The sequence below is a fragment of the Salvelinus fontinalis genome, chromosome 29, assembly GCF_029448725.1.
Source record: "Salvelinus fontinalis isolate EN_2023a chromosome 29, ASM2944872v1, whole genome shotgun sequence".
NCBI classification, from domain to species: Eukaryota; Metazoa; Chordata; class Actinopteri; order Salmoniformes; family Salmonidae; genus Salvelinus; species Salvelinus fontinalis.
Genome location: NC_074693.1, coordinates 23,566,122 through 23,638,210, shown reverse-complemented (window position 1 = coordinate 23,638,210; position 72,089 = coordinate 23,566,122). Strand labels below are relative to the sequence as shown.

Sequence of the window (72,089 nt, the reverse complement as noted above, 5' to 3'; positions counted from 1 at the left end):
CTAAAGTAAAAGACGCAAAAATGAAACTTAAGACCGGGAAGCATAGAAATAGTGCACATAGAACATATCTACCGCCCCCTAGACTTGCTTTCATTGAGAATGACAGATCTAGAATTAAAATGTTTATGTGAATTTGGTCGGGTCGCCCAAAAAGTTACATATTGCAGCTTTTAAAAAGCAACTTTTCTGTGGTGGAATGGTGTGGGCGTACCCCAACAACAGAATGGAGTGGGCAAACCCCAACAACAGAATGCTGTGGGCGTACCCCAACAACAGAATGGAGTGGGCAAACCCCAACAACAGAATGCTGTGGGCGTACCCCAACAACAGAATGGTGTGGGCGTACCCCAAGAACAGAATGGTGTGGGCGGACCCCAACAACAGAATGGAGTGGGCGTACCCCAACAACAGAATGCTGTGGGCCTACCCCAACAACAGAATGGTGTGGGCGTACCCCAAGAACAGAATGGAGTGGGCGGACCACAACAACAGAATGGAGTGGGCGTACCCCAACAACAGAATGGAGTGGGCGTACCACAACAACAGAATGGTGTGGGCGTACCCCAACAACAGAATGGTGTGGGCGTACCCTAACAACAGAATGGTGTGGGCGTACCCCAACAACAGAATGGTGTGGGCGTACCCCAACAACAGAATGGAGTGGGCGTACCACAACAACAGAATGGTGTGGGCGTACCCCAACAACAGAATGGTGTGGGCGTACCCCAACAACAGAATGGAGTGGGCGTACCACAACAACAGAATGGTGTGGGCGTACCCCAAGAACAGAATGGTGTGGGCGTACCCCAAGAACAGAATGGTGTGGGCGTACCACAACAACAGAATGGTGTGGGCGTACCCTAACAACAGAATGGTGTGGGCGTACCCTAACAACAGAATGGTGTGGGCGTACCACAACAACAGAATGGTGTGGGCGTACCCCAACAACAGAATGGTGTGGGCGTACCCTAACAACAGAATGGTGTGGGCGTACCCTAACAACAGAATGGTGTGGGCGTACCCTAACAACAGAATGGTGTGGGCGTACCCAAACAACAGAATGGTGTGGGCGTACCCTAACAACAGAATGGTGTGGGCGGACCCTAACAACCGAATGGTGTGGGCGTACCCTAACAACAGAATGGTGTGGGCGTACCCTAACAGCAGAATGGTGTGGGCGTACCCTAACAGCAGAATGGTGTGGGCGTACCCTAACAGCAGAATGGTGTGGGCGTACCCTAACAACAGAATGGTGTAGGCGGAACCCAACAACAGAATGGTGTAGGCGGAACCCAACAACAGAATGGTGTGGGCGTACCCTAACAACAGAATGGTGTGGGCGTACCCCAACAACAGAATGGAGTGGGCGTACCACAACAACAGAATGGTGTGGGCGTACCCCAACAACAGAATGGTGTGGGCGTACCCCAACAACAGAATGGAGTGGGCGTACCACAACAACAGAATGGTGTGGGCGTACCCCAAGAACAGAATGGTGTGGGCGTACCCCAAGAACAGAATGGTGTGGGCGTACCACAACAACAGAATGGTGTGGGCGTACCCTAACAACAGAATGGTGTGGGCGTACCCTAACAACAGAATGGTGTGGGCGTACCACAACAACAGAATGGTGTGGGCGTACCCCAACAACAGAATGGTGTGGGCGTACCCTAACAACAGAATGGTGTGGGCGTACCCTAACAACAGAATGGTGTGGGCGTACCCAAACAACAGAATGGTGTGGGCGTACCCTAACAACAGAATGGTGTGGGCGGACCCTAACAACAGAATGGTGTGGGCGTACCCTAACAACAGAATGGTGTGGGCGTACCCTAACAGCAGAATGGTGTGGGCGTACCCTAACAGCAGAATGGTGTGGGCGTACCCTAACAACAGAATGGAGTGGGCGTACCCCAACAACAGAATGGAGTGGGCGTACCCCAACAACAGAATGGAGTGGGCGTACCCCAACAACAGAATGGTGTGGGCGGACCCCAACAACAGAATTGTGTGGGCGTACCCCAACAACAGAATGGTGTAGGCGGAACCCAACAACAGAATTGTGTGGGCGTACCCCAACAACAGAATGGTGTGGGTGGACCACAACAAAAGAATATGAATGCGAGTAGATCACTGATTGACCAGCTCATCCTCCTCAGGGGGATGACATCATCCTCTGATGAAATAGCAAGCATTTCATCAGAGGATTTATGCTTTTGCCATAAATAAGAGTATAAGACGAGTCAACAAAATTATTTGGGTATGAGTTAACAGAATATTAACTTTTAAAAGTAAGATTTTCACTGGACAGTTACTTTAAGGTAGTGGTTACGATCTAAGGCAGCAGTGAATTATCCTGACTGTGTCTAGGCTATCTCTGAGGTTGGATGATAAAGAATGTTGATTGTTGAACCGTGTCAATTCAATCTCTCTCTATGTTCCCTCTGGTATAGGCAGGTAACTGTTTAAGAATAACTGCTTTATCTTTGCTGTATCTGGTGTTTTCTCTCTCTGGCTGATAGACAGTTGGTTTGCTATTAAAGTGTAAGGCAGTTGACTGTTAGAGTGTGACATTTCTATCCATTCTCACTCTATACTGTTCTCCTTCTGGTAGACTGTTGATTGTTGAAGCAAAACTTCTCTATCCATCCCAGCTCTGCTGTGTTTTCCTTTTCTGTTGGCTATTTTCTGTTGGCTTTACGCTGTGTTCTCTCTCCATCCTGATGACCACATGAGTCTGATCTATGTGTTCTAACTCTACGCTGTGTTCTCTCTCCTACCTGATGACCAGATGAGTCGGATCCAGGATCGGATTATTTGGGATACCAGATACCATATGATAGCAAAATGTGTAGAATTGCACAAAATTAGCATTAAAAAAGCAAAATGTTTACTTACTCTCATGGCAAAATGTGTAGAATAATAGCAGGAAATTGTCTGTAAAAGTGCAAGAGAAGTGCTATTAAACTGCACATTTCATTCTCTGCACCATGGCAAAACGTTTAGAAAACAAGGAAATTCGTTTTAAAACTGCAACATTTTCATTCTCATGACAAAATGTGTAGAATAGTGTTATAAAAAATGTTTCTCTCTGCACCATGGCCAAACGTGTCAAAATGCAGGAAGTTGGCTGTGCCCCAAATGGGGTAAATCTGTCCCTGGTCTGATCTATGTGTTCTAACTCCACGCTGTGTTCTCTCTCTAGCCTGATGACCAGACGAGTCTGATCTATGTGTTATAACTCCACACTGTGTTCTCTCTCTAGCCTGATGACCAGACGAGTCTCATCTATGTGTTCTAACTCTACGCTGTGTTCTCTCTCTAGCCTGATGACCAGACGAGTCTGATCTATGTGTTCTAACTCCACACTGTGTTCTCTCTCTAGCCTGATGACCAGATGAGTTTGATCTATGTGTTCTAACTCTACGCTGTGTTCTCTCTCTAGCCTGATGACCAGACGAGTCTGATCTATGTGTTATAACTCTACGCTGTGTTCTCTCTCTAGCCTGATGACCAGATGAGTCTGGTGGTGGTGATTCTCTGACTTCAAAGACAGGAAGTTCCTCCCTCGGGAACACTAGTGGGAGGAGCTTGTACAGGAAGTCAGGGAGGCGGAGAACTGCCTCCCCAGGTAAGAGGGAAAGGGGGGGGGGGGGGTGTACTGTATGTGTAAACAGAGTCTATGTGTTGTTGTTGTGTTAGGCGGCTGAGGGGTATGAGGGACTGTTTGAATACGATTCCATGTTCTAGTTTTAAGACCAAGCTGGCAGCTTCCCTGGCTCGCTGTAGGATCAAACATGACCTCCTGACCATCAACTGTATCCTCCCTGAGGCTGTGAGGAAGAAACAGGAGAGAGCCCCTCTACGCTTGGGTCAACACAATCAAGAGCATGTCAGCACACTGCACACACAGATGGCACACACACACGCGTCCACACACACATGCACACAGCTCTGAGGTTGAGGGTGTTGACCAATGGTTTATGATCCAGGTGCCCTGCCAACATCCCATTAATATACAGTTGGTGAGTGTGAGAGTGTGTGTGTGTGTGCTGTCCTGCTGTGCTCCAGACAGCCTGATTCAGTGGGGTGTAAATCCCGTTGTAGTGGACAGATCCAATCTGCAACAACCCTCAGCAAGGCCTGGGACTGTGGAGGTCACCTGTGGTGTGTGTGTGTGTGCGTGCGTGCATGTGTGTGTGTGCGTGTGTGTGCGTGTGTGCGTGTGTGTTTGCCTTTGAGAGTTTTTTTGACACGCACAGGACATAACGTATTACTTACTAGCATAAGTGACAACAGTGGTAGAAGCCTTTTAAAAGGCCGTTTGGGGATTTTACATGCTATAATGACTCTCACACCCTGTCATCTCTCTTTCCCTCTTTCTCCTTCTCCCTCTCCTCTCTTCCACCAAGCCTTGATGAGGTGTGGGGCATCCTGAAGCGAAGGGGGATTCTCTCAGGTGAATTTTGTCTGGCAGTTGGAGGGGCAGTCCTTCTGTGAGGACATGTTGGTGTTTCCCCCCCAGCTCAAAGCTGACCTGCCTAGCGACTACAAGCTCATCATACAGGTAGCAAGTACTGCAAGACTGTGTACCAAATTCCACCCATTCCTTGTATAGCGCACTATTGTTAACCAGGACAGGCTGCCATTTCAGACACATCCCAGGGCTTAATTCTAAACCGACCATTGGCATTTATAGATTACTTTGACAACTTTTGGAAATAGAAGATGCTCTACAGGAATGAGAGAGTCCATCCAAATCATCTTGGTGCCTGGACCCTGTCCACGTATTTCAAAGCCGCGTTGAAAAATGACTTATCAGTGAGCCAAGCCCTGTTCAGATAATCCCTACCATTGTGTCGCTGAGCTGTCGTAGTGCTGCTGCAAATGTACATGTTCCCAGGGGTGTTGCCAGTCATAATGTAAGAAACCTAATTTATGTTCCTCTAAATGCCTCTGTCAATCCGACAGCTGCTGTCAGTAGTAACCATGTACCTATGAACCTGAGTTATACTGTCAGCACTGAGATGGTTTGCCCTAGTAGGAAGCCCGCTGTGCAGTTCATCCTTCACTATCAACTCAAATATAAATATAAATATCACTGTCATGTCTACCTCTGATAAGCCTCCCAGTAAAGCAATAAAATATTTGCAAAAAAGTTTTTGGTATATATATATTTTACTTGTTACCTATTTTTCTCTCCAATTTTCGTGATATCCAAATGGTAGTTACAGTCTTGTTCCATTGCTGCAAATCCCGTACGGACTCGGAAGAGGCTAGGGTCGAGAGCCATGTGTCCTCCGAAACGCGACCCTGCCAAGCCGCACTGCTTCTTGACACACTGCTCGCTTAACCCGGAAGCCAACCACACCAATATGTCAGAGGAAACACCGTACAACTGGCGACCGTGTCAGCGTGCATGCGCCTGGCCCGCCACAGGAGTCGCTATGGCGCGATGAGACAAGGACATCCCCGCCGGCCAAACCCTCCACTAATCCAGAAGACACTGGGACAATTGTACTGCACTAACGTACTGCACTAATGTACTGCACTAATTTCAAATAGTCCCAGCGATAAGCCAGGAACCAATACACACAGTCAGTTAGGAAGCAAAGGCTAGCTTTTGCTTTCCTAACAGAAATTTGCATCCTGCAGCACTAATTGCAAAACGTTTTGGGACACTGTAAAGTCTATGGAGAATAAGAGCACCTCCTCCCAGCTGCCCACTGCACTGAGACTAGGAAACACTGTCACCACTGATAAATCCATGATAATCGAGAATTTCAATAAGCGTTTCTCTACGGCTGGCCATGCTTTCCACCTGGCTACCCCAACCGCGGCCAACAGCGGTCAACAGCTCTGCACCCCTGCAGCAACTGGCCCAAGTCCCCCCCCCGCTTCTCCTTCACCCAAATCTAGAGAGCTGATGCTCTGAAAGAGCTGCAAAATCTGGATCCCTACAAATCAGCTGGGCTAGACAATCTGGACCCTCTCTTCCTAAAATTATCCGCCGCAATTGTTGCAACCCCTATTACTAGCCTGTTCAACCTCTCTTTCATATCGTCTGAGATTCCTAAAGATTGGAAAGCGGCCGCGGTCATCTCCCTCTTCAAAGGGGGAGACACTCTTGACCCTAACTGTTACAGACGTACAGTTTAAGTTGGGGTTTACATACACCTTAGCCAAATACATTTAAACTCAGTTTTTCACAATTCCTGCCATTTCATTCTAGTAAAAATTCCCTGTCTTAGGTCAGTTGGGATCACCACTTTATTTTAAGAATGTGAAACATCAGAATAATAGTAGAGAGAATGATTTATTTCAGCTTTTATTTCTTTCATCACATTCCCAGTAGGTCAAAAGTTTACGTACACTCAATTAGTATTTGGTAGCATTGCCTTTAAATTGTTTAACTTAGGTCAAACGTTTCGGGTAGCCTTCCACAAGCGTCCCACAATAAGTTTGGTGAGTTTTGGCCCATTCCTCCTGACTGTCACGCCCTGACCATAGAGAGCATTTTATGTCTCTATTTTGGTTTGTTCAGGGTGTGATTTGGGTGTGCATTCTATGTTCCTTTTTCTATGATTTGTATTTCTGTGTGTTTGGCCGGGTGTGGTTCTCAATCAGAGGCAGCTGTCTATCGTTGTCTCTGATTGAGAACCATACTTAGGTTGCCTTTCCCCACCAATGCTTTGTGGGTAGTTATTTTCTGTTTTGTGTTTCTGCACCCTGACAGGACTGTTTCGTTCCTTCTCTTTATTATTTTTGTATTTAGTGTTCAGTTGAAATAAAAGCATGAACACTTACCACGCTGCGCTTTGGTCCACCTCTTCTTCAACAGACGATCGTTACAGAACTCCCCACCACCAAAAGACCAAGCAGCGTGGTAAGAGTTTACAATTGGCTCATTCATCCCCCTCCTCTCCCCTGTAACTATTCCCCAGGTCGTTGCTGCAAATGAGAACGTGTTCTCAGTCAACTTACCTGGTAAAATAACGGTAAAATAAAAAAATAAAAAAGAGGGAGCAGCGTTTTTTGGAGAGTTGAACATGGGAGGAAATCCTGGACGGCAAGGGACCCTGGGCACAGACGGGAGAATATCGCCGTCCTAAAAAGGAGCTAGAAGCAGCTAAGGCGGAGCAGCGACGCTACGAGAAGTTGGCGCAAAGAGGCGTACATGAGAGGCAGCCCCAGAAAATGTTTTGGGGGGGGAACACGGGGAGTGTGGCAGAGTCAGGTTGGAGACCTGAGCAAACTCCCCGTGCTTACCGTGGCGAGCATGTGACTGGTCAGGCCCCGTACTATGGGGTGATGCGCACGGTGTCCCCAGTGTGCACTCTTAGCCCGGTGCGCTACATCCCAGCTCCCCGCATCTGCCGGGCTAGGGTGAGCATCCAGCCAGGACGGATTGTGCCAGCCCTGCTCTCCAGACCTTCAGTACGTCTCTACGGCCCAGGATATCCTGTGCCGGCTCTGCGCACTGTGTCTCCAGTGCGTCTGCACAGCCCAGTGCGTCCTGTGTCTGCGCCCCGCACGTGCAGGGCCAAAGTCACCATCCAGCCAGGATGGGTTGTGCAGGCTCTTAGCTCGAGACCTCCAGTGCGCCTCCACGGCCCAGTGTATCTGGTGCCTCGGCCAAGGACTCCTGCATGTCTCCCCAGCCTGGTGAGTCCTGTGCCTGTGCTAAGAACTAACCCTGCTGCATGTCTCCCCAGCCTGGTGAGTCCTGTGCCTGCTCCCAGAGCCAGGCCTCCTGTGTGTCTCTCCACTACAGTGGTGATCCATGGCAACAAGCCTCCAGTGATGATCCATGGCAGGAAGCCTCCAGTGGTGATCCATGGCAAGAAGCCTCCAGTGATGATCCATGGCACGAAGCCTCCAGTGATGATCCATGGCACGAAGCCTCCAGTGATGATCCATGGCACGAAGCCTCCAGTGATGATCCATGGCAAGAAGCCTCCAGTGGTGATCCATGGCACGAAGCCTCCAGTGATGATCCATGGCACGAAGCCTCCAGTGATGATCCATGGCACGAAGCCTCCAGTGATGATCCATGGCACGATGCCTCCAGTGATGATCCATGGCAAGAAGCCTTCAGTGATGATCCATGGCAAGAAGCCTTCAGTGATGAGACATGGCACGAAGCCTCCAACGGGTGCCTCCAGCCCGGAGCCTCAAGAGACGGCCTCCAGCCCGGAGCCTCCAGAGCCGGCCCTCCAGCCCGGAGCCTCTAGAGTCGGCCCTCCAGCCCGGAGCGTCCAGAGGCGCCCTCCAGTCCGGCTACGAGGGTCCCCGCTCTAGAGGTGGAGCGGGGTCTACGTCCCGCACCCGAGCCGCCACCGCAGTGAAATGCCCACCCATACCCTCCCCTATAGGTTCAGGTTTAGCGGCTGGAGTCCGCACCTTTGGGGAGGGGAGGGGGGGTACTGTCACACCCTGACCGTGGAGAGCTTTTTATGTCTCTATTTTGGTTTGGTCAGGGTGTGATTTAGGTGGGCATTCTATGTTCCTTTTTCTATGATTTGTATTTCTGTGTGTTTGGCCGTCTGTGGTTCTCAATCAGAGGCAGCTGTCTATCGTTGTCTCTGATTGAGAACCATACTTAGGTTGCCTTTTCCCACCGATGCTTTGTGGGTAGTTATTTTCTGTTTTGTGTTTCTGCACCAGACAGGACTGTTTCGTTTCTTCTCTTTGTTATTTTTGTATTTAGTGTTCAGTTGAAATAAAAGCATGAACACTTACCACGCTGCGCTTTGGTCCACCTCTTCTTCAACAGATGATCGTTACACTGACAGAGCTGGTGGTGTAACTGAGTCAGGTTTGTAGGCCTCCTTGCTCGCACATGCTGTTTCAGTTCTGCCCACAAATTTTCTATAGGATTGAGGTCAGATTGTGATGGCCACTCCAATACCTTGACTTTGTTGTCCTTAAGCCATTTTGCCAAAACTTTGTAAGTATGATTGGAGTCATTGTCCATTTGGAAGACCCATTTGCGACCAAGCTTTAACTTCCTGACTGATGTGTTGAGATGTTGCTTCAATATATCCACATAATCTTCCTGCCTCATGATGCCATCTATTTTGTAAAGTGCACCAGACCCTCATGCAGCAAAGCATCCCCACAACATGATGCTGCCATCCCCGTGCTTCACGGTTGGGATGGTGTTCTTCGGCTTGCAAGCCACCATATTTTTCCTCCAAACATAATGATGGTCATTTTGGCCAAACAGTTCAATTTTTGTTTCATCATATCAGAGCACATTTCTCCAACAAGTACGATCTTTGTTCCCATGTGCAGTTGCAAACCGTAGTCTGCCTTTTTTATGTTGGTTTTGGAGCAGTTTGATTTTGATTAGATTTTATTTGGATCTCTTTTAGTCCGCATTTGGACTAATCTTCCAAGAGTCCTTAAAAATGTAAATAAAATTTATAATACGAACACATTTCCACATATAACACACTAATACAAACATACATAATATACTAACATAATGACCCAATAAATCCTCAATCTAAAAAAATATTGGTTCTTCATCTACTATAGTCCCACAACATTTCTATGTATTATATTTAAATCGTTCTAAAATAATGTTTACATTTATATATTGAAAGGTTTCTGGTTGGCTCAGCTAATTTATTCAATTTCTTTATTGCTCTAAATTAGACGGTGGACAATCTATTCCTAGTATTTACGGAATGTCTGTCTCTTACCAACTGAATACCGTTGTGAATAGAACTTGGCCGTTTTAAATGATGTATATTATGAAATAAAATTAGAATGTTCCTTTCAATTATCTTATCGATTGATGACCAACCAAGAACACTGCGCATGACTGCAACAGAAGAACCAGATCTCCACCATAAAACAATCCTTGCTGCTTTGTTCTGTGCATTCTGCAGCCTCCTAACTTCACTTGATGATGCATTTACCCAGACCACAGAACAGTAGTTCACCTGACTCTCAATTAATGCTTGTGTTATTTGCTGAAGAATTTTTCCTGGTAAATATTTAGCTATCCTTCTGATTATGCATGCTGTTTTAATATTTTCTTTTACATAGATCAGTTATTTGAGACGACCATGATAAGCAGTTGTCTAGCTGCACTCCCAATAGCTTGGTTTCTGCCACTTCTTCAATTTGTACTCCTCCCATACTTAATTGTATCCCATGCTGTTTTGTCCTTTTCCTAGTGGAACAGACCAACATAACTTTGGTTTTCTTGGTGTTTAAAACAAGTTTGTTTTGGCAAACCCACTCCCTAATATTCTCCAAATCTCCTTGTAAAGCTTGCTGTTGAACCGATTGTCTTGCTGCATAAATTGTAGTATCATCTGCAAATATAGTAGCTTGAGTTTCAGCTAAGGCATAGGGAAGGTCGTTGGTATATATTAAATAGAGAAGTGGCCCAAGGCAGCTGCCCTGCGGTATTCCACAGTTTAACACACGAGGGGAAGAAAATGAACCATTGACATAGGTGGACTGTTTCCTGTCAGTTAGATATGACTGTACCCAATTCAATGCTACCTCCTTAAAACCATAATGCATTAATTTTGTCAAAATTATTTAATGATCCACTAAATCAAATGCTGCACTGAAATCTAAAAATAGTACACCCACAAACTTGCCATTATCCATAGCATTGAGCCACTGGTCAGTCATGTCAACCAATGCAGTGGTAGTGGAATGGTTTTTGCGATAAGCATGCTGATTGTCTGTAATCAGATCATTCTTTTCCATGTACTCCCATATTTGTCTACTCACAATACCCTCCAATATCTTACTGAGTGCAGGGAGTATACTAATTGGTCGACTATTGGCAGGAGTTCTGGGTTCTTTGCAGTCTTTCGAAATAGGACACAGTTTTGCATGCTTCCATACATTTGCAAACATCCCCTTTTCCAGTGACCAATTAAATATGTATCTCAGTGGAACTGCAATCTTTGGAGCAGCACAGCGAAGCAAGAAATTGTCCATAAGACCCTAACCTGTAGATTTCCCATCAGGTAATGACTTCAATAGGTTTAACACCTCCTCCACTGACACCGTTTGCAGACTAAAAGAGCAGATCTTGTTGCTCATAATATGATCATCAATCCATTGGACAATAGCTTGTTTGGAAGAATGTATGTTTACATTGTTGCTCAGTAAATTCATTTTCTTTGTAAAGAAATCTGCAAAATGATTGGAAATATCACCTGGTTTTGTTATTATTCTCCCGTCAACCTCCACACTAGATGGGCATGATGAGATAGATGTACCAACCTCCACACTAGATGGGCATGATGAGATAGATGTACCAACCTCCACACTAGATGGGCATGATGAGATAGATGTACCAAGTAAGCCCTTAACTGTGTTCCATACCTTTTTACAATCATTTTTACAATCAATAAAAGCATTGTTGTAAAATAACTTTTTTTTCAAGAAGAAGAAGCAGTGGCTTCTTCCTGGCTGAGCGGCCTTTCAGGTTATGTCGATATAGGACTCGTTTTACTGTGGATATAGATACTTTTGTACCTGTTTCCTTCAGCATCTTCACAAGGTCCTTTGCTGTTGTTCTGGGATTGATTTGCACTTTTCACACCAAAGTACGTTCATCTCTAGTCTCCTTTCTGAGCGGTATGATGGCTGCGTGATCCCATGGTGTTTATACTTGCGTACTATTGTTTGTACAGATGAACGTGGTACCTTCAGGCGTTTGGAAATTGCTCCCAAGGATGAACCAGACTTGTGGAGGTTTACAATTTTTATCTGAGGTCTTGGCTGATTTCTTTTGATGTTCCCATGATGTCAAGCAAAGAGGCGCTGAGTTAGAAGGTAGGCCTTGAAATACATCCACAGGTACACCTCCAATTGACTCAAATTATTTCAATTTGCCTATCAGAAGCTTCTATAGCCATGACATCATTTTCTGGAATTTTCCAAGCTGTTTAAAGGCACAGTCAATTTAGTGTATGTAAACTTCTGACCCACTGGAATTGTGATACAGTGAAATAATCTGGTTGGAGTCATTAAAACTCGTTTTTCAACCACTCCACAAATTTCTTGGTAACAAACTATAGTTTTGGCAAGTCGGTTAGGACATCTACTTTGTGCATGATACAAGTAATTTTCCCAACAATTGTTTACAGACAGATTATTTCACTTATAATTTGGGGAGTTTTTCCCATTCTTCTCTGCAAGCTCTGTCAGGTTAGATGGGGAGTGTCGCTGCACAGCTATTTTCAGGTCTCTCCATAGATGTTTTATCGGATTCAAGTCCAGGCTCCAGCTGGGCCACTCAAGGACATAAAGAGACATGTCCCAAAGCCACTCCTGAGTTGTCTTGGCTGTGTGCTAATGGTCATTGTCCAGTCTGAGGTCCTGAGCGCTCTGGAGCAGGTTTTCATCAAGGATCTCTCTGTACTTTTCTCAGTTCATCTTTCCCTCGATCCTGACTAGTCTCCCAGTCCCTGCCACTGAAAAATATCCCCACTGCACGATGCTGCTTCCACCATGTGTCACCGTAAGGATGGTGCCAGGTTTCCTCCAGACTTGATACTTGGCACTCAGGCCGAAGAGTTCAATCTTGGTTTCATCAGACCAGAGAATCTTGTTTCTCATGTTCTGAGAGGGTTTAGGTGCCTTTTGGCAAACTCCAAGTGGGCTGTCATGTGCCTTTTACTAAGGAGTGGCTTCCGTCTGGCCACTCTACCATAAAGGCCTGATTGATGGAGTGCTGCAGAGATGGATGTCCTCCTGGAAGGTTCTTCTATCTCCACAGAGGAACTCTGGAGCTGACGATCGAATTTCTTGGTCACCTCCCTGACGAAGGCACTTCTCCCCCTGATTCCTCAGTTTAACCGGGCGGCCAGCTCTAGGAAGAGTCTTGGTGGTTCCAATCTTCCTTTGTTTAAGAATGATGGAGGCCACTGTGTTCTTGGACCTTCAATGCTGCAGAAATATTTTGGTACCCTTCCCCAGATCGGTGCCTTGACACAATCCTTTCTTGGATAATTCCTTCGACCTAACGGCTTGGTTTTTGCTCTGACATGCATTGTCAACTGTGGAACCTTATATAGACAGGTGTGTGCCTTTCCAGATCATGTCCAATCACTTGAATTTACCATACGTCAATCAAGTTGTAGAAACAGCTCAAGGATGATCAATGGAAACAGGATGCACCTGAGCTCAATTTTGAGTCTCTGAATACTTATGTAATTAAGGTATTTTATGTTGAATATATTAGCAAATATTTCAAAAAACGGTTTTCGCTTTATCATTATGGGCTATTGATTGTAGATTGATTTTGAAAATGTTTATTTAATCCACTTTACAATTAAGGCTGTAACGTAACAACATTTGGAAAAAGTCAAGGGGTCTGAATACTTTGCGAATGCACTGTAATCTTCTGCTGGGAAAACGTATGTGTTATGGCTTTACATCCCCTGCTATATTGTGAATCAAGATTTACCCGTCTAACAGAACACAAAGGTTCTTCTTTAATGGGAGCCTCCAACATAATCCAGGTAGAGTCAGGCATTCCCCAGGGCAGCTGTCTAGTCCCCTTACATTTTTTCAAGCTTTACCAATGACCTGCCACTGGCACTGAGTAAAGCCTGTGTGTCTATGTATGCTGATGACTCAACATTATACACGTCAGCTACCACAGCAAGTGAAATCACTGCAACACTTAACAAAGAGCTGCAGTCCGTTTTAGAATGTGTGGCAATTAATAAGATAGTCCTTAATATTTCTAAAGCTAAAATGATTATATTTGGGAAAAACCATTCACTACACCTGAAACCCTGTAATGAATAATGTGGAAATTGAGCAAGTTGAGGAGCTTAAACTGCTTGATGTAACCTTGGATTGTAAACGGTCATGGTCAAAACATATTGATTCAACAGTAGCTAACATATTGATTCAACAGTAGCTAAGATGGGGAGAGGTCTCTCCATAATAAAGTGCTCTGCTTTCTTGACATTGCTATCAACAAAACAAGTCCTATAAGCCCTAGTTTTGTCACACCTGGACTACTGCCCAGTCCTATGGTAAAGTGCCACAAAGAGGGACATAGACAAATTACAGTTGCCCCAGAACAGGGCAGCATGGCTGGCCCTTAAATGTACACGGAGAGCTATCATCAATGGCATGCATGTCAATCCCTCCTGGCTCAAAGTAGAGATTGCATTACTACTTGTCTTTGTGAGAGGTATTGAAAGCACTGAGCTGTCTGTTCAAACGACTAGCTCACAGGCCAGACACCCATGCATACCCCTCAAGATATGCCACCTGGGGTCTCTTCACAGTCCCCAAGTCCAGAACACACTCCGTGAAACACACAGTACTACACAGAGCCATGACTACATGAAACTCTACTCAACATCAAGTAACTCATGTCAACAGTAAAATCATATTTTATAAACATAGAACTACACTTTTTGATACAACGCGGACTGTGAAGAGACCCACACAAGGACACATACACACGCGCATACGCGCGCACACACACAATTATGGCTGTATTGTACAACAGCTTGCATCCATAAATCCAAGTAAACTTTTCTATGCAAATGCTTCACCTTCCATTGTGAATACAGAGTACCCATTTGTGCCACTCTATAAAACCTTCCTACTTGTTTCTGGGAGTGCTGCAGAACTCTAAGCTTCTCACTTTCATTTCTAGTCCTGCCACAGCCTCTCTGAGCGCAACGCCACACAAGCACAGTGAAATCTGATTACACAGCCAAATTCATTTCAGCATTCAATACCACTGCTAAATGAATCACGTCCCCTCTCTCCTCATCTCTCTCTCCTTCCTTTCTCAACGTCCTTGCTTTTTCCCTTCTCTCTTTTTTTCGTTTCCCTTCCTTAGACTGTGATATGGATACGAACTAGAGAAAGTCAAATTTGCTGGCTCTGTTGCGTTGTGCTACATTCAGCATTATCTCTAGTGGGGGACTCTGTTGGTTGAAGGACATCTCCATAGTAATCTGATCGTGCTGGGGGTAACTTTCTCTCTCACACGCTCTCTCTCTCTCTCTCTCTCTCTCTCTCTCGTTTTCTCATTTTTTTCTGTTTGTGGAAAAAGCTTGTAGTCAAGTTGTAACCCTACCTATCTCTTTCCTTCTCTCCATCCCCCTCCTCCATCTCCCCCTCCCCACCTCCCCTCTCTAACCCTTCTCAACCACCCTCCTCTAGGATAGGTCATGTAGTTTGGGTTCCTGCGTGGTCTAGTTGTAACAGACTCTCTGTCCTCTAGGATAGGTCATGTAGTGTGGGTTCCTGCGTGGTCTAGTTGTAACAGACTCTCTGTCCTCCTCTAGGATAGGTCATGTAGTGTGGGCCCATGCATGGTGTGCCCCCTGTTGCACTCGGAGGGCGACGTCCTGATGGCTGGCCTTGTCAAATGTAACAGTATAACTTTAAACCGTCCCCTCGCCCCGACACGGGCGCGAACCAGGGACCCTCTGCACACATCGACAACAGTCGCCCACGAAGCATCGTTAACCATCGCTCCACAAAGGCCGCGGCAACCAGTGATCCGGGTCAACAGCATCAATGTAACAGTATAACTTTACGTCGTCCCCTCGCCCCGACACGGGCGCGAACCAGGGACCCTCTGCACACATCAACAACGGTCGCCCACAAAGCAGCGTTACCCATCGCTCCACAAAGGCCACGGCCCTTGCAGAGCAAGGGGCAACACTACTTAAGTCTCAGAGCAAGTGACGTAACTGATTGAAATGCTACTAGCGCGTACCCGCTAACTAGCTAGTCATTTCACATCCGTTACACAAACACCACCACCACCTCCACCAAGAGGGAGGAGCTACAGGAGGTCCTGTAGAGACATGGAGAGGCAGCCTTTAGTTATTATGCCCCCAGCCTCTGGAATAGCCTGCCAGAGAACCTGAGGGGGGCAACACATTTTTTATTTTTTTAGCTTTTAGTTTTCCTTATTGTGCTTTTTAGTTGATCAGTTTGTGTCCTTCTTTTGTTTTTTTTATCTTATGTTTGTTGTGTAGTAAACATTTCATCTTTTGTTTTCATTGTTTTTTATTTGTTTTTTTCCTGTAAAGCACATTCCATGTCTGAAATGTGCTGTATAAATAAAGCTTGATTTGATTTGTGTGTGTGTCAACTGTTGCTAGTTTCTTTCCATATGAGTTCATACAGTTGGCACAACATTGGTTGTGTATATTTGAATTTAGTTTAACTACACCAGCTACTGCAAGGCATAGTTATGTTACTAACTGAACCACATGTAGTTCACTACTTCCCAACACTGACCCTCCAGTATACACCCATATAGCCCTATAACCCAAATCATACCCTCCAACCTGGGGAGTTTATAATGCACGACAACGGATGTGCAGCTTACACTTGAATTTGCATTGACTTTGTCCAAAAGTCAACCAAAGTTAGATTGTAGATGAGCAGAAGTGTAAAGACATCTCTGTCCCTCTGTTTCAGTCCTGCTCCAGGACCTGTCCCAGGGTTCTATAGCCCAGACCAAGCTGGACACACTGGTGACCCAGCAAAAGAGAGACATCGTCCACGCCCTGAAGTGTGAGTGTGTGAACTCACAGAGGGAGAGAGAGTGTTTTATCTCAAATAAAATCATATCAAATTGTATTTGTCACATGCGCAGAATACAACAGTTGTAGATCTTACAGTGAAATGCTTACTTACAAGCCCTTAACCAGCAATGCTGTTTTAAGACAATACCTAAAAAAAGTCAAAAATAAAAGTAACAAATAATTAAAGAGCAGCAGTAAAATAACAATAGTGAGGCTATATACAGGGGGTGCCAGTACAGAGTCAATGTGCGGAGGCACCGGTTAGTTGAGGTAATTGAGGTAATATGTACATGTAGGTAGAGTTATTAAAGTGACTATGCATAGATAATAACAGAGAGTGGCAGCAGCATAGAAGGGGGGTGGGGGGCAATGCAAATAGTCTGGTAAGCCATTTGATTAGATGTTCAGGAGTCTTATGGCTTGGTAGTAGAAACTGTTTAGAAGACTCAAGGACCTAGACTTGGGGCTCCGGTACCGCTTGCCGTGCTGTAGCAGAGAGAACAGTCTATGACTAGGGTGGCTGGAGTCTTTGACAATTTTTCTGGCCTTCCTCTGACACCGCCTGGTATAGAGGATCCTGGATGGCAGGAAGCTTTGCCCCAGTGATGTACTGGACTGTATGCACTACCCTCTGTAGTGCCTTGCGGTCGGAGACCGAGCAGTTGCCATACCAGACAGTGATGCAATCATTCAGGATGCTCTCGATGGTGGAGCCTTTTGAGGATCTGAGGACCCCTTGCCAAATCTTTTCAGTCTCCTGAGGGGGAATACGTTTTGTCGTGCCCTCTTCAAGACTGTCTTGGCGTGCTTGGACCCTGTTAGTTTGTTGGTGATGTGGACGCCAAGGAACTTGAAGCTGTAACGGCAGCCTTCCTCCTCTTCGTCTGAAGAGGAGGTGTAGCAGGGATCGGACCAAGACACAGCGTAGCTCGTGTTCAACATGTTTTTAATAAACAAGACGAAACTGTGAACACTTACAAAATAACAAAATAACAAACGTGGCAAACCGAAACAGTCCTATCTGGTGCAGAGAAAACACAGAGACAGGAAACAACCACCCACAAAATCCCAACACAAAACAAGCCACCTATATATGATTCCCAATCAGAGACAACACAAAACATCTGCCTCTGATTGAGAACCATATTAGGCCAAACATAGAAACAGACAAACTAGACACACAACATAGAATGCCCACCCAGCTCACGTCCTGACCAACACTAAAACAAGCACAACACACAAGAACTCTGGTCAGAACGTGACAGAAGCACTCAACCTGCTCCACTGCAGCCCCGTCGATGAGAATGGGCGCGTGCTCAGTCCTCCTTTTACTATAGTCCACAATAATCTCCTTTTGTCTTGATCACGTTGAGGGAGAGGTTGCTGTCCTTGCGCCACATGGTCAGGTCTCTGACCTCCTCCCTATAGTCTGTCTCGTCGTTGTCGGTGATCACGCCTACCACTGTTGTGGCATCGGCAAACTTAATGATGGTGTTGGAGTCGTGCTTGGCCATGCAGTCATGAGTGAATATCTGTGGGTGTGCGCGTGTCTGTCTCTCACTCAAATCTAATCTCATCTGCAATTACAGCAGAGTATCCCTCTGAGAGGCTCTAAGTCTTAATTAGAAATGTGAGTGTTTCCTGGTCCGGTCAGGTCAGCATGACTCTACTGTTAGATAGAGCTACACAGGAGCTGAGTCTACTGACAAACAACAACTCTGTAATCCCTCCCATGCTGTGCCCAGGGCCGATATTTAGCATGTGGGGACAAACCAAACAAAAAATTGGGGGATGCATGCCAGCAAAGCCACTATACAACACAACACAACACTAAACAATACATTATTTGTACTATAACGGTGACAAACGGTGCCAACAAACTGTTAGGGCTTACATAAAGCTGTCCCAACAGCAGAGTCCCAATAGCAGTCTCAACATGTCACGACTTCCACCGAAGTCGGTCCCTCTCCTTGTTCGGGCGGTGTTCGGCGGTCGACGTCACCGACCTTCTAGCCATCATTTTTTATTTTAGCACACAGCCCAACTTCTAGATCCATTTTTTATTTTCCATTGGTTTTGTCTTGTCTTCCTTCACACCTGGTTCCAATCCCATCAATTACATGTTGTGTATTTAACCCTCTGTTTCCCCTGATGTTTTGTCAGAGATTGTTTTATTGTATGTTTGTGCAAGTCATGTGTCGGTGTGCGACAGGTTTTGTACCCACTTATGTTATTTTTGTATATTTTGGTCTTTGGAGTTGTATGAGGACTTATTAAACGACTCCGTTTACACCAAGTTCGTTTTCCTGCGTCTGACTTCCCTGCCACCGACAGGTGCGTACCCATTACACAACACCTTACCACTGCTACACCTGGCTATCAGCGGAGCCTTGTCTGCCAGCGAAACAGTGAATTCAGACTAATTGATTGCCTTTAAAAAAAAGCATAACTGATATGGCTGACTTGCTTAAACAAATGTGATTTCTACTGACAATTCAGATGTACAAACTATGGCATAAGGGGACGACAAGCGTATAAGAGGCAATCCGTAATTTCGATTAAGACATTAATGGGCGAGCTAGGATGGACATAGTCAAAATAACTATTTGTTCAGCATTTTTTAAACGTACAACGACAGAATTCAGAACATGGGCTGTTCTTACAGTGTTTTCCCTGCACACCAAGTCAGAACCGTAGGATAAATAAACAGGACATATAAACAGACAATGAAAGCTCTCACAATATTCAATGATTACATTTCTCTAAAACAGGTTGTAGGCTACATGTGCACCACCAAGTCAGAACAGTAGGCGCAATTAAGACTAAAATAGACCAGATTATTAGGGTGAGGCACATGGGCTACTGACAGTTTACTACACAACGTAGACTTAGTATTACTTTCTTAGCTACAGCAGCGGTCCTTCGTGGGCAAAGTTTGTCATCAAACTTTGTCATCAAAGTCTGACATTCTCTGAATTTATGGTGCTTTCAAGACAACTGGGAACTCTGGTAAAAACAAGGTCGAGTCATGATGACATCAGTGATCTTCAGGTCATAGCTTTCGAAAGAGGCCCAAGTTCCCAAGTTACAATTCCGAATTGGATGAACTTCTAAAAGTATTTTCCCAGTCGGAACTGAGTTCCCAGTTGTTTTGAACTCACTGAAGTCAGATTTCCCATTTCAAATAAAATAAAATAAAATGTTATTTGTCACATGAGCCGAATACAACAGGTACCTTACAGTGAAATGCTTACTTACAGCCCTTAACCAACAATGCTTTAAGAAGTTTTAAGAAAGATACTTAAAAGCTTACAAGATATAAAAGTAACAAATAATTAAAGAGCAGCAGTAAAATAACAATAGTGAGGCTATATGCAGGGGGTACCGGTACAGAGTCAATGTGCGGGGCACCGGTTAGTCAAGGTAATTGAGGTAATATGTACATGGTAGGTAGAGTTATTAACTTCTTATGGCTGCATCCCGCTAACGGGATCGATATGACAACAGCCAGTGAAAGTGCAGGGCGCCAAATTCAAAACAACAGAAATCTCATAATTAAAATTCCTCAAACATACATGTGTCTTATACCATTTTAAAGGTATTCTTGTTGTTAATCCCACCAAGTGTCCGATTTCAAAAATGCCTTTCATCGAAAGCACTAAAAAACGATTATGTTAGGTCACCACCAAACCACAATAAGCACAGCCATTTTTCCAGCGAAATATAGCAGTCACAAAAAGCAGAAATAGAGATAAAATGAATCCCTAACCTTTGATGATCTTCATCAGATGACACTCATAGGACTTCATGTTACACAATACATGCATGTTTTGTTTGATAAAGTTCATATTTATATCAAAAAATCGGAGTTTACATTGGCGCGTTACATTCACCAGTTCCAAAAACATCAAGTGATTTTGCATAGCCACATCGTTTCAACAGAAATACTCATCATAAATGTAGATGATAATACAAGTTATACACATGGAATTATAGATATACCTCTCCTTAATGCAACCTCTGTGTCAGATTTCAATTTTTTTTACGGAAAAAGCAAACTATGCAATAATCTGAGACGGCGCTCAGAACAATAGCCAAATTAGCCGCCATGTTGGAGTCAACAGAAACCAGAAAATACATGATAAATGTTTCCTTACCTTTGATGAACTTCATCAGAATGCAGTCCTAGGAATCCCAGGTCCACAATAAATGCTTGATTTGTTCGATAATGTCCGTTATTTATGTCCAATTAGCTACTTTGGTTAGCGCGTTTGGTAAACAATTCCAAAGTCACAAAGCGCGTCCACTATAACGTGACGAAATGTCCAAAAGTTCCATAACAGTCAGTAGAAACATGTCAAACGATGTACTGAATCAATCTTTAGAATGTTGTTAACATACATCTTGAATAACGTTCCAACCGGAGAATTAGATTGACTTCAGTTGAGCGATGTAACGGAGCTGCCTATCACGTGAACGCGCGTGGTCAAAGCATGGTCAGCTCGTGGCAGTGGTGACTAATTCCTGTCTCCTTCGGCCCCCCTTCACATTAGAGTCATCAGACAGAAGTTCTATTGACTGTTGACATCTAGTGGAAGCCGTAGGAAGTGAAAACTCATCAATATCTCGCTATAATTTCAATGAGAGCTTGGTTGAAAATCTGCCACCCTCAGAAAAAATCCAAACAGGAAGTGGAACTTCTCAGGCTTTTGCCTGCCATATGAGTTCTGTTATACTCACAGACATAATTCAAACAGTTTTAGAAACTTCAGAGTGTTTTCCATCCAATAATAATAATATGCAAATATTAGCAACCATGACTGAGGAGCAGGCCGTTTACTCTGGGCACCTCTGTGCACCTTTCATCCAAGCTACTCAATACTGCCCCTACAGCCATAAGAATTTAAAGTGACTATGCATAGATAATAACAGAGAGTAGCAGCAGCGTAAAGGAGTGGGGGGGGGGGGGTGGGGGGGGTGTTTGGGCAAATAGTCTGGTTTAACCATTTGATTAGATGCTCAGGAGTCTCATGGCTTGGGGGTAGAACTTGTTTAGCAGCCTCTTGGACCTAGACTTGGTGCTCCGGTACCGCTTGCCGTGCGGTAGCAGAGAGAACAGTCTATGACTAGGCTGGCTGGAGTCTTTGAAAACTTTTAGGGCCTTCCTCTGACACCGCCTAGTATAGAAGATCCTGGATGGCAGGAACCTTGGCCCCAGTGATGTACTGGGCCGTATGCACTACCCTATGTAGTGCCTTGCGGTTGGAGGCCGAGCAGTTGCCATACCAGGCAGTGATGCAACCCGTCAGTAATTACGACTTAACAGTTGTTTTGAGCGCGGCAGAAATCTCATCATAAAAATTGCCAGTAGATTGCTGACTTGATTCATGATGATGACTGCTGGCTAAGATTTTGAAAGTTTGATGTTGACATGATCAGTCAAATCAAATCTACTGTAGATATAACGTGATTTGATGTCATTTTATCTGTGGCCAATAACCTTGAGCCGTCTTGGATGGGCACATCTAATGTAACTCTATGGGGAGACTTCTAATGTAACCCAAGGGTCTTGAATTTTCAATCTCTACCCTTAGATTTGGCGGTGACGTAGTGTCCCCATGAGTGACAGAACACAGCCATCACAGCGCAACTACAGAACATTACCAACCCCTACACTCCGTATTTTCCGCTGGCTGCTCCACCACCACAGAGCTAGTTTGAAACACTTGCGTTTTGGAGCTGCCTGACTCAAGAAAGCAAAAAAGAGATCATGTTTGTATGCAGCTTTTTTAACGCAATTATTTATTTATTTTTTACTTTGTTTGCAAACTGATACGTGAGACGTATTAATGCCAAAATAACATGCAGAACAGTCAACCCCCCCCCCCCCCCCCCAAAAAATGTATTATATTTTATTTTATTTTTAGCTAAAAATGTGGGGCTCAAAACAGGTAGGACTCTGCCCTGAATGACGGGTCGCCACTGGCTGTGCCCTTTCCCTCATGCACACACAGGGCTGGTTTAGAGACCCAGCTTGAATAAACACAGCAAGCCCAACCAAAGTGTATTATTACTCTGACACAGTATTAAAGTGGAACAGACAGTGTTTTAGCAACATGAAATCTTATCAAAATCTGTTTATATACACCCCCAGGAAGTATATAACACCTTATTTTTTTACATTTTCTGATAAGCGAGCACTGAGATATGGTCATTTACACATTTCATAAAATCATAGAATGTTTGGGAATGACGTAGACTAAGGCATTTGTGAAAATTCTATCACAATCTAGAGTGGGAAAGCGGCCTTGCGTTTGGAAAATTAATAGACACTGCAGTAAATAAAACCTAATATAAACATCTCTCTTCCAGGACTGGAGTGTCACGTTCCTGACCTTATTTCCTTTGTTTAGTCTTTGTTTAGTTGGTCAGGACGTGAGCTGGGTGGGTATATTCTATGTTTTGTGTCTCATTGGTTTAGGTGTGTCTGATTGGCCTGATATGGTTCTCAATCAGAGGCAGGTGTTTTACGTTGTCTCTGATTGGGAACCATATTTAGGTAGGCTGTGTTCACTGTTTGTTTGTGGGTGATTGTTCCTGTTCATTGCGTTCTTTGTTTTCACTAGGTTCACATGTTCAGGTCTGTAGCGTTGTTGGTTTCATTCTGTTTATTGTTTTGTTCGTGCTTATGAAGTGTTCCAATAAATATGGAAACGTACCACGCTGCGATTTGGTCCTCCTCTCTTCCACATTACGACGATCGCTACAGAATCACCCACCAAAACCGGACCAAGCAGCGTGGTAACGGACAGCGGCAGCAGCAGCAGCGATGTCAGGAATGGACATGGGAAGACGAATTGGACGGTAAAGGACCCTGGGCACAGCCAGGGGAATATCGCTGCCCCAAGGCAAAGCTGGAGGCAGCGAAAGCAGAGAGGCGGCGTTTGGAGGAGCTAGCTCGGCAGCAGAATGAGGATATGGGTTACACTACTTGGGAGGAAATAGACAGGTGATCAGTCGACCCAGGGAGAGTACCGGAGCCCGCCTGGGATTCTATGGAGCAATGTGCAGAGGGATACCGGCGAATGGAGGCAGCACGGCGACGCGGTAGGAAGCCCGAGAGACAGCCCCAAAAATGTATTGGGGGGGGATAAAGGGGAGTGTGGCAAAGTCAGGTAGGAGACCTGCGCCAACTTCCCGGGCTTACCGTGGGCAGCGAGAGTACGGGCAGACACCGTGTTATGCGGAAGAGCGCACGGTGTCTCCTGTACGTGTGTATAGCCCGGTGCGGTACATCCCAGCTCCACGTATCGGCCGGGCTAGGTTGGGCATTAAGCCAGGTGCCATGAAGCCGGCTCAACGTATCTGGTCTCCAGTGTGTCTCCTCGGGCCGGTGTACATGGCACCAGCCTTACGCATGGTGTCCCCGGTTCGCCAGCACAGCCCAGTGCGGGTTATTCCACCTCCCCGCACTGGTCAGGCTACGGGGAGCATTCAACCAGGTAAGGTTGGGCAGGCTCGGTGCTCAAGAGCTCCAGTACGCCTTCACGGTCCTGTCTATCCGGTGCCACCTCCTCGCCCCAGCCCTGCTCCTCCTCCACGCACTCGCCCTGTGGTGCGTGTCTCCAGCCCGGTACCACCAGTTCCGGCACCACGCACCAAGCCTCCTGTGCGTCTCCAGAGCCCTGTACGCACTGTTCCTTCTCCCCGCACTCGCCCTGAGGTGCGTGCCCTCAGCCCGGTACCACCAGTGCCGGCACCACGCACCAGGCTTATAGTGTGCCTCGAGAGTCCAGTGTGTCCTGTTCCTGCTCCCCGCACTAGCCCTGTGGTGCGTGTCTCCAGCCCGGTACCACCAGTTCCGGCACCACGCACCAAGCCTCCTGTGTGTCTCCAGAGGCCAGAGTCTGCTGTCTGCCCAGCGCCACCTGCGCTGCCTGTCTGCCCAGCGTCGCCTGCGCTGTCCGTCTGCCCAGCGTCGCCTGCGCTGTCCGTCTGCCCAGCGTCGCCTGCGCTGTCCGTCTGCCCCGTCTGTACTGTCATGTTCCTGACCTTATTTCCTTTGTTTAGTCTTTGTTTAGTTGGTCAGGACGTGAGCTGGGTGGGTATATTCTATGTTTTGTGTCTCATTGGGTTAGGTGTGTCTGATTGGCCTGATATGGTTCTCAATCAGAGGCAGGTGTTTTACGTTGTCTCTGATTAAATATGGAAACGTACCACGCTGCGATTTGGTCCTCCTCTCTTCCACATTACGACGATCACTACACGGAGTCTACTCAGACCGGTATGCCATCGCCAATCAGAGCCACAGTAGGCCTTTGTGCCTCTCACTCTCTCTCTGCCTCCCTCTCTGTGCCTCTCTCTAGCTCTCTCTCTTTCTCTCCCTCTCTGCCTCTCTCTCTCTTCCTCTCTATCTTTATTTTCAATTCAATTCAATCCAATTCAAAGGGGCTTTATTGGCATGGGAAACATGTGTTTACATTTCCAAAGCAAGTGAAATAAACAATAAACAAAAGTGAGAAGACACAAAAACAACATGAAAATGTAATCAAAGCTACAAACAGAGAAAGCAGATAACTACTTCCTGGTTATTTTGTGGATAGTTTTCCCTCTGTGGATATTGTTGCTGTAGACTTCAGTAGTCTGGTTCATACACAGTCCACCAAGCCACTCTCAGTAAGCAGGCCAGTAGTGCTGCACAGCCTCAGTCCACCAAGCCACTCTCAGTAAGCAGGCCAGTAGTGCTGCACAGCCTCAGTCCACCAAGGAACTCTCAGTAAGCAGGCCAGTAGTGCTGCACAGCCTCAGTCCACCAAGCCACTCTCAGTAAGCAGGCCAGTAGTGCTGCACAGCCTCAGTCCACCAAGGAACTCTCAGCAACAGTCCAATAGTGCTATACAGCCCCAGGCTAAAACAGATATACACCACGTTGACAAAAATATGTGGACACCTGCTCATCGAACATCTCATTCTAAAATCATGGGCATTAAAATGAAAATGGTCCCCCCTTTGCTGCTATAACAACCTCTACTCTTCTGGGAAGGCTTTCCACTAAATGTTGGAACATTGCTGCAGGGACTTGCTTAAATTCAGTAACATCTCCACTTCGCTGATCCTCAACACTGGGGCCCCACAAGGGTGCGTGCTCAGCCGCCTCCTGTACTCCCTGTTCATCCATGACTGCGTGGCCATGCACACGTCCAACTCAATCCCCAAGTTTGCAGATGACACAACAGTTGTAGGCTTGATTACCAACAACGACAAGACAGCCTACAGGGAGGAGGTGAGGGCACTCGTAGTGTGGTGTCAGCATAACAACCTCTCACACAACGCTAACAAAACAAATGAGATGATCGTGGACTTCAGGAAACAGCAGGAGGGAGCACACCCTATCCACATCGAAGGGACAGCAGTGAAGAAGGTGGAAAGTTTTAAGTTCCTCGGCATACACATCCCAGACAAACTGAAATGGTCCACCCACACAGACAGTGTGGTGAAGAAGGTGCAACAGATCTCTTCAACCTCAAGAGGCTGAAGAAATTTGGCTTGTCACCTAAAACCCTCACAATTTTTTTTACAGATACAGCCCGACAGGATGCCCTCAATTGTGCATCACCGCCTGGTACGGCAACTGCACCGCCCACAACCGCGAGGCTCTCCAGAGGGTGGTGCAGTCTGCACAACACAATACCGGGGGCAAACTACCCACCCTCCAGGACAGCTACAGTACCCGATGCCACAGGAAGGCCAAAAAGATAATCAAGGAAAACAATCACCCCGTTAACATCCAGAAGGTGAGGTCAGTACAGGTGCATCAAAGTTGGGACCGAGAGACTGAAAAACAGCTTCTATCTCAAGGCCAACAGAATGTTAAACAGACATCACTAGCACAGAGAGGCTGCCTACCTACAGACTTGGAATCACTGGCCACTTTAATAAATTAATCCCTAGTCACTTTAATATCGGACTGCCAGATGGTGAAGCGTGATTCATCACTCCAGAGAACACGTTTCCACTGCTCCAATGGCGGTGAGCTTTATACCACACCATCCGACTCTTGGCATTGCACATGGTGATCTTAGACTTGTGTGCGGGCTGCTCGGCCATGGAAACTCATTTCATGAAGCTCCTGACAAACAGTTATTGTGTTGATGTTACTTTCAGAGGCACTTTGGAACTCGGAAGTGAGTGTTGCAACCGAGGACAGACGATTTCAGCTTCAGCACTCGGCAATCCCGTTCTGTGAGCTTGTGTGGACTACCACTTTGCGGCTGAGCCGTTGTTGCTCCTAGACGTTTCCACTTCACAATAACAGCACTTACAGTTGACCCGGGCAGCTCTAGCAGGGCAGAAATTTGACGAACTGAGTTGTTGGAAAGGTGGCATCCTATGACGGTGCCCCGTTGAAAGTCACTGAGCTCTTCAGTAAGGCCATTCTATTGCCAACGTTTGTCTATGAAGATTGTATGCCTGTGTGTTTGATTTTATACACCTGTCCGCAACGGCTGTGGCTGAAATAGCCGAATCCACTAATTTGAAGGGCTGTCCACATACTTTTGTATATACAGTGTACCTAAAACTACTGGTAGAGATGAACTTGTGGCCAGTGTATTTCTTATCCCCCATTGTGTGTGTGTTGTCCAGGCCCAGCTCTTCCTTACCCACATCTCTGGGCTGAGCTGAGGAGAGAGCAGGCACTCTTCAGACTGGATCCTTCATAAGAAAGTAACAGCTGTTTCTTGGCTGTATTCACCAGAAAGGAGGAGGGGGAGGGGGGAGAGAGAAGGCAGACAGACCCCTGTTGTGATACACATGTACTTGTGATTCCTATGCATGCTTCAATCTAGACTGTGTATTCCTCTAGGACCCAGTGTACTGTTTATCATCATATAACTAGCCCACCACTATCATCAGCAGTATGGCTATGGTCAATGTCCTCACTCATCTGAGTCAGTGGCTCATAGAGCATCCCTCAGCTCCCAGAATGCATTGAGTGCGCTCTAAAGCCTCTGTACGACCCATCTGGGCTGTATAGACAAAGGGAAAGTCCGGTCTCAGTGCTAAACATTATAGGGCTTTTACGTGTTTGGCTGCAGACTTGCTTGTTTTCTTAGTCGATCTGTTTGATGTTCAAAGAGCTGTTAGGAGAGAGAGGAAGACCCCCATGAGTACCCTCCCCGGGGGTCGCGATGTACTCCTTTCTCCTCCCCTTCTCCGGAACCCTTGGGATGCACTGAGCCGTACACAGCCTTTCACACATCCACTGACTGATCCTCGTTCATGTCTGAGAGAGAGGAGAAGAACTCCCCCGTCCTCCACATGCTTTCATCTGGCCACAGAAATAGCACCACACAGCTGGGAGAGAGAGAGAGGTCCACCTGTACAAGCTATCAGTGCCCACCTTTGCCAAGACCCGAAAGGACATCGCCCTCAACTGCAGCACACATCAACACGAAGAGTTATCTATCCAAAACGGAGATGTATGGATAAACCACTTCTCCAATCTTTTTGGCCATATAACAAAGTACAAACAACAAAAACATATACATGATCAAATACAAATCTTAGAATCAACTATTAAAGAGTACCAGAACCAACTGGATTCTCCAATTACATTGAATGAACTACAGCACAAAATGGACTGTGGTTCTACATGAAATGATAAAATGATCAAATATAAAGACCACAATTTCCAATTGGCTATACTTAATTAAACTCTTTAACATCATCCTTAGCTCTGGCATCTTCCACAATATCTGGAAGCAAGGACTGACCACCCCAATCCACAAAAGGGGAGACAAATTTGACCCCAATAACTACCGTGGGATATGCATCAACAGCAACCTTGGGAAAATCCTCTGCATTATCATTAACAGCAGACTTGTACATTCCCTTAGTGAAAACAATGTACTGAGCAAATCTCAAATTGGCTTTTTACCAAATTACCCTACGACAGACCAAGTATTCACCCTGCACACCCTAATTGACAAAGAAACAAACCAAAACAAAAACAAGTCTTCTCATGCTTTGTTGATTTAAAAAAAAGCTTTTGACTTAATTTGGCATGAGGGTCTGCTATTCAAATTGATGGAAAGTGGTGTTGGGGGAAAAAAATACGACAATATACAATCTATGTACACAACAGTGTGCTGTTAAAATAGGCAAAAAAAACACACACATTTCTTTCCACAGGGCCCTGGGGTGAGACAGGGATGCAGCTTAAACCCACCCTCTTCAACATATATCAATGAATTGGCGAGGGCACTAGAACAGTCTGCAGCACCCGGCCTCACCCTACTAGAATCTGAAGTAAAATGTCTACTATTTGCTGATGATCTGGCGCTTCTGTCACCAACCAAGGAGGGCCTCAGCAGCACCTATATCTTCTGCACAGATTCTGTCAGACCTGGGCCCTGACAGTAAATCTCAGTTAGACAAAAATAATGGTGTTCCAAAAAAGGTCCAGTTGCCAGGACCACAAATACAAATTCCATCTAGACACCGTTGCCCTAAAGCACACAAAAAACTATACATACCTCGGCCTAAACATCAGCGCCACAGGTAACTTCCACAAAGCTGTGAACGATCTGAGAGACAAGGCAAGAAGGGCATTCTATGCCATCAAAAGGGACATAACATTTCACATACCAGTTAGAATTTGGCAAAAAATACTTGAATCAGTTATAGACCCCATTACCCTTTATGGTTGTGAGGTCTGGGGTCCACTCACCAACCAAGAATTCACAAAATAGGACAAACACCAAATTGAGACTCTGCATGCAGAATTCTGCAAAAATATCCTCTGTGTACAATGTAAAACACCAAATAATGCACGCAGAGCAGAATGAGGAAGAGACCCGCTAGTTATCAAAATACAGAAAAGAGCCGTTAAATTCTACAACTACCTAAAAGGAAGCGATGCCCACACATTCCACCACAAAGCCATCAGAGAGATGACCCTAGAGGAGAATCCCCTCAGTCAGCTGGTTCTTGGGGCTCTGTTCACAAACACAAACAGACTCCACAGAGCACCAGGACAGAAACACATTTAGACATAAAAGATAACTATTTGACACACTGGAAAGAATCAACCAAAAACAGAGCAAACTAGAATGCTATTTGGCCCTAAACAGAGAGCACACAGTGACCACTGTGACTGACCCCAAATGAAGAAAATCCCTGACTACGTACAGACTCACTGAGCATAGATTTGCTATTGAGAGCGCCGCCGTGGGCAGACCTGGCTCTCGAGAGATGACAGGCTATGTGCACACTGCCCACAAAATGAGGTGGAAACTGAGCTGCACTTCCAATCCTCCTGCCAAATGTATGACCATTTTGGAGACACATATTTCCCACAGATCCCACAGACCCAAAAAGAATTTGAAAACAAATCAAGCATTGATATATTCCCATATCTGTTTGGTGAAATACAGTGTGCAGTTACAGCAGCAAGGTGTGTGGCCCGTTGCCATGAGAAAAGGGCAACCAGTGGAGAAAAACCTGTTTATTTATTTTCCCTTTCATTACTTGCACATTGTTACAACACTGTACATTGAAATGTCTATATTCTTTTAGGCTTTTGTGAGTGTAATGTTTACTTAGGTTTTTCCTTTTCTATTTCCCTTTAGTTTGTCTATTCCATTTGCATTGGCAATGTAAACAAATGTTTCCCATGCCAATAAAGCCCTTAGAGAGAGACAGAGAGAGAGACAGAGACAGACAGAGAGAGAGAGAGAGAGAGAGAGAGAGCGACAGAGACAGACAGAGAGAGACAGAGACAGAGACAGAGACAGAGACAGAGAGACAGAGAGAGAGAGAGAGAGATACAGAGACAGAGACAGACAGAGAGAGAGAGAGCGCGAGAGAGAGACAGACAGAGAGAGACAGAGAGAGAGAGACAGAGAGGGAGAGACAGACAGAGAGAGAGAGAGGGAGAGAGACAGAGAGACAGAGAGAGACAGAGAGAGAGAGAGAGAGAGAGAGAGAGAGAGAGAGAGAGAGAGAGAGAGAGAGACAGACAGACAGAGAGAGACAGAGAGAGAGAGACAGAGAGGGAGAGACAGACAGAGAGAGAGAGAGGGAGAGAGACAGAGAGACAGAGAGAGACAGAGAGAGAGAGAGAGAGAGAGAGAGAGAGAGAGAGAGAGAGAGAGAGAGAGAGAGAGAGAGAGACTGCTATAGAACAACAGTAGAGCAGTCAGAACCTCTCAATTTCAATTCAATTCAATTCAATTTGCTTTATTGGCATGACGTAACAATGTACATATTGCCAAAGCTTATTTACAATATAAAAAATGAGAATCAAAATGGTCAACGGGACAACAGTAACAACAATAACTAAGTGTCAAAATAACCATACATTCAACAATAACAATAAACATACAGTAGAGTACATGTGCAGGTTGATTGGTCTGTCAGACACTGTCCCTCAACTTATGGCAGGCAGCAATGTAGTGCGCTGCCAACCCACAGCTCTCTGCGTCCTCCCCCAACAGGACGGGTAGCCTATCCTCATCAGAGAGGTCTTTGAAACCTTGAATAAGAGTTTCAAATTTGGGGAAATGACACTCTCTAATTGTTTTATATTTTTGACATTTTGTCAGGAAATGCAGCTCCGTCTCAGGTTCTGCTGTTGTGCAGTGGTTGCACAGCCTTTCCTCTACAGGGAGCCAGGTTTTCCTGTGTCTACCCTTCTCAATGGCAAGGCTGTGCTCACTGAGCCTGTACTTTGTCAAGGTTTTTCTAAGGTTTTGATCAGTAACCATAGTCAAATAGTTAGCCACGGTGTACTGTCGATTTAGGGCCAGATAGCACTGCATTTTGCTCTGTGCTTGTGCTTGTGTTTCCCAATAAGCAATGTAGTTTTGTTTTGACTGTGTTGTAATTTGGTTTATTCTGATTGATTGGATGTTCTGGTCCTGAGGCTTCAGTGTGTTAGTAGAACAGGTTTGTGAACTCAGCCCCAGGACCAGCTGGATGAGGGGACTCTTTTCTTTGCTCAGCTCTTGGTATTGCAGGGCTTGGTAGTGATATGAGAGGGGGTCACTGTATTTTAGATGTTTCCAAAACTTAATTGCTCTTTTTTGAGTTTTTATTATTAGTGGATATTTGCCTAATTCTGCCCTGCATGCATTGTTTGTAGTTTTCCTCTGGACATGTAGGAGAATCTTACAGAACTCTGCATGCAGGGTTTCAATGGGATGTTTGTCCCATTTGATGAAATCTTGTTTTGCAAGTGGACCCCACACCTCGCTGCCATAAAGTGCAATTGGTTCAATGACATATTCAATTAGTTTTAGCCAAATTTTAATAGGTATTTCAATTTGAATTTGCTTTTTAATTGCGTAGAATGCCCTGCGGGCTTTCTCTCTCAGTTCATTCACTGCCTCATTAAGGTGTCCAGTTGAGCTTATTTTTAAACCTAAGTAATTGTAGTGTGTGCAGTACTCTATATATTTTGTACCAATTGAGAACTTTGGTCTAATTCCCTGAGATCTGGATCTTCTCTGGAAAATCATTATTTTAGTCTTTTTGGGGTTTACTGCCAGGGCCCAGGTCTGGCAGTACTGCTCTAGCAGATCCAGGCTCTGCTGTAGGCCATGTGCTGTGGGTGACAACAGGCATAGGTCATCTGCGAAGAGTAGGCATTTAACCTCTGAATTATGGAGACTAACACCAGGGGCTGAGGATTTATCTAGAATAGTGGCCAATTCGTTGATGTAAATATTGAAGAGTGCAGGGCTCAGATTACAACCCTGACGAAGGCCCCGCCCCTGGTTAAAGAATTCTGTTCTTTTCTTGCCAATTTTAATGCTGCACGTATTGCCAGTATACATTGATTTAATTATGTCATATGTTTTACCCCCTACACCACTTTCAATAACTTTGTAGAACAGTCCTGTGTGCCAAATATAATCAAATGCTTTTTGGAAGTCGATAAAGCAAGCGTATATTTTGGTATTATTTTGGTGGACATGTTTACCTATCAGGGTGTGTAGGGTGTAAATATGATCGGTCGTGCGATGTTTTGGTATAAATCCAATTTGGCTTTTACTCAAGACATTGTGCTTATTAAGGAAGTTTAGAACTCTTACATTTATAATACTACAGAAAACCTTCCCCAGGTTACTGTTCACACAAATGCCTCTGTAATTGTTAGGGTTAAATTTGTCTCCGTTTTTAAAGATTGGGGTTATGAGTCCTTGATTCCAGATGTCAGGGAAATAACCTACACTCAGGATCAAATTAAACAGTTTTAATATGGCCAATTGAAATTTTGCACTAGTGAGTTTGAGCATCTCATTTAGGATGCCATCAGGTCCGCATGCCTTTTTAAATTTGAGAGCCTGAAGTTTCTTATAGAGCTCCTGGTCAGTAATTGGGGAGTCCAGTGGATTTTGGTTGTCCTTTATAGCTTTTTCTAATCCATTCAACTTCTCATGAATTTGGCGTTGTTCTGTGTTTGTGTCAATTTGAACGGTGTTGTAGAGTGTTTTAAAATGGGTTGTCCATATGTCACCATTTTGTATCGCTAATTCCTCTTGTTTAGATTTCTTTCATTTTTTCCAATTTTGCCAGAAGTTGTTTGTGTTTATGGACTCCTCAATTAGCATCAGCTGCTTTCTGTTGTACTGGGCTTTTTTGGTTCTGAGTGTACGTTTATAGAGTTTTAAAGTCTCACAGTAATGAAGGCGTAATTCACCATTATTTGGGTCTCTGTGCTTTTGGTTGGATAGTGTTCTAATTTTTTTTCTTATAATTTTACAATCTGCATCAAACCAGTTGTCATCTGTGATCTTTTTTGTTTTGTTTTTTATCAATTTCAATTGTGCTTCTTTTGCCGTTTGCCTGAATATATAGTTGATGTTTTGTACTGCTAGATTGATGCCTTCTTTACTGTGAGTGAATGTGGTATCCAGAAAGTTATCTAAGAGTGTTTCGATATTTTGGTTCCAGGTTGCTTTCTGGTATTCTTCTGTGCTGTTTTGGGCCCATCTGTATGAATTTCTGATGTTGTACAGCTTACTGGGCTGTGAATGTGTGGTTGTTTCCATGTCTGTTCTTTTGAGGAACAATGTAATTTGGCTGTGATCAGACAGAGGTGTTAGTGGCTTGACAGTGAATGAGCTGAGAGAGAAAGGGTCAATGTCTGTGATCATATAGTCTACTGTACTGTGGCCAAGAGGTGAGCAGTAGGTGAATCTCCCCAAAGAGTCCCCCCGTAACCTACCATTGACAAAGTACAGACCCAGGCTTCTACAGAGCTGCAAAAGATCCCTTCCGTTTTTGTTGACGGTGCTGTCACTGTTGTTTCTATGGGGGAGATTAAGGCAGTTAGAAACAGTATGGCCTGTAATAAAGCTGTCCCCTCGTGTGCTCGTTAGATCAGGTAGTGTTCCTGTGCGCGCATTTGTGTCCCCACAGATGAGCACATTTCCCTGGGCCTGGAAATGGCACGTCTCTTCCTCAAGGGTGGGGAAGATCTCCTCTCTCTCTAATGAGAACAGAAGACTGAGCAGAGAGCTGCAGCCTGGTGGACACTCACACTGGCTACATAGTAGGTGCTGCTCCTTTTGTCTTTCATTTGTTCCTTTGTACTGTAGCTGTAGAAAGTAAAACCGGGGTGACAGACAGTACAGGCCTGAGTGTAATATTGCATACTATACTTCATACTACTGTGTGGAGGTTCTCATCCATAGAACCCTATGGAAGAGAACGTGGACTACGAACAAGCCCCCATTAACATCGATGGGGCTGTAGTAGAGTGGGTCGAGAGCTTCAAGTTCCTTGGTGTCCACATCACCAACAATCTATCATGGTCCAAACACACCAAGACAATCGTGAAGAGTGGTGGACAAAACCTTTTCCCCCTCAGGAGACTGAAAAGATTTGGCATGAGCCCCCAGATCCTCAAAAAGTTCTACAGCTGCACCATCGAGAGCATCCTGACCGGTTGCATCACCGCCTGGTATGGCAACTGCTCGGCATCTGACCGTAAGGCGCTACAGAGGGTAGTGCGTATGGCCAAGTACATCACTGGGGTAAGCTTCCTGCCATCCAGGGCATATATATGAGGTGTCAGAATAAAGCCCAAAAAACTGTCAGAGACTCCAGTCACCCTAGTCATAGACTGTTTCCTCTGCTACCTCACGGCAAGCGCCACGTCTAGCACCAAAAGGCTCCTTAACAGCTTCTACACCCAAGTCATAAGACTGCTGAACTATTAATAACCCCCTCCCCATTTGTTTTGTACACTGCTGCTACTCGCTGTTTATTATCTATGCATAGTCACTTCACCCCTACCTACATGTACAAATTACCTTGAATAAACATTCCCTCTGTACCGGTACCCCCTGTATACAGCCTCGTTATTGTTATTTTATTGTGTTACTTTTTTATAATTTTTTAACTTTAGTTTATTTGGTAAATATTTTCTTAACTTTTCTTAAACTGCACTGTTGGTTAAGGGCTTGTAAGTAAGCATTTCACGGTAAGGTCTACACTTGTTGTATTTCGGCGCATCTGACAAATTTGATTTGATTTGATTCAGTTCAATGCTGTCACAGGCCCCGGATCTCTTTTCTGAGAGTGTTATGATGAATGACTAGGCTGTCTATGTTGATGTGGAAGAGTGGAGATGTGTGTTTCTCTCACGGTTCTCCTCAGTCTCCCGTCTTGATTTAAATCCAAACTTTACCTCTGTCTATTTTCTCTGACCACCATTCCCTCACTGCGGTTCCTGTCTTCTCTCACATCAATGTCTTCTAGAGTATCTATTTTTCTCGGACTATCTCTCTCTCATGTAATCTCTCTTGTAAAGTCGATCTACTGCATCTCACACTAACCACTCACAAACTATCACGCATTCCTCTCTCCCTCTCTCTCATTTGCAGTTTCTCTCCATCACCCTCTCCCCTACAGTGTCTCTCTCTCTGTCTGTAGGTGTTAAGTGAGACTTCATTCACCGCAGCCTAGCTGTGTTTCACTGGGCGTTAGATGCTAAGTGTGGTGCAGTGGCGTAATGATGATAAGGAAGCTACTTTCACTGAGCCACGGCTAATCGTACCGCTAGCCTAGCTTCCTCCCTGCCCACCTAGCTGGACGCTTGGCTGCTTACGGTCGGGAACACAAGCCCCTATAATCCAAATTCCCAAACATGGCCCCATTTATGATATTCCTCCATATTATGAAACCTGCTCTATCGTTTTACGACACACTGGTTTATTAAGCCATTTTCCGTCTCAGGGTGTGAGAGAGTTGTTTCTCTCTCTCTGCTCTCTATCCTTCCCGGCAGCATCTGTTCATCCCACTGCCATCCATCATGTTTATACCTCCTCAGACAGGGATGAACAGATCATCAAACCTCCATAATAGCACCTCAAACAGGCTTCTTTCCACCTCCAATAAACTCAGCTAATCAAAAGTTATTGTGGCACTCTGAAAAGCGCCGTAAAAAAAAGCAATTAGATAAGTGTGGGAATGCAATCTCCCTGGGAGCGGGCATCACATCGGGCCCAGTAAAACTCTTTATGAGGTTTCCATATAAGAACACTTAGGGACAATACACACTGTGTTGAGATATGCAGTATGTGTGGAACCCTCTGTCTGCAGTGGGGCTGTCCACATAGAGAGATGGTTGGTCAGGTGTTCCTACACAGACAGAAGTAAGAATCATGTGTGTTTTTCTTTCAGCCTTGAGTTAGGTTGGAGTTAGGTTGGAGTTAGGTGAGTAGAATTGCATGGTAGCGGTGGGAGTTTATTTTCTTCCCAGTCATTAGAGGAGCAGTGAGAATGGCAGAATTGGGTCAAACAGAATGTGTTACAGTCAGTGAATGGGGTTGTTTTGGACCTATGTGGTGTTTGGAGTTTGTTGCGGGACACACGTTTAGTGTGCCTAAGGAGAGAGGATGACTTAAGAGGCTTGAACAGAAATGAGGTGAGACGGGGAGGATGTGAGATTTAAAGGGGTGGGGAGGAGGAAGAGGAGGAGAAGAAGGGAGAGGAGGGAAGGAGGGACAGGAAAAGGGAGAGAGTCTATTGAATTATTCAGCGCCCCCTGTTTGTGTGAGTTAGCATCAACACAGTGAGGGCAATCCCCAAAGACCCCGCTCAGATGACACACGCACGCGCATCACACACACACACACACACACACACACACACACACACACACACACACACACACACACACACACACACACACACGCACCACACACACACACACACACACACACACACACACACACATACACCCTCCCCCTTCTCCCCCCTACTCTCAGTAAGTGTGAATAATTCAGTTGGTGGGGAGAGGAGGGGAAGGGAGAGAAGAGAGAGGCGGGGAAGGGAGAGAAGAGAGAGGGGAGGAGGTGAGAGAGGAGGGAAGGGGAGAGAAGAGGAGGGGAGGGGAGAGAGAGTAGGGGAGGGGAGGGGAGAGAAGAGAAGAGAGGGGAGGGGAGAGAGAGGAGGGGAGAGAGAGAGAGCGAGAGAGGAGGGCAGAGAGGAGGGGAAAGGAGAGGGAGAAGAGGGAGGGAGAGAAGAGAAGAGAAGAGAAGAGAGGGGAGGGGAGAGGAGGGGAGGGAGAGAGAGAGAGAGAGAGAGAGAGAGAGAGAGAGAGAGAGAGAGAGAGAGAGAGAGAGGAGGGTAGAGAAGAGAAGGGAGGGGAGAGAGAGTAGGGGAGGGGAGGGGAGAGAAGAGAAGAGAGGGGAGGGGAGAGAGAGGAGGGGAGAGAGAGAGCGAGAGAGGAGGGCAGAGAGGAGGGGAAAGGAGAGGGAGAAGAGGGAGGGAGAGAAGAGAAGAGAAGAGAGGGGAGGGGAGGGGAGGGGAGAGAGAGAGAGAGGAGGGAAGGGGAGAGAAGAGAAGGGAGGGGAGGGGAGAGAGAGTAGGGGAGGGGAGAGAAGAGAAGAGAGGGGGGGAGAGAGAGAGGAGGGAAGGGGAGAGAAGAGAAGGGAGGGGAGAGAGAGTAGGGGAGGGGAGAGAAGAGAAGAGAGGGGGGGAGAGAGAGGAGGGGAGAGAGGAGGGGAAAGGAGAGGGAGAAGAGAGAGGGAGAGGAGAAGAGAAGAGATGGGAGGGAGAGAGAGAGAGAGAGAGAGAGAGAGAGAGAGAGAGAGAGAGAGAGAGAGAGAGAGAGAGAGAGAGAGAGAGAGAGAGAGAGAGAGAGAGAGAGAGAGAGAGAGGAGGGTAGAGAAGAGAAGGGAGGGGAGAGAGAGGAGAGAGAAGAGGGGAGAGGAGAGCAATGTGCTGTGCTGTGTGGGTTGGTGCTGAGAAAGCAGGTGACCCTGCAGCTAGCAGAAATGACATGGTTCCTCTCCTCTCCTCTCTTCTCTCTTCTCCACTCTCCTCAGAATGTCACCTTTTATTTGAGGGCATTTTCTTACATATCTTTTTACCGTTTAGAATACGTTTTTTTGCTGTTTTTATATATTGCCCAATAGGAACTGAATGGTAATTAATGTACTGTGTTTTAATAATGTTTTAAAGGTGCACTATGCAGAAATCTCTCCGCCATATCCTGGTTGCTAAAATTCTAATAGTTCGCTTAATTTCAGTTTATGTGACAAAACAAGCAGATGATGTATTTCCATTCATATCTGTTTACCATTTAGAAATGAATGTACTTTATGTACATTATCTAGCCCCCCCATTTGGTGGGGGGGTGGGGGTGTGTTCAGATGCCCAATAGGAACTGAATGGTGAATATTGTATTGTGCCATTTTGGAATAACTTTTATTGTAAATAAGAATAGAATAAGTCTCTGAACACTTCTACGTTAATGTGGATGGTACCATGATTACGGATAATGGCGATGACAGATATGGCAGCTCTGCTTCTAGCTCCTAAGCAACATTGCAGTATTCTTTTTGTGTGTTATTTCTTACGTTATTAGCCCAAAATAGTTTTTGTGTTATTACATACAGCCGGAAATAACTTTGGGATATCAGAGCGGCGGTAACTTACCAGCATTACGACCAGGACTACGACTTTCCCAAAATGGATCCTTTGCACGCACCCCCAGGGCAATTGAACTTACAACAGAGACTGCTCTGTCGGCGGAGAAGAGGAATTCGGAGTGGACTTCTAGTCTGACTCAGGAGGCGTGCACACCATCCACCGCTTTCGATTACTCACTAATGTTCAGTCTCTGGATAATAAAGTAATGCCATTCCGACATTGCTCAATCTAATATTTATATACACTGCTCAAAAAAATAAAGGGAACACTTAAACAACACAATGTAACTCCAAGTCAATCACACTTCTGTGAAATCAAACTGTCCACTTAGGAAGCAACACTGATTTACAAAAAATGTCACATTCTGATGTGCAAATGGAATAGACAAAAGGTGGAAATTATAGGCAATTAGCAAGACACCCCCAATAAAGGAGTGATTCTGCAGGTGCTGACCACAGACCACTTCTCAGTTCCTATGCTTCCTGGCTGATGTTTTGGTCACTTTTGAATGCTGGCGGTGCTCTCACTCTAGTGGTAGCATGAGACGGAGTCTACAACCCACACAAGTGGCTCAGGTAGTGCAGCTCATCCAGGATGGCACATCAATGCGAGCTGTGGCAAGAAGGTTTGCTGTGTCTGTCAGTGTAGTGTCCAGAGCATGGAGGCGCTACCAGGAGACAGGCCAGTACATCAGGAGACGTGGAGGAGGCCGTAGGAGGGCAACAACCCAGCAGCAGGACCGCTACCTCTGCCTTTGTGCAAGGAGTAGCACTGCCAGAGCCCTGCAAAATGACCTCCAGCAGGCCACAAATGTGCATGTGTCTGCTCAAACGGTCAGAAACAGACTCCATGAGGGTGGTATGAGGGCCCGACATCCACAGGTGGGGGTTGTGCTTACAGCCCAACACCGTGCAGGACGTTTCGGAAACGAATTATCTACTCACTTAGAAATAAAATTATTCCAGTCATCATTTACCATTCAGTTCATTTTGGGCAAAACATAACACAACCAAAACAAACTGCAAATGCATCCAATTAGTATGTAGTTACAAGTTTGATGTAGTCATTGCTTGATAGGAAGATGGGACCAAATACTAAACTTTTGTCTACTTTAATACACTACAAGTGAATCTTCAAACAGGTGGACTAAATCTATAAAGTGCTTTCATTTTTAAATGGTAAAACAGATATGACAATAACCTCAAATAAAAGTTCACATTCTGTACTGTCACCTCATATGAAATATTTGATCTCAAATCCAAAATGCTGGAGTATAGAGACACATTTAAAATGCTAGCTTTACTGTCCAAATACATATGGACAGGAGTGTTGTTGCATTGACTTGAACTATTACATGAGAAAATAAACCTGCACTTTGAAGACCTTCCCTTTTTTGGTAATGCATTTATTTTCACAACAGATTACATTTACATGGTGTAGAGATGAGTGAAGAACAGAGCACATGAATGACAGTATTTTCACATCTATATATTTTTTTAAATGTTGGATTGAACTGCATATTGCATTCAGAGTTGAGCTAGAGTGGAGAGAGGTGTCCCTGGGTCCAATAGGAGTCAGTCCTCCGTGTGTGTGTGTGTGTGTGTCTGTATGTATGTATATATAGATAGTCTGGTGGGGTTGGGCTTTTGTGCAGAGCATCTATGTCCATATTGACACCCTCCTCGGTAACCTCTCTCCCCCATAACGATCTATCCATCTCCTCACATTCAGATTACAGACACATGCAGTACCATCACCACCCCATTCCTCCTCATTTCTAACATCTCCTCTCCAACCGGGGATACAATCATTACTTTACAATCAGAGGGGTAATTATAGTACATTCGCGCACCCCTCCTCAAGTGAGACATTGGTTCAGTCTGTTTTGTGAGCCAGATGTAACTCCTAGCCAGGGAATGGAATACATTGGTTCCCATGTTCTGTTTACTTCTTGTCTATGTTATTACATCATGCCTGTATAGTGCATCACATGACACGTCTCTGTTGCAGTCTGGGGGTCAAAGGTTACTAGGTCGGGTAGAGCAGCTGGATGGTGCTGATTGGTCAGTGGCCTTGTCCGTGATGGTTGGCTTTCCCCAGAAGCATGTCCCGTTTCCACATCAACGAGACAGACGTCTTAAAGAGACACGTGTGTGTGTCCCATTCTGGAATGCTATGCAGTTTGGCACTGTGATGGGAACAGTGTTGCTCTCACTGTGCCTAACAAGTAGAAAACGGGGAAGATAAAGGAGGTCAATGGACCTCCTGATGCAACTAAGCCAGCACTCAATGGGGATTGGTTATTTTTCTCAGGTATGTCTAGTGTTATTCAGTAGTAGTCTAATACTCCATGGAGCTCAGTAGTTATAATACTCCACAAGACTGGGGTGATGCCAGGTGAAGACAGGAGTGGACTGGCTAAAGTGGGACAGTTTTGCTATGACACGGCAGAGTTCAAAGGTCAATGGAAAGTTCCAATGGAGACACAAATCACCAGCACCTCATCATGCTGAAGCTTGGACTTCCTCCTCCTCTTCTTCTGCCGATTATTTAACTTTTTATTATTTTGAGCAGATGTCACTATCCAGCCCCATTCATCCTTTGGTCTGCCCAGTGGTAATAAGTTAACATGTATGTACATTGTTGGTTACCATGGCTGGTATTGGATAGGCGTGTTTGTAGGTCGTAGTTGTGGCGAAAGTGTGAGTGACAGAGCCAGAGGCTGGGGTTGGGGGTGTGGTCAGCGAGCTGTCCGTCATTGCTGGGGCAGTTCTGAGGGTGGTTTCTTAGTTTTCAGAGTGTCTATGAGAGACTGGACTCCACGCTTGACGCTTGTAGTCACCCGGCGTGTCACCGAGTCGGGTGGCGGGGAGGAGGAGCCAGCTCTCTGGGAGGGTGGGCGGGCCACCAGACACTTCTGGTAACGCAGCTGAGGAAGAGAAGGAAAGTACATCAGAGTCTACCTCAACCACAACCCTAACACTTACCCTACCTTCATGTACTACTCCTGGTTCAACCCTAACCCTGGCCATACCCACAGTCCTAACCCTACCATCATATCCACATCCTGGTTTAACCCTAACCCTGGTTTTAACCACAGTCCTAATCCTACCGTTATGTCCACATCCTGGTTTAACCCTGGCCATACCCACAGTCCTAACCCTACCGTCATGTCCACATCCTGGTTCAACCCTAACCCTGGCCATACCCACAGTCCTAACCCTACCATCATCTCTACATCCTGGTTTAACCCTGGCCATACCCACAGTCCTAACCCTACCATCATATCCACATCCTGGTTTAACCCTGGCCATACCCACAGTCCTAACCCTACCATCATATCCACATCCTGGTTTAACCCTGGCCATACCCACAGTCCTAACCCTACCATCATCTCTACATCCTGGTTTAACCCTGGCCATACCCACAGTCCTAACCCTACCGTCATGTCCACATCCTGGTTTAACCCTGGCCATACCCACAGTCCTAACCCTACCATCATATCCACATCCTGGTTTAACCCTGGCCATACCCACAGTCCTAACCCTACCATCATCTCTACATCCTGGTTTAACCCTGGCCATACCCACAGTCCTAACCCTACCGTCATGTACTACTCCTGGTTCAACCCTAACCCTGGCCATACCCACAGTCCTAACCCTACCGTCATATCCACATCCTGGTTTAACCCTGGCCATACCCACAGTCCTAACCCTACCGTTATGTCCACATCCTGGTTTAACCCTGGCCATACCAACAGTCCTAACCCTACTATCATATCCACATCCTGGTTTAACCCTGGCCATACCCACAGTCCTAACCCTACCGTCATGTCCACATCCTGGTTTAACCCTGGCCATACCCACAGTCCTAACCCTACCGTTATGTCCACATCCTGGTTTAACCCTAACCCTGGTTTTAACCACAGTCCTAACCCTACCGTTATGTCCACATCCTGGTTTAACCCTGGCCATACCCACAGTCCTAACCCTACCGTTATGTCCACATCCTGGTTTAACCCTGGCCATACCCACAGTCCTAACCCTACCGTCATGTCCACATCCTGGTTTAACCCTGGCCATACCCACAGTCCTAACCCTACCATCATATCCACATCCTGGTTTAACCCTGGCCATATCCACAGTCCTAACCCTACCGTTATGTCCACATCCTGGTTTAACCCTAACCCTGGTTTTAACCACAGTCTTAACCCTACCGTCATGTCCACATCCTGGTTTAACCCTGGCCATACCCACAGTCCTAACCCTACCGTTATGTCCACATCCTGGTTTAACCCTGGCCATACCCACAGTCCTAACCCTACCGTCATCTCTACATCCTGGTTCAACCCTGGCCATACCCACAGTCCTAACCCTACCGTCATATCCACATCCTGGTTTAACCCTGGCCATACCCACAGTCCTAACCCTACCGTCATCTCTACATCCTGGTTTAACCCTGGCCATACCCACAGTCCTAACCCTACCATCATATCCACATCCTGGTTTAACCCTGGCCATATCCACAGTCCTAACCCTACCGTTATGTCCACATCCTGGTTTAACCCTAACCCTGGTTTTAACCACAGTCTTAACCCTACCGTCATATCCACATCCTGGTTTAACCCTGGCCATACCCACAGTCCTAACCCTACCGTTATGTCCACATCCTGGTTTAACCCTGGCCATACCCACAGTCCTAACCCTACCGTCATGTCCACATCCTGGTTTAACCCTGGCCATACCCACAGTCCTAACCCTACCATCATGTCCACATCCTGGTTTAGATTGTTAAAATATAATAGAATGATAGACCGTGAAAAATAGGTGGACAATGTAGACGTGTCTGTCTGCGTCTGTCGGTCCGTCTACGTCTGTCTGTCCGTCTACGTCCGTCTACGTCCGTCTGTCCGTCCGTCCGCCCGTCCGTCCGTCCGTCCGCCCGTCCGTCTGTCTGTGTCTGTCTATGTCTGTCTGTGACTGTCTGTTTAAGTCTGTCTGCGTCTGTTTAAGTCTGTCTGCGTCTGTTTAAGTCTGTCTGCGTCTGTTTAAGTCTGTCTGCGTCTGTTTAAGTCTGTCTGTGTCTGTCTATGTCTGTCTGTGACTGTCTGTTTAAGTCTGTCTGTGTCTGTCTATGTCTGTCTGTGACTGTCTGTTTAAGTCTGTCTGCGTCTGTCTGTTTAAGTCTGTCTGCGTCTGTTTAAGTCTGTCTGCGTCTGTCTGTTTAAGTCTGTCTGCGTCTGTTTAAGTCTGTCTGCGTCTGTCTGTTTAAGTCTGTCTGCGTCTGTTTAAGTCTGTCTGCGTCTGTCTGTTTAAGTCTGTCTGTGTCTGTCTATGTCTGTCTGTGACTGTCTGTTTAAGTCTGTCTGTGTCTGTCTATGTCTGTCTGTGACTGTCTGTTTAAGTCTGTCTGCGTCTGTCTGTCTATAGCCATGTGTGTGAGCTCACCACACAGGCTGCCTGGACAGCCTCAGACACGCTGCCAGCGTTGGGGTCACACCAGAACACGTGGCACTGGAAGTGCTGGTTCCCAGAGTCCATGACGAAGGCAAAAGTGTGGATGTCCCGGCCCACGCCCATGAAGGACAGGAAACGCACGCGGCCCTCCACCAGTATCTCCTCCTCCTCTTCCTGTCCAGGGGACCAATGGGCAAGGCAAAAGACGGGATTATTAGAGAACACTCAGATAGAAATGGAGATTGTTTTTGTCATGATGAGGGAGGAACCAACAGTCTCCGTCCATGTCGATCACAGGTGAATCTATTGGATAACAAATAAAATCCTGAACGGATGCTGTGGTGAAGTCAGTAGTAATCTGTAGTTAAGTGGAGAAAAGATGCTACGTGCCTTCTCCTTGATAACAGCTACAGTGGCATCTGCTACACTCAGAGTAACAGGGGTCCAGTCCTCTTTCCCTGTGGAGGACACCAGGCTCTCTATAGCCCCGTTGATGATGTCCATACCTGGAGAGAGAGCGAGAGAGAGAGAGAGAGAGGTGAAACCTGAATTTGTTTTCTACCTTCAGTATGTGTACGGGAGTGTGGAGCATGTTTAACGGGACAGGTGCAGGTGATTAGGCACGGCTGTGTTAGTTGTTTCCTTACTTCTCTTACCTATGGGGCGAGACACGGACGTCATCCCCAGGTAGTGCACATGGAACTTCTGCACCAGCTCAGTCTTTGGCATGGGAAACTCTGTGGGAGAATACACACATAAGACACCAAGGATACACACACACACACGGCAGGGAATACACAGTACAAAGCACATCCGAGCAAAGACTCAGACAAACAAATGTCCAAACAGGCTTATTAGTCTAAAATGCAAAAATACAGATACTTGTGTGAAAATTGGAATATTTAGTTCAGAATTTCAGAATATATCTAATTAAGCCATATGAAAAAGAAAAACTGAAGATGGTTATTCATACAAGTGGGCAGAACTTCAGAGAGACTGAAAAACAAATGTCTATTTACAGGCCGGCCTGAGGGGCAGGAGGGCTTCCCTCCCTCTAACACAGAGAAGAGGATCAGATGGTTTAAACACCAACACCCCGGGAAAATGACAGAACAGGAGTTAGCCTACCTCCTATTACACTCTGCCCGAGGGTCAGGAGAAACGAGGGGTGGAATTAAAAGAGGGGAGAGACGGTGGAGGGATGTGGCGAGTGGAGTGCACAGACGGTTTGGTCGTGCTAACGAGTGAGCGATGTTCACCCAATGAGAGCTTTGATCTCTCAATAGGGGTTGCTGAGAGTCAGGGCTCGCTACGCAACACTAATGGGCTTTTAATGAGCTCAGCTGCTCCTGCGAGCTCAAAGCCAATGTAGGACTTTTATTCTATGCACAGAACAAAGGTGTTTCCACTGCAGTCAGCAGATCCTGCCTCAAAGCCAAAGTTATGGGATGAGTTGTTTTTTATTATTATCTATCATTAATTAACTTCGCATGAAAAGGAGGATGGATATGTGTTGTGGCGTAGTGAAATGGAAAATGTGGAATAGCATTAACACCACGATGTGAGAAAGGTTTGGTCCTGTGTTATGAGACGTTGTACTGTTGTCAGCATAATTCAGGAAGTGAACACAGCACGGCTACCTTTTTCATTAACACGTGTTTGCAGTCCAGTTCTGGATTCATAAGGGGCATTTTTCCATTTGCAGTGAAACACACATGAAATATAGAGAGGGCATTAAAGGGATACTTCGGGATTTTGGCAATGAGTTGCGTGTAGTTTGAAGGAAGTTACTGTCTAGCGCTAGCGCAACTGCTAAGTAGCGTTAGTGCAATGACTGGAAGTCTATGGGTATCTATGCTAGCAGATATACTACATGACCAAAAGTATGTGGACTCCTGCTCGTCGAACATCTCATTCCAAAATCATGTGCATTAAATATGGAGTTGGTCCCCCCCTTTGTTGCTCGAACAGCCTCCACTCTTCTGGGAAGGCTTTCCACTAGATGGCGGAATATTGCTGCAGGGACTTGCTTACATTCAGCCACAAGAGCATCTGGGAGGTCGGGCACAGATGTTGGCTGATTAGAACTGGCTCGCAGTCGGCGTTCCAATTCATCCCAAAGTTGTTTGATGGGGTTGAGGTCAGGGCTCTGTGCAGGCCAGTCAAGTTCTTACACATTGATCTCGACAAACTCTTTCTGTATGAATGTTGCTTTGATGAACTGGGGCATTGATGCACAACTGAGCAAGAGGACAAGTACATTAGAGTGTCTAGTTTTTGAGAAACTCTAGTCTCAACGTCAACTCCTCTTTCTATTCTGTTTAGAGCCAGTTTGCGCTGTTCTGTGAAGGGAGTAGTACACAGCGTTGTACGAGATCTTCAGTTTCTTGGCAATTTCTCACATGGAATAGCCTTCATTTCTCAGAACAAGAATAGACTGACGAGTTTCAGAAGAAAGTCCTTTGTTTCTGGGTATTTTGAGCCTGTAATCGAACCCACAAATGCTGATGCTCCAGATACTCAACTAATCTAAATAAGGCCAGTTTTATTGCTTATTTAATCAGAACAACAGTTTTCCGCTGTGCTAACATAATTGCAAAAGGGTTTTCTAATGATCAATTATCCTTTTAAAATGATAAACTTGGATTAGCTAACACAACGTGCCATTGGAACACAGGAGTGATGGTTGCTGATAATGGGCCTCTGTACGCCTATGTAGATATTCCATTAAAATATCTGTCGTTTCCAGCTACAATAGTCATTTACAACATTAACACTGTCTACACTGTATTTCTGATCAATTTGATGTTATTTTAATGGAGAAAAAAAATTGCTTTTCTTTCAAAAACAATGACATTTCTAAGTGACCCCAAACTTTTGAACGGTAGTGTATATAAAAAGACAACGCAGGAGTGGCTTCGGGACAGGTCTCCGAATGTCCTTGAGTGGCCCAGCCAGAGCTCGGACTTGAACCCGATCAAACATCTCTGGAGAGACGTGAAAATAGCTGTGCAGCAACACTCCCCATCCAACCTGACAGAGGTTGAGAGGATCTGCAGAAGAATGGGAGAAACTTCCCAAATACAGGGGTGCCAAGCTTGTAGCGTCATACCCAAGAAGACTCGAGGATGTAATCGGTGCCAAAGCTGCTTCAACAAAGTACTGAGTGAAGGGTCTGAATACTTATGTAAATGTGTTATTTACAGTTTTTTTTGTTTAAATTGGCAAAAATGTCTACAAACCTGTTTTTGCTTTGTCATTAAGGGGTATTGTGTGTAGATGGATGAGGGGGAAAAAACAATTTCATCCATTTTAGAATAAGGCTGTAACGTAACAAAATGTGGAAAAGGTCAAGGGGTATGAATACTTGTGTATATTGAGGATGTCATTGAAAAGCATGCTAGCAGATACCCATAGACTTCCAGTCATTGCGCTAAAGCTAGTTAGCATTGGCTCGCGAAACTACCTCTTACTTCCTTCATACTGGACACAGAGACATAAAAATAGTATCCACGAGTTCATCTGACTGTGGGGAAGTAGTTAAGGGGTCTAATAGCCAAAATCCTGAAGTATCCCTTTAACACTCAACTCCAATTCCCTAAACAGATATCAGTACTACTGTATGTGTGTGGGTCACCAAACTCCTACCCTGGAGAGGAACATCGGAGCCTGTTTGGGATGAGCTGCCGGCAGCAGCTTTGGCACTCTTCCTCTCAGCCATAATCTGGAGGAGTAGACGAGTGGAGGAGAGAGAGAGGACAAAATAGGAGGAGGGAGAGTCAGAGACAGGGGAAGAGAGGGGTTAAAAACGGGGGGGATAAAGGGGTAAAGTTAAACAAAGAACCTTCAAAGTGTTTAAACTTCAAACTAAGAAGAACAAGTCATTACGTGTTCTTTGAACTAAAATGTAGAAATATTTCAAATAAATATATCACTCCATTTTCTCTTCTCCATCTCATCCTCCTTTCTTACTGATGTAGAGCAGCATCCCTCCTTAACAATAACGCGGAGGGCACTGCAATGTGGCGCACTCCCTGTTCGAAATAGTTGATTCATTGTAGGTGTCATTAATCAAAGTCTACGGTGAGTCTGCAACTCTCTGCTCACAGGGGAACACACACACGCTCAAATACACACATTCGTTGCACTGCACAACAGCAGAGTCCGAGGTCAGTACGTTTCCCCTCTGCAGTAGGAACTGTGTTTAAATAGACAACGTGGAGTGAGACACTGATTTACTGATGCACAATGAGTCACTTTGTTTGGGGCCCTGATGATTCTTTTAATTCTGTCTGGGAAACAAAGCTAAACCAACAAATGATTGATTAAGAGCTGAGAAACACTGAGGAAAGACGTGGTGACTCTTTTCAAAGCAGGTCACCATCTCTTGATTGAACTGTAGATCATCCTCGCCAGGCTAATATTCTTTATTTTGTTGAGTCAAGTGTTCTTCTCAAGGTCATGTATGGTCTCAACCCTACAGACCCTGCCTGAGTTGTCAATGTCTGAAACAGTAGTCAGGGGATTGTTTTAGAGTATGGTAAAGGAACAGGACATTCTGACTCAGTTACACACAGAGCTAGCACCTCCCTAACCCTGAGAAGATTAACACCCCACATTAAAAACGGCCAACTGCCCTGGGCCAGAGAGTGGTGTTGCTCGGGGTACACATACTGTAAGCAGGATTACAATGCTTCCTTCTATTTCTTCGACTTGAGTAGGGAAACTCAACTTCAGTAACGTTTCACTGTGAAGATAGACTTCTGTGAAAAGGCAGGACATTTATATGAGCGTGTCTGTCTGAGTCTCCTTCGTCTCTGTCTGAAACGGCAGGCCCACTCACCTTGGAACAGATTTCGTGGAGACTCGTTGCTATGGCTTCTGCAGGGGTATCACATCGAAACACATGACATTTCAACACCCGCGTGGTTTTGTCTCTCGCCACATAGGCAAAGTCCCTATAGGACGCACAGAAGATATCATATGACATGAATATCGACAGTGTATCAAATTTACATGTATGTATATGGCAGATAATTCAGTCAATTAGTGCCTGTATATTTGACCATTGAATCATTTTTTTGAAAGGCATGGGGTAGAATACAGAGGCTTCCACTAGTAGGAAATCTCTTCTCTGAATTAGTAAAAAGCCAATATATATACCCTGACATGTAATGTATGGTTGAACTATAAATAGAAGGTACTTTGTTCACTTGTGTTTCGATAGATGAGCGATGATGGGTGCTTCCTTATCCTTAGTGCACAGTTATTATCATACTGGATTATCATTCACTGCCTCAGGAAGATAACTGTGTCTTCTCTAGGGTGCACACATGGCGTGTGCACACACGCACGCACACACACACGCACACACACACAGGAAATGCCATGCTGCGAACATCAGTCAGTTGCCACATGCCAGAGAAGAGGTAGTGACTCCCAGAGAGAGTGAGAGAGAGAGAGAGTGAGAGAGAGAGAGTGTGTGAGAGAGAGAGAGAGGAGGCAGAGAGAGCGAGAGAAGCAGAGAGAGAGAGAGAGAGAGAGAAAGAGAAAGAGGCAGAGAGAGAGAGAGAAAGGCAGAGAGAGAGGCAGAGAGAGAGAGGCAGAGAGAGATAGAGGCAGAGGGAGAGAGAGTTAGAGAGAAAGAGGCAGAGAGAGAGAGAGAGAGAGGGGTGGATGGAGATGAAATACAACACCTGTATACATACTCCATCAACAGAGAATCATCAGAGTATGGAGCATAGAGGGAATCTGGAAAACCATGGACAGAAAAACAGAGTGATAAAGGAGAGGGGACTGGGGAGTGGAACCATGCTGAGGGGCCATGCAGGGTAGCAGAGCAGAACCACAGGTGCAGCTGTGACACACACATACTCAGCGTTTATCACAGTGGTGCTTCTCTGTTTATGAGTCCATTACCAGCCCTGTCTCCCTGCTTAATTGTGTGCTCACACACTTTGGGTCAATAATACTCTGATCCTGGCCAGCGGAGAGAACGGAAGGGGGAGGTGTGTGTGTGTGTGTGTGTGTGTACATTTAGGCATTCTGTCACACAAGCTGCAGGACATTTCATAATTCTGTTGCAGAGTACGGTGGCCTCGAGTCTATATGAGTTTAAAGTATTTTGAGAACAGAAGCAGAGATATAGTATTGAGATAAAAAAAACAGTGTGTGGTGACTGAGTGAGCGTCAGTCTGAGTACTGTATTCTGTCTAAAGAGAGGAGCTTTCAGTCAGTCAGTCAGTCAGTCAGTCAGTCAGTCAGTCAGTCAGTCAGTCAGTCAGTCAGTCAGTCAGTCAGTCAGTCAGTCAGTCAGTCAGTCAGTCAGTCAGTCAGTCAGTCAGTCAGTCAGTCAGTCAGTCAGTCAGTCAGTCAGTCAGTCAGTCAGTCAGTCAGTCAGTCAGTCAGTCAGTCAGTCAGTCAGTCAGTCAGTCAGTCAGTCAGTCAGTCAGTCAGTCAGTCAGTCAGTCTGTCTGTCTGTCTGTCTGTCTGTCTGTCTGTCTGTCTGTCTGTCTGTCTGTCTGTCTGTCTGTCTGTCTGTCTGTCTGTCTGTCTGTCTGTCTGTCTGTCTGTCTGTCTGTCTGTCACTCCCCAGGCAGCTGAAGAGGTGTGTGACTGCAGGTAAAATGGAGGACTTGACACAATGATTACATTGAAGATAGAAGGCAACACATGTAGCATACAAACCATTTACCTTTCTCTAGGTCCAGGGAAGCAAAGGGGAGGTAGGAGGGAGGTAGAAAGGGGGGGAGGAGAGACAGAAGGAGAAAGACGGAAAGAAAATGCAGATGAATACTGGGGAAAGACACTGTTAGTACATTGAATATTCAGGGGAGCAAAGTGACTCAGACTTAAGTCTATAGAAGTTGTATCACAGAGGATGCTCTTTGGCCCCAATCAGAAGGTGTCTCCATTCCCCGAGCAGTGTATGTGTGTGTGTGGAAGCTTCAGCTCTGTCAGCTTCTGTGTACTTTTCATTTTAGCGGCAGAGCTTAGCGTTCTGCTCCATTATGACACATCACACCTTTGCTGTTTGACATGCCAACATACACACTAAACCTATTGTATGTGCAACTGAATCACTCTCTCCATCTCTCTACCTCTCCACCCCTCCACCTCTCCACCTCTCTACCTCTCTACCTCTCTTCCTCTCTTCCTCTCTTCCTCTCTACCTCTCTTCCTCTCTACCTCTCTCTCTACTTTCCCCCCAGTTTTTTCTCTTGTATCCTCCATCTATCCATTCCCCTTTAATCTCCCTTCATCACTCTACTTTCCACTTCTCTCTCCTACCCCCTCTCTCTCCCCTACCCCTCCTCGCTCTCCTACCCCCTCTCTCTCTCCTACCCCCTCTCTCTCTCCTACCCCCTCTCTCTCTCCTACCCCCTCTCTCTCTCCTACCCCCTCTCTCTCTCCTACCCCCTCTCTCTCTCCAATTTTCCACAGCAGCTAAGCTAAGAAGGAGAGGGAATGAGCAGTACCAGTTTGGCAGTCTCTCCTCCTCTCCTCATCACTGTTATATAAGAAACACAATATACTCTACTATACAGAGGAGAAGAGAGGGAGTCAGCTTTTCTTATTCAGGACAGACTGAGGGTTAATTCAAACATATCCTGGCTTTGATGATCCACTTCACTTATCAGTGAACAGAGACACAGAAAGAGAGAGAGAGAGAGCTAGACATTATTAGTACACCCAAGATAGCTAGACAGTATTAATAGAGACCAGAGAGAGCTAGACAGTATTAGAACACCGAGATAGCTAGACAGTATTAATAGAGACCAGAGAAAGCTAGACAGTATTAGTACACCCGAGATAGCTAGACAGTATTAATAGAGACCAGAGAGAGCTAGTCAGTATTAGTAGAGACCAGAGAGAGCTAGACAGTATCAGTAGAGACCAGAGAGAGTTAGACAGTATTAGTAGAAACCATAGAGAGCTAGACAGTATTAGTAGAGACCAGAGAGAGCTAGACAGTATTAGTAGAAACCATAGAGAGCTAGTCAGTATTAGTAGAGACCAGAGAGAGCTAGACAGTATTAGTAGAAACCCTAGAGAGCTAGTCAGTAATAGTAGAGACCAGAGAGAGCTAGACAGTATTAATAGAGACCAGAGAGAGTTAGTCAGTATAAGTAGAAACCATAGAGAGCTAGTCAGTATTAGTAGAGACCAGAGAGAGCTAGACAGTATTAATAGAGACCAGAGAGAGCTAGTCAGTATTAGTAGAGACCAGAGAGAGGTAGACAGTATTAGTAGAGACTGGAGAGAGCTAGACAGTATTAATAGAGACCAGAGAGAGCTAGTCAGTATTAGTAGAGACCAGAGAGAGCTAGACAGTATTAGTAGAGACCAGAGAGAGCTAGACAGTATTAATAGAGACCAGAGAGAGCTAGTCAGCATTAGTAGAAACCATAGAGAGCTAGACAGTATTAATAGAGACCAGAGAGAGCTAGTAAGTATTAGTAGAGACCAGAGAGAGTTAGACAGTATTACTAGAGACCAGAGAGAGTTAGACAATATTAATAGAAACCAGAGAGAGCTAGACAGTGTTAGTAGAAACCAGAGCTAGACACTATTAGTAGAAACCAGAGAGAGCTAGGCAGTATTAGTAGTAACCAGAGAGAGCTAGACAGTATTAGTAGTAACCAGAGATAGACACCATTAGTAGAAACCAGAGAGATAGACACTATTAGTAGTAACCAGAGAGAGCTAGACAGTATTAGTAGAGACCAGAGAGAGCTATACAGTATTAGTAGTAACCAGAGAGAGATGGACAGTATTAGTAGTAACCAGAGAGATAGACAGTATTAGTAGAAACCAGAGAGATAGACAGTATTAGTAGAAACCAGAGAGATAGACAGTATTAGTAGTAACCAGAAAGAGCTAGTAAGATAGGCAGCAAGAGAAACACCTGCTCCCTGGTTCAAACAGGGTGTACTGAGACATTACTACTGGTGGTTCCACCACATCTCCTCACAGCAGGTGGCCAATCCACACACACACACACACACACACACACACACACACACACACACACACACACACACACACACACACACACACACACACACACACACACACACACACACACACACACACACACACACACACACCTCCATTTCATTTGGTAAAGTGTTGAGGCAACACAGATGTGAAACCCCATTAAAGTTTACCGATACACCTGACTGAAGCACAATCATTTTACCGGTGTCACACCGATCCTATTTGAGTGATATAACACCCTTTCAGTTAGAGAGAGGGGTTTTATCCCTCCCCAGTCAGTCACTATCATTAAGGATCAGTTAGCTGTGACCACCAGAGATCAGAGAGAGAGGGGTTTTATCCCTCCCCAGTCAGTCACTATCATTAAGGATCAGTTAGCTGTGACCACCAGAGATCAGAGAGAGAGAGAGACAGGCAAGACAAAAATAATGGTGTTCCAAAAAAGGTCCAGTCACCAGGATCACAAATACAAATTCCATCTAGACACCGTTGCCCTAGAGCACACAAAAAAATGATACATACCTCAGAGCCACAGGTAACTTCCACAAATCTGTGAATGAGCTGAGAGACAAGGCAAGAATGGCCTTCTATGCCATCAAAAGGAACGTAAAATTCGACATACCAATTAGGATCTGGCTAAAAATACTCGAATCAGTAATAGAACCCATTGCCTTTTATGGTTGTGAGGTCTGGGGTCCAGAGCCAAACAGGAATTCACTAAAGGGGACAAACACCAAATTGAGACTCTGCATGCAGTATTCTGCTAAAATATCCTCAGTGTACAACGTAAAACACCAAATAATGCATGCAGAGCAGAATTAGGCCAATACTAATAATTTTCAGAATCCAGATAAGAGACGTTAAATTCTACAACCACCTAAAAGGAAGCGATTCCCAAAACTTCCATAACAAAGCCATCACCTACAGAAAGATGAACATGGGGAAGAGTCCCCTTAACAAGCTGGTCCTGGGGCTCTGTTCACAAACACAAACAGACCCCACATAGCCCCAGGACAGCAACACAATTATACCCAAACAAATCATGAGAAGACAAACAAATGATTATTTGACACATTCAAAATAATTAATACAAAAAACTGAGCAAACTAGAATGCTGTTTGACCCTAAACAGAGAGTACACAGTGGCAGAATAACTAACCACTGTGACTGATCCAAACTTAAAGAAAGTGTTGACTATGTACAGACTCAGTGAGCAAAGACCTGGCTCTCAAGAGAAGACAGGCTATGTGAACTGTTGGATTCGGGGTAAACTTTGAACATTGATATACTAGAGATATGATAGATCAGACGCAGAAGCATAGTATTTAAAGGAGTGTAAGAGACTGGTTTTTACATCAGAAGTTAATGGTTCTCTGTAGAAGACGGCTTTGGAATGTGTTGGGTGGACGGGAGGAAGTCAAAGGATTGCTATAGGGGAAGCGGATGGACATCTGTGGATTAGGCGAAGGAGGGGTTGAGGTCAGTCAGATCCCCTGAAGGGAGAAATTATGGTTTATTATCCTGTTACCCTCTTCCTGTGGAACCATAAGATTTAAGGACTGGAGAGAAGGAGTGCCTGATGTGGAGAACATATACTTGTGGTGGTGGAAACATTTATTTGCCTGAATTACAGCTGTATCGACCCTTTGTGAAGAATTAAACTTGGTTAAGCTTCTCTAGTGTCCGTGAGTTATTTACTCTGAAAAATTAGAACCTAACAGAACACTGCCCACAAAAGGAGGTGGAAACTGAGCTGCACTTCCTAACCTCCTGCCAAATGTATGACCATATTAGAGACATATATTTCCCTCAGATTACACAGCTCCACAAAGAATTTGAAAACAAACCCAATTTTAATAAACTCCCATATCTACTGGGTGAAATACCACAGTGTGCTATCACAGCAGCAAGATTTGTGACCTGTTGCCACAAGAAAAGGGCAACCAGTGAAGAAGAAACACCATTGTAAATACAACTCATATTTGCACATCACTACAGCACTGTATATAGACATAATATGACATTTGAAATGCCTTCATTCTTTTGGAACTTCTGTGAGTGTAATGTTTACTGTTCATTTGAATTATCTATTTCACTTATGTATATTATCTACTTCACTGGCTTTGGCAATGTTAACATATGTTTCCCATGGCAATTAAGCCCTTAAATTGAATTGAGAGGCATTCAGGTATTGGAGGTCTCACTAAGCTCCCCTGCTGCTTTAATGGTTAGGGTCGGGCTGTAGGAACCAGGGAGGAACCAGGGGGGTAGAAGGGAGAGGAGTGGAGGCCCAGGGGGGAATGGAGGCTCTGGGGCAAGGAGAAAGAGAAGTGGAGAGGTCCCCTGAGGTAGGAGTGGTGTGACTGGAGAAGAGTGGGAGGATTTGGGGGAAGTTGGGGTGAATGGCAAGGGGTAAGAGTAGGACTTAGTAGGATGTGGTGATTAGGATGGAGGGAAGGGTGGAGAGGTACAGGTGGAAGGAATTGAGAAGACCAGGAGGAGGTAGTCAACGGTTACCATAACCATAAAAGTGTCATTGTATAATTGCGACTGTAACTCCCTAACCTGTTGTAACTTTGGCTGACTGTAGTTTCTCTACTGCTCCCTAATCCCTGGTATTATTCAAAAGAGCCTGTCTGTCCTCTCCACCATCTGTCTCACACACACACACACACACACACACACACACACACACACACACACACACACACACACACACACACACACACACACACACACACACACACACACACACACACACACACACACACACACACACACACACACACACACACTGCATGCACCGCACCATTACACACACGTCAAACAGACTGCAATTACCAAACAGCTTTACAGACCGTATGCAAAAGTGCCAGCCACTATGCAAATGTTGTTACAAATGCTAATAATTTATGTAAATGACTGAAGAAGTGTTCTGACTGTGACACAGTCATGTACACAAAGGTGTGAGGGTCAGAGGGGTGAGGACAGTTAGTGTATAGACACCTGCTTTGAATCTGGTTTGACTCTGGTTCAATCTGATTTGATTCAGGTTAAGCCCAGTTTCACATTTATTCAGGTTGAGTCCAGGTTCACACCAACTATGGTCAAGTTTTAGTGAATTGACAAACACTGGAGTCTAGCAACAAGAGTGAATTAATCATTGGTCACTAAATTAGTTATTTAACCCGTTTAACACAGTCCCAATCATGTCCTTTATAGTCAGCATAAAGAGACTACTAAACCACTGTGGAGATAGGACTGAGTGGGTGGAAGTATATTTTCTCTCCTACAATTTTATCACCAAAGTCCCAACACTGTGTGTCTCCCCACAAACTGGAATACCATACTGAATTCTGATGACGTGTTCTCTAATCCCCAAGTATGGCTCCTGTTGATTTATTCTGTCAACAATTAGAATATATTAGAGCTAATGGAGAGACCGGCTCATTGGAGAGCATGGCTACACTGCCCCCTACAATATATTTTCCACGGAGAAAACATATAATTGACAATATAAAGAGAATAGTAAACCCCTGATAGGCACTGTAAATACACTGCTCAAAAAATAAAGGGAACACTTAAACAACACAATGTAACTCCAAGTCAATCACACTTCTGTGAAATCAAACTGTCCACTTAGGAAGCAACACTGATTGACAATAAATTTCACATGCTGTTGTGCAAATGGAATAGACAAAAGGTGGAAATTATAGGCAATTAGCAAGACACCCCCAATAAAGGAGTGATTCTGCAGGTGCTGACCACTTCTCAGTTCCTATGCTTCCTGGCTGATGTTTTGGTCACTTTTGAATGCTGGCGGTGCTTTCACTCTAGTGGTAGCATGAGACGGAGTCTACAACCCACACAAGTGGCTCAGGTAGTGCAGCTCATCCAGGATGGCACATCAATGCGAGCTGTGGCAAGAAGGTTTGCTGTGTCTGTCAGCGTAGTGTCCAGAGCATGGAGGCGCTACCAGGAGACAGGCCAGTACATCAGGAGACGTGGAGGAGGCCGTAGGAGGGCAACAACCCAGCAGCAGGACCGCTACTGCCGCCTTTGTGCAAGGAGGTGCACTGCCAGAGCCCTGCAAAATGACCTCCAGCAGGCCACAAATGTGCATGTGTCAGCATATGGTCTCACAAGGGCTCTGAGGATCTCATCTCGGTACCTAATGGCAGTCAGGCTACCTCTGGCGAGCACATGGAGGGCTGTGCGGCCCCACAAAGAAATGCCACCCCACACCATGACTGACCCACCGCCAAACCGGTCATGCTGGAGGATGTTGCAGGCAGCAGAACGTTCTCCACAGCGTCTCCAGACTCTGTCACATGTGCTCATGTGCTCAGTGTGAACCTGCTTTCATCTGTGAAGAGCACAGGGCGCCAGTGGCGAATTTGCCAATCTTGGTGTTCTCTGGCAAATGCCAAACGTCCTGCACGGTGTTGGGCTGTAAGCACAACCCCCACCTGTGGACGTCGGGCCCTCATACCACCCTCATGGAGTCTGTTTCTGACCGTTTGAGCAGACACATGCACATTTGTGGCCTGCTGGAGGTCATTTTACAGGGCTCTGGCAGTGCTCCTCCTTGCACAAAGGCAGAGGTAGCGGTCCTGCTGCTGGGTTGTTGCCCTCCTACGGCCTCCTCCACGTCTCCTGATGTACTGGCCTGTCTCCTGGTAGCGCCTCCATGCTCTGGACACTACGCTGACAGACACAGCAAACCTTCTTGCCACACCTCGCATTGATGTGCCATCCTAGATGAGCTGCACTACCTGAGCCACTTGTGTGGGTTGTAGACTCCGTCTCATACTACCACTAGAGTGAGAGCACCGCCAGCATTCAAAAGTGACCAAAACATCAGCCAGGAAGCATAGGAACTGAGAAGTGGTCTGTGGTCAGCACCTGCAGAATCACTCCTTTATTGGGGGTGTCTTGCTAATTGCCTATACTTTCCACCTTTTGTCTATTCCATTTGCACAACAGCATGTGAAATTTATTGTCAATCAGTGTTGCTTCCTAAGTGGACAGTTTGATTTCACAGAAGTGTGATTGACTTGGAGTTACATTGTGTTGTTTAAGTGTTCCTTTTATTTTTTTGAGCAGTGTATGATATTATGGCAGAAGTTCGGGAAACCAGTATGTGTTGTGTATGGGCTATGGAGGGCAGTATGTGTTGTGTATGGACTATGGAGGGCAGTATGTGTTGTGTATGGGCTATGGAGGGCAGTATGTGTTGTGTATGGACTATGGAGGGCAGTATGTGTTGTGTATGGGCTATGGAGGACAATATGTGTTGTGTATGGGCTATGGAGGACAATATGTGTTGTGTATGGACTATGGAGGGCAGTATGTGTTGTGTATGGGCTATGGAGGGCAGTATGTGTTGTGTATGGGCTAGGGAGGGCAGTATGTGTTGTGTATGGGCTATGGAGGACAATATGTGTTGTGTATGGACTATGGAGGGCAGTATGTGTTGTGTATGGGCTATGGAGGACAGTATGTGTTGTGTATGGGCTATGGAGGGCAGTATGTGTTGTGGTCATGCAGCATGTATTGTGCATCTCAGTGACAGAGAGGGAGGAAAGCCCTGCAGTGTGGTGAATTAGTCACAACCCACAGACATTAGTGCTAATGTCTAACGTCTAATGTCTGGCCTTAATTACCTCCCTGCACCGTCAAGTTGTTTACAGCAGCGATACACAGTGTTACACACACCCAAACGAGCTCTCCCTCAACACCCAGGGCCAGGAGGGCGAGGGATACACAGTGTTACACACACCCAAACGAGCTCTCCCTCAACACCCAGGGCCAGGAGGGCGAGGGATACACAGTGTTACACACACCCAAACGAGCTCTCCCTCAACACCCAGGGCCAGGAGGGCGAGGGATACACAGTGTTACACACACCCAAACGAGCTCTCCCTCAACACCCAGGGCCAGGAGGGCGAGGGATACACACCATACGCTAACTCACAACACAGACGCATACACACACTCACACGCACGGCAGGAACGGAACGCACGGCACACACACACGTACCCGTGCTCCATCATCGATACAGCCAGAGGCAGCGCGGAACTGGGGCAAAGTTAAGTCCATGTAAAAATAAAAACGTCTATGGTGTATTAAATGTAGTGTAGCCCACACCAGTGTATGACTGCCGTCTGTAAAGTGGAGGGATGTTTTATGGCCGATGCAGTGGTCTATGCAGCAGAGGGTGTGATAGTAGACTATGCAGTGCTGTTGGGTCTTTTACAACTGCAGGGGAGAGTGATAACAAATTGTTGAAAATGAAGCAGTATTTCAGTCAAAATGATTTCAGTTCTACATTTTTAAATGAGGGAAGATCTACAGTCCACCTACAAAGCACACATGTAGCTGACCCAATTCTGAGAGAGAGAGAGCGAGAGAGAGCGAGAGAGAGCGAGAGAGAAAGAGAGAGCAAGAGAAAGAGAGAAAGAGAGAGAGAGAGAGAGAGAGAGGTGGGTGTGGAAAAAGGAGCACACTGAGATCCCGGAGTGTCAACACTCCTCAGATCCCATTACATATTTAACAGCATGGCTATGCTAGGTGGGTGGGTGGGTGGCAGAGATCTCTCTCTCGGTCTCTCTCTCTGTTAGTGGATAGGACTAGGAGAGATTGAGTGAGTGAGATGAAAGACAAAGAGTGAGAGAGAGGGAGACAGAGAGATATGACCCTCCCGTTGTTCTCTGTTCTCCGATCATTTATACATCACATCACTCCCATCTGATGTTCTCCTGACTGAGACAAAGGATGTCACCGTCACTCTAGCGTGACACCACTGGTGCCAAACTACTAAATACATGTTGTGTGTGTGTGTGTGTGTGTGTGTGTGTGTGTGTGTGTGTGTGTGTGTGTGTGTGTGTGTGTGTGTGTGTGTGTGTGTGTGTGGAGTTGTTGATTTATGTGTTAGTGTGTGTTTGTTTTTTTCTTTGTGTGTGTGTGTGTGTTATGTCTGTACAGTTTGCATATACACATAGGCCAAGCTGTACTGTATAGCGTATACTCCTTCATCCCTTGGAGAGAGACTACTACAGCTTCCTCCTACGGTAGAGACTACTACAGTTTCCTCCTACGGTAGAGACTACTACAGTTTCCTCCTACTGCAGCTTCCTACTACTGTACAGACTAATACAGATTCCACATAGTGCAGAGACTACTACAGCTTCCTCCTACTGCAAAGACTAATACAGCTTCCCCCCACTGTAGAGACTAATACAGCTTCATCCTACTGTAGAGACTACTACAGATTCCTCTTACTGTAGAGACTAATACAGCTCCCCCCACTGTAGAGACTAATACAGCTTCCTCCTACTGTAGAGACTACTACAGATTCCTCTTACTGTAGATACTACTACAGCTTCCTCCTACTGTAGAGACTACTACAGATTCCTACACAAGGTGCTATCTAGAACCTAGTAGGGTTCTTCGGCTGTCCCCATAAGATAACCCTTGAAGAACTCTTTTTGGTTCCAGGTAGAACCTTTTTGGTTCCAGGTAGAATCCTTTGCAGTTCCATGTAAAACCAAAAAGGGTTATTCTATGCGGATAATCGAAGAACCCTTTGGAACGCTTTTAACTAAGAATGTACTGTAGAGACTACTACATCTTCCTCCTATATAGAGACTACTACAGCTTCCTCCTACTGCAAAGACTACTACAGCTTCCTCCAACTGCAGAGACTACTACAGCTTCCTCCTACTGCAGAGACTACTACAGCTTCCTTCTACTGTACATACGACTACAGCGACCTCCTACTGTAGAGACTACTACAGCTTCTTCCTACTGTAGAGACTACGACAGCTTCTTCCTACTGTAGAGACTACTACAGCTTCCACCTACTGTAGAGACTGCTACAGCGTTCTCCTACTGTAGAGACTACTACAGCTTCCCCCTACTGTACATACTACTACAGCGTTCTCCTACTGTAGAGACTACTACAGCTTCCTCCTACTGTAGAGACTGCTACAGCTTCTTCCTACTGTAGAGACTACGACAGCTTCTTCCTACTGTAGAGACTATTACAGCTTCCACCTACTGTAGAGACTGCTACAGCGTTCTCCTACTGTAGAGACTACTACAGCTTCCCCCTACTGTACATACTAATACATCGTTCTCCTACTGTAGAGACCACAACAGCTTCCACCTACTGTAGAGACTGCTACAGCTTCTTCCTACTGTAGAGACTACTACATCTTCCTCCTACTATATAGAGACTACTACAGCTTCCTCCTACTGCAAAGACTACTACAGCTTCCTCCAACTGTAGAGACTACTACAGCTTCCTCCTACTGTACATACGACTACAGCTTCCTCCTACTGTAGAGACTACTACAGCTTCCTCCTACTGTAGAGACTACTACAGCTTCCCCCTACTGTACATACTACTACAGCGTTCTTCTACTGTAGAGACTACTACAGCTTCCTCCTACTGTAGATACAACTATAGCTTCATCCTACTGTAGAGACCACAACATCTTCCACCTACTGTAGAGACTGTTACAGCTTCCTCCTACTGTACATACTACTACAGCTTCCTCCTACTGTAGATACAACTACAGCTTCCTCTTACTGTAGAGACTGCTACAGCTTTCTACAGTAGATACTACTACAGCTTCCTACTGTAGACTACTACAGCTTCCTCTTATTGTAGAGACTAATACAGCTTCCTCCTACTGTACAGACTACTACAGCTTCCTCTTACTGTAGAGACTGCTACAGCTTTCTACAGTAGATACTACTACAGCTTCCTACTGTAGAGACTACTACAGCTTCCTCTTATTGTAGAGACTAATACAGCTTCCTCCTACTGTACAGACTACTACAGCTTTCTCCTACTGTAGATAGAACTACAGCTTCCTCTAACTGTAGAGACTACTACAGCTTCCTACTGTAGAGACTACTACAGCTTCCTCTAACTGTAGAGACTACTACAGCTTCCTACAGTAGATACTACTACAGCTTCCTCCTACTGTAGACTACTACAGTTTCCTACTGTAGAGACTACTGCAGTGTTACAGAGCTCTACATCATTCTCTACTACCTACAAGCCCTGAGATCCAGGTCAATTCAACCACAGCATAAAACAACAAGTGCAGTTCTGTGCCATAACAGGTTGTATATATAGACAGTGGACAGACTGAACATATTCAGCATTGTGCATCTATAGCCAGTCTGTCTGAGGGATGAACATACTCACTGGGCATCACTGTGAGGAATTGGTAGGTAGAGATTTATTGGTTTCTGGGAGAGAGGGAGGGATGAAGGGAGGTATCTGTAGGAGGAACAGGGGCTGTAATTTGTCAGAGAGAAAGGGATTACAGCAGGTGTGCCTAACCATGTTAATGAGAGAGAGAGAGAGAGAGATGAGGGAAAGGGGGTAAAGGGGAGGGGAGAGGGGACAGGAGAAGAGAAGGGGGAAAGAGATGGAAGGAAGAAGAGAGCGAGAAAAGGAAGGGGAAAAACAAGAGAAAAATAAGTAGAGGAAGACAGAGAAAAAGAGGGAGTGCGAGTGTCCTTCACATAATGAGTATTGTGAGAAAAATGGTTCTTAGCGGACAGACAGACAGAGAGCTACATCCTACTGAGACCTAGTCTGCTGGAGAGGAGAAGTGTGATGAATTGTGGGTAGATGGAGTGAGCTATAGTAGAAGAGTGATGACTCGTGGGTAAAGAGAGACATTGTAATGGGCCCTGATCAGACCAAGAGAAGGAAGGAAAAGGCATCAATCACTCTGGCATCTATTGAGTGGGCCTGGGTGTTCCACCGTCGTCCCTGTGGACTGTTTAAAGCACACACATGTTAATTAAGGTAAGGGGACGTGAGCAGCCAATGAGCTATGGCCAATTAGGGCATCAGAGCAGGTACAAGGGCTGCTGGGAAATGGGGGTGACATAACTGCCATTACATCACTGTGGCAGAGACACACACATGTGCTACACTATGCATACATACACATGCCCCCACCGATACACACACATACTGTACATACATACACACCCACCAGTACATACAAATACACACACACACCCACCAGTACACACACACACACACCAGTATATACAAATACATACTGTACATACACACAAACACAACCACCAGCACATACGAATACGTACTGTACATACACACACACAACCACCCGAACATACAAATGGGCCCCGTGTGGCTCAGTTGGTAGAGCATGGCGCTTGCAACGCCAGGGTTGTGGGTTCGATTCCCACGGGGGGCCAGTACAAAAAAAAAAAAAAAAAAAAAAGAATGAACGTATGTACTTGTAAGTCGCTCTGGATAAGAGCGTCTGCTAAATGACTTAAATGTAAAAAATACAAATATGTACTGTCATACAAATACGTACTATCATGTCACAAGGCGAGACCCAGATGCAGACACAGGAGGCAAATGGTTGAAGTTTAAGATGTTTAATAAATTCAAAGGGAATAGGCAAGAGAATGGTCGTGGACAGGCAAAAGGTCAAAACCAGATCAGATTCCAGGAGGTACAGAGTGGCAAATAGGCTCGAGGTCAGGGCAGGCAGACTGGTCAGGCAGGCGGGTATAGAGTCCAGAAATAGGCACGGGTCAAAACCAGGAGGACTAGAAAAAGGAGAATGCAAAAAGCAGGAGAACGGGAAAAAACGCTGGTTGACTTGGAAACATGCAAGACGAACTGGCACAGAGAGACAGGAAACACAGGGATAAATACACTGGCACAGAGAGACAGGAAACACAGGGATAAATACACTGGCACAGAGAGACAGGAAACACAGGGATAAATACACTGGTACAGAGAGACAGGAAACACAGGGATAAATACACTGGCACAGAGAGACAGGAAACACAGGGATAAATACACTGGCACAGAGAGACAGGAAACACAGGGATAAATACACTGGCACATAGAGACAGGAAACACAGGGATAAATACACTGGCACAGAGAGACAGGAAACACAGGGATAAATACACTGGCCCAGAGAGACAGGAAACACAGGGATAAATACACTGGGGAAAATAAGCGACACCTGGAGGGGGTGGAGACAATTACAAGGACAGCTGAAACAGATCAGGGTGTGACACGTACTGTACATACAAATACACAGCCACCAGTACATACAAATACACACAACCACCAGTACATACAAATAACCACCTGTACATACAAATACACACAACCACCAGTACATACAAATACACACAAACACAAAAGTATGTATCTATTGATGAAAGGAGTAGGACTTGTATATTGTAAAAGATGAATGATGTGTGGTGGAGAGACAACTAATGCCTCCTTCCTCTCCTCCTTCTCTTCATGCCAAACCTGTCCACAGAAGGTCAACAGGGGGAGGGGAGGATGGAGGGATGAGGAGGAGAGGAATAAACAGATACATGTAGGTTCTTCTGCTCTGCTGTCTCTTAATGAATATGAATGAGCAGACAAGCTGATCAGCAATTAGAAACAGAGGTGAACAGTGGTATGGCTTGTTACATAGACATTCGTGCAAATGGGGCTGTCCCCGACTAAAAACAATATTGGTTGACCGTATTTTTCCATACACTACCGTTCAAAGGTTTGGGGTCACTTAGAAATGTCCTTGTTTTTGTAAGAAAAGCTAATATTGCTTCTTTAAATCAGCACAACCTTTTTCAGCTGTGCTAACATAATTGCAAAAGTGTTTTCTACAAGGATACGATACAAAGACCACTAATGATAACAACATGACTTATTAGAATCATTATAATAGGAGCGAGAGCTGTGTCCATATTATGTGCCAAACAGGTGCCCTTAGACTACAATATGATTTCTCTGCCTGTTTGGGACAGTGTAATCACTAAATAAACTCTAAGTAATACCAGTCAGTTCTAAGGAAAACAAATTGTAAAGTCTTTATTACAGCATAGCAAAGATTAAAAACAGCCCAATCTGTGAAATTGCTTTATCCGACATTTTGCCGTTGCATGAGGCTTGGTGCTCATGGAATCAGTAGGCTATTAAACAAACACCCAGACAGGCTACAGAAGCAGGATCTGTCTTCTTTCTCTCGATATATATGGATGATTTATAAAGCCAGGCTCATTTAACAGTTAAGCTATTGATTATAGACCTAATTAAGTTGGGGTTTCCTCTCTTCTCAATTTTCTTAGACAATTAGGCAAGGGCTGTTTCCTGGTCTCTGCTGCTGCCTCCACCGCATTGTTCTCAATCCCAGCATGCTGATTAACTTTGTTTGTTATTATGCACATAGCAACACAGGGAAAGGTGTCATTTCTATGCTGCACTAAAGATTGTTACAGAGACCGTATCCAACGCGGGAGAAAGCACTGTTGTTATAAAATAATGTTAGATGTATTAGTGTAGCACCATTATTTTTACATAATATAACCAGATAGAATTTCAGTATCACATGTCTTAGAGTGATGGACTGTAATGGATCAGTTCACTGAGACAGGCGCGATGTGTGCACCATGAAAAATATGAAAAAATTGCAATTGCTCTATTAAAGAAATCTCAAGCAACCAATAGCCTATAGACCAAACAATCAACCAGTCGACTAAATGGTCAGCCATAATGTAAACATTGCAGATATTCAGAGGATGGCATCATTTATCAAAACAGTTTTTTTTTTACCTCTGCTGTTTCATTCCACACATCATACACTGAGATGTCACAAACCCTTCTGATGTCACAAAGCCTTCTGATGTCACAAAGCCTTCTGATGTCACAAAACCTTCTGATGTCACAAACTCGTCTGATGTCACAAAGCCTTCTGATGTCACAAAGCCTTCTGATGTCACAAACCCTTCCTCTCCTTTCTCTCAATCTTTCCTTTACCCTGTTTCCTTTCCCCCCCCTCATTTTGAGAGAGAGAGAGAGAGAGAGAGAAATGGAGGGAAAGAGAGCAGCATGTTCCCTCTCTTCTTCCTCCACTCCTTTTAGTACACACTTTAGTACACACTAGTACAAAAACACCCTGCAAAGCACATTTCACACACCCCATTCTGCAAAACACACTTCCCTCACCCTGTTCTGCAAAACACACAGACCGACAGACAGACACAAACACACCCCTATCTCTACTAAACACCCAAAGAAAATTCAGACGGTAAAAACCTCTCAAAGCATCCAGCATATATCTTCATAATCCTTTCTCTCTTATCCCTTCTGTTGCTTACTTCACCCCTTTCACTCATTTTGTCATGTTTCATTCCCCTCTACCCTTTCCTTTCAAAGCATCTCCTCCTGTTATGTCTCTACATCCCCAGGCTAGCAGCCACCTCACAGCTACAGCTGCTAGACCGATAGAGAGACAGAGAGAGAGAGGAAGACAAGAGAGACAGAGAGAGAGAGGAAGACAAGAGAGAGAGAGGAAGACAAGAGAGAGAGCGAGAAAGACAAGAGAGAGAGAGAGAGAGAGAGGAAGACAAGAGAGAGAGAGAAAGACAAGAGAGAGAGGAAGATAAGAGAGAGAGCGAGAGAGAGAGAGAGAGAGAACGAGAGAGGAAGACGAGAGAAAGAGAGAGGAAGACGAGAGAGAGGAAGAGAGATTGAGTGGAAGAGATAGAGAGGGAGAGAGAGTACTTTAACTATTTGCTCATATTACAACATTTGAAATGTCTATTCTTTTGGAATTTCAATTGAGAGGAAGATAGAGACTGGGAGAGAGAGAGAGTAGAAGAGAGAGAGTGGAAGAGAGAGAGAGCGAGAGAGAGAGAGAGAGAGAGAGAGAGAGAGGGAAAGGGAACATGAACACACTAGAGGTGTAGAGTAATAGAAATCACAACAGGACAAAAAAAGAGTCAATGACAGATGCATAGAGAGAAAGCAACCAGAGACAGACAGAGAACCAGAGATGGAGAGAAGAAGAGAGAGATGGGGAGAGATATATGGAGAGAAGAAGAGAGAGTGATAGGGAGGGATAGATGGAGAGAAGAAGAGAGAGAAAGATAGGGAGGGATAGAGACAGAGGAGGTACTCACAGTGTCAGACATCCTCCCTGTTATCGCTGAGTAGTTCCCTGGGTCGTCAGCTTCCTCGCTTCGGTGCCATTGCTACAGGGGTAAGCAGGGCTTGGCTTGTGCTTTTACTGCCTGCCGCTGTCGTTCCGCTACTCGTCCTCCACTCTCTCTTTCCTTTTTTTTTATCCTCAGAGTCCCCCTTTCCTCTTCCCTGTTCCTTCTCCACTCCCTCCCCCCTGCCTCTGCTTCTCTCTCTCTTCTGTTCTCTTTCTCTCTCACACACGCTTGATGGGAGAGTCCTTTGCAAGGTCTTACTCTGTCTTTCACTGTCAGTGAAGCCTTCTCTCCTTCCCTCTCTCCCTCGCTCATTTGCTATCCATCTCTCTCTCGCTGCCTTTCCAGCTCTAGGACTTGCTCTCCTTCTGCTGTATTCCAATCTCTTTCTTTTACTCTTTCTCCCACTTCCTCCTTCTGTTTTCCTTCTCTTTCTCTCTCACTGCAGTAGAAACAGCACACACACTCTCACACACACAAAGTCAGAGACGGGGTGACAAAATTAGAGAGGAAGAGGGACAGAGGTGTAGCCAATAGCGGAGGAGCGCTAGAAACAAAGGGTAGAAATAGAGCCGGAGGGCCAGAGACACACAGCCCCATACAGAGACCTGTGACTTCATCAATTCAGACCCACGTCATGTGCAGACACGTACATACATACATACATACATACATACATACATACATACATACATACATACATGCTGAGAGCTCCAGATATAGACCCATGACTTCATCGACCATCTAACCCACCTTTCAGAGACGGGGGCTCGTTCATATTGAATCAGAGAGAGAGAGGGGGTAAGAAAGGGGGGGGGGGAGTGCGAGAGGGGGTAAGAAAGGGAGGTAGAGAGGGGGGTGGAGGAGGGAGGGAGGAAGGGAGTGAGAGAACGTTCAGTACAGAACTGGGGAAATTACACACACACACACACACACACAGTCACTGTGAGGTCCATTCCAATCCAGTCCAGTCTCCTCAGAGCAGGGGTTCCCAACCTAGGGGGCGCGACCCCCATATGGGACACTACCGTTTCGTGGGAGGGACTTTCCTTGATTTGAGTAATAATACTATTTGCAATTGTTTATACTGATCTAAAGCAATATATTAATCCGTAATGCTGTAGGCTAGAAACAATATGTTAGATGCCAGAGGAAGACGCGACTCTGAGGCACACATCTTTGGTTTGTCTCTACGTGTCAAGCTCCTCTCCCTGTTCGGGTGGCGCTCGGCGGTCGTCAAATAGCCTATCTAAAAGATGTCATGAGTCTTTTTAAACTACGTAGAATTGCAGGAAATGACCTTCAAGACAGCACCATTTTCCTAGGTCCCTGAAATTCAACAACATCAAGCTGGTGTTGTATTTAATATGGGTTATCGCAATAAACAATAATAAGAAGAAGAATTAATCAAATGTGAAAAGGCCCTGGGAAATGAAAGGTTGGGAACTCCTGTCTTACATGCTGACCAGACCGCTCGTGTGCGTGTGTGCGTCCGCCATCGCGTGCATGTTGATTTTGTCACCCCACACCAGACGCGATCAACACGCAGGTTGAAATATCAAAACAAACTCTGAACCAACTATATTAATGGGGACAGGTCGAAAAGCATTAAACATTTATGTCAATTTAGCTAGCTAGCTTGCTGTTGCTAGCTAACTTGTCCTGGGATATAAACATTGGGTTGTTATTTCACCTGAGATGCACAAGGTCCTCTACTCCGACAATTAATCCACACATAAAATGGTCAACCGAGTTCCTTTCTACTAATCTCTCCTCCTTCAGGGTTCTTCTTCTTTGGACTTTATATGGCGGTTGGCAACCAACTTTAAGGTGCATTACCACCACCAACTGGACTGGAGTGTGGACCTCAGTTCATCTTTCAATCACCCACGTGGGTATATGCTCCTAAAAACCAATGAGGAGATGGGAGAGGCGGGACTTACAGTGCGTCAAGCATTACAATTCGAACCAAGTTCTATTTTAGCGCCTGGCTACACAGATTCAGTGTGGGTGCAATGATTGAATAATATGTATGTGTACATTTATTTTGCAATGCGAGCGGTGTGGTCAGCATGTTAGTCTAAGCTAGGTTCTGCACTTAGATACCCAATCAGAGAAAACACTCTCCACCTCTCTGCATAGTTCAATCACTCTCTATCCTGGTCCTCAAGCCTTCCCTCTCTGTCTCACTCACCTTTAATTCACTCTCCTTTAATTCACTCTCTCTCTGTCTCACTAACCTTTAATTCACTCTCTCTGTCTCACTCACCTTTAATTCACTCTCTGTCTCACTCACCTTTAATTCACTCTCTCAATTCAATTTAAGGGTCTTTATTTGCATGGGAAACATATGTTAATATTGCCAAAGCAAGTGAAATAGATAATAAACAAAAGTGAAATAAACAATAAAAATGTACAGTAAACATTACACTCACAGAAGCTCTAAAATAACACAATAGATATGGGAGTTTATTGTATTCGTTTTCGAATTCTTTGTGTATCTGTGTAATCTGAGGGAAATATATGTCTCTAATATGGTCATACATTTGGCAGGAGGTTAGGAAGTGCAGCTCAGTTTCCACCTCATTTTGTGGGCAGAGTGCACATAGCCTGTCTTCTCTTGAGAGCCAGGCCTGCCTACGGTGGCCTTTCTCAATAGCAATGTTCACTGAGTCTGTGCATAATCAAAGCTTTCCTTAAGTTTGGGTCAGTCACGGTGGTCAGGTATTCTGCCACTGTGTACTCTCTGTTTAGGGCCAAATAGCATTCTAGTTTGCTCAGTTTTTTTCTCATTCTTTCCAATGTGTCAAATAATAATATTTTTGTTTTCTCATGATTTGGTTGGGTCTAATTGTGTTCCTGTCCTGGGGCACTGTGGGGCCTGTTTGTGTTTGTGAACAGAGCCCCAGGACCAGATTGCTTAGGGGACTCTTCTCCAGGTTCATCTCTCTGTAGGTGATGGCTTTGTTATGGAAGGTTTGGGAATCGCTTCCTTTTAGGTGGTTGTAGAATTGAATGGCTCTTTTCTGGATTTGGATAATTAACGAGTATCGGTCTAATTCTGCTCTGCATGTGTTATTTGGATGTTTTACGTTTCTCTCTCTTTCTCTGAATGAAGAGGAGCAGACTAGTGTTGAGATCTGCAGTTTCTCTCCATCTCACCATCCCAATTACCCCACAGCTGGGCTGCCAGTTCTCTGGCCAACATACACACACTGCATCCACACACACAGCTACATTACAGTCCTCACACCATCAGCTCCACAGGGTTTATCCTTCCAGTTCTATTAAAGTCCATGATGTCTCACTTCCAGGCAGACAGTCAATCAAGCAGCTCCGGCCGTCTCCTACACTGGCCGTCTCCTACACTGGCCGTCTCCTACACTGGCCGTCTCCTACACTGGCCGTCTCCTACACTGGCCGTCTCCTACACTGGCCGTCTCCTACACTGGCCGTCTCCTACACTGGCCGTCTCCTACACTGGCCGTCCCCTACACTGGCCGTCCCCTACACTGGCCGTCCCCTACACTGGCCGTCCCCTACACTGGCCGTCCCCTACACTGGCCGTCCCCTACACTGGCCGTCTCCTACACTGGCCGTCTCCTACACTGGCAGTGGCTGTAGAGTCTCTCTCAACCTCAGTGAGAAATACAGCAGAGCCTTGCTTACAGTGCACTCTCGTGACCACTCTCTGTACTGCAGCTGTGGCGTGATGGGAGGGTTTGTGCTAAGTGCAGTCTGTCCCTTACATCCATAACAGATACACTCTCAGTGTACTCCATTTTCCATTCCCACCTCCCCCCATCTCTCTCTCCCCCTCACCAAGCAGCATAAAGATGACATAACATTAAAACAGCATAACTTAGTCATATCCACAGAGATAATGCAAGGACAATGCTAGTCAGAGAATGTCATAACAAAGGTTCCTCCATAACAAAGGTTCCTCCAGCTTGCATAATATGCAGTGAATACCTTCTGCACTTTAATTTCCCAATGCATTCCTGTAGCATTGAATACAACCAAGGGCATAAAAACAAGCATCATGAACAAATAGTGAATCATGTTATGATTTAGCAAAAGCAGGTGTAATCATGTAAAGAAGGATGAGAATGAGATAGAGGGAGAGATACAGTAGACTAGGGGAAGAAGAGAGATGGAGGGAGAGATACAGTAGACTAGGGGAAGAAGAGAGATGGAGGGAGAGATACAGTAGACTAGGGGAAGAAGAGAGATGGAGGGAGAGATACAGTAGACTAGGGGAAGAAGAGAGATGGAGGGAGAGATACAGTAGACTAGGGGAAGAAGAGAGATGGAGGGAGAGATACAGTAGACTAGGGGAAGAAGAGAGATGGAGGGAGAGATACAGTAGACTAGGGGAAGAAGAGAGATGGAGGGAGAGATACAGTAGACTAGGGGAAGAAGAGAGATGGAGGGAGAGACAGACAGAGAGAATGGCAAGAAAGGCAGAGATGTAGAGAGGAAGGAGAGACATAGGAGAGTGGTGACACGGTGTGAGGCTGCCAGGGCCGACCCTCACATCCCTCCTCTACTACACGCTTTTCCCATTACCTAGAGACAGCCTCTGAAAGCTTGATAACCCAGAGGGAGAGTGGCGGGGCGAAAGAGGGGGTGTAGAGAGACCGGGTGAACATATAAGGTAAGCGAGCGAGAGAGAGAGAGAAAGGATGGAGAGACAGAGAGAGAGAGAGAGAGAGAGAAAGGAGGGAGCGAGAGAGAAAAAGGAGGGAGGGAGGTAGAGAGAGAGAAAGGTGGGAGAGAGAGAGAGAAAGGAGGAAGAGAGAGAGAGAGAGAAAGGAGGGAGAGAGAGAAAGGAGGGATAGAGAGAGAAAAAGGAGGGAGAGAGAGAGAGGGAGCGAGAGAGAGAGAAAAAGGAGGGAGGAAGGTAGAGAGAGAGAAAGGAGGGAGAGAGAGAGAAAGGAGGGAGAGAGAGAAAGGAGGGATAGAGAGAGAAAAAGGAGGGAGAGAGAGAGAAAAAGGAGGGAGAGAGAGAGAAAAAGGAGGGAGGAAGGTAGAGAGAGAGAAAGGAGGGAGAGAGAGAGAAAGGAGGGAGAGAGAGAGAGAAA

General features: G+C 45.4%; 1 protein-coding gene and 1 non-coding gene across 5 annotated transcripts; one reads left to right on the top strand and one right to left on the bottom strand.

The window, feature by feature from the left end:
• Window positions 1–39,900: 39,900 nt before the first annotated feature.
• On the bottom strand, window positions 39,901–67,789 carry LOC129827637 (amyloid beta precursor protein binding family B member 2-like). 4 transcript variants are annotated; one of them, XM_055888660.1, is made up of 7 exons: window positions 66,973–67,789; window positions 48,816–48,930; window positions 47,621–47,696; window positions 44,620–44,709; window positions 44,359–44,478; window positions 43,964–44,142; window positions 39,901–41,445 (listed from the first exon to the last, which is right to left on the bottom strand). In XM_055888660.1, the coding sequence occupies exons 3-7, from the start codon at window positions 47,691–47,693 to the stop codon at window positions 41,272–41,274; spliced, it is 636 nt and encodes a 211-aa protein (XP_055744635.1). In that variant the 5' UTR covers window positions 47,694–47,696; window positions 48,816–48,930; window positions 66,973–67,789; the 3' UTR covers window positions 39,901–41,271. The 4 variants fall into 4 exon arrangements, with proteins under 4 accessions (XP_055744635.1, XP_055744634.1, XP_055744632.1 ...); XM_055888659.1 differs by lacking the exon at window positions 66,973–67,789 and adding an exon at window positions 50,667–51,256; XM_055888657.1 differs by lacking the exon at window positions 66,973–67,789 and having other exon boundaries at window positions 48,816–50,653.
• Window positions 63,155–63,230, top strand: trnaa-ugc (transfer RNA alanine (anticodon UGC)). The gene has a single exon. It is a non-coding gene; the product is annotated as a tRNA-Ala (tRNA).
• Window positions 67,790–72,089: the final 4,300 nt, after the last annotated feature.

Excerpts from the sequence above, each read along its gene's own strand:
- LOC129827637 (XM_055888657.1), bottom strand. The coding sequence starts at position 48,962 with ATGTCATATGATATCTTCTGTGCGTCCTATAGGGACTTTGCCTATGTG. Across the intron at positions 47,697-48,815 it reads TCCACGAAATCTGTTCCAAG|ATTATGGCTGAGAGGAAGAG; the intron begins GTGAGTGGGCCT and ends CTACTCCTCCAG. Across the intron at positions 44,710-47,620 it reads CTCCGATGTTCCTCTCCAGG|AGTTTCCCATGCCAAAGACT; the intron begins GTAGGAGTTTGG and ends ATTCTCCCACAG.